This window comes from Lissotriton vulgaris, chromosome 1_1 (genome assembly GCF_964263255.1).
Source record: "Lissotriton vulgaris chromosome 1_1, aLisVul1.2, whole genome shotgun sequence".
Classification (NCBI taxonomy): domain Eukaryota; kingdom Metazoa; phylum Chordata; class Amphibia; order Caudata; family Salamandridae; genus Lissotriton; species Lissotriton vulgaris.
The window spans coordinates 781,418,902-781,490,990 of record NC_141685.1 but is presented as its reverse complement, the minus strand read 5'-3'; the positions used below and the strand labels follow the sequence as shown (position 1 = coordinate 781,490,990).

Genomic DNA, 72,089 nt, shown 5'->3' with positions numbered 1-72,089 from the left:
ATTGAAGCATGCGATTTGTATCAGCTGCTTGGTGCATGGTTGAAAGGGTGGTTGTGTGGTTTGACCTTTATTGGACGTGTTAGGTGAAGAGTGTGAGGTATGATAGTAGAGGATGTGCTGCAGAGGTGAGTCTCAACATTGGTTCAACATTCTGTGATTCCGGGCAAATCACTTAATCTCTCTGTGCCTAAAATAAATAAATAAATGTGAAATTTTTTAATGCAACTGGTGCTCTTGTAAAGCACTCCAATACCTCTGTGTTGAGCTTGCGAGATATAAAACTATAAAAAAGAATATAAAGAAATAAATTACCATTTGATGACATAGTGGGCACATGTCACATGGAGTTTAGCTGCACATAAGTGTTGCAGATGGTGTGAGAAAGACTCAGCCACACCTGCATGCACTCTAGATGGAATCCACTTCATGTGCATCTGAAGGGTCCATTATGGAATCTGGCGCTGATCAACTACCAACCGGAAATCATAGTATTTTGGAGGCTTTGTTAAATCGGGAAACAACCGTTACAAAGCATGCATTACAATGCATGCTTTTACCTCGCATGCCATTACAACAAAAATGGCTTGCTTTAGGGGGTATAAGGTGTTGGATTTAACTCCAACACCTTCCCTATAGTTGAACAGACTGGAGTTGAATTAGTAAATTATACCATTCCAAACTCCAGCGCACCCTCGACAGCAAGTTGTGGTAAAAGTTTGCTTTGTAGCAGCATGCAAGGTAAAAGCATGCGTTGTAACGTAATACAACTTGTTAAATCAACTGGTAGTATTATAAAAAGGACAAAGTTTCCCCTGCCGAACATTATCAGAGTATTGCAAGTCACCAAGGAGTTCCCAGACCATATACAGGAGCAATGTCGTAGGACAAGTATAACATCCCCCTTCCTGCAAACATCTTGAAACCTTGGACCCAGATAACCGAAAATGTTACAAAGTGCAGAACAGCAACCAAATTTGCTGCGCTGTGTCATGTGACAAGGAGAGAGGAGAAAAGCACCATATCTACAGAGATATGGGATTCTCCTGTTCTCTTCCTAGCAGCAATGCACAATCAGGCTGCTGGGTGCCATGCACACACATTGCATCATTGTACAAGGGTATCAAGGTGGAGAGGTGTGGTGCAGCGGCCAGGGCAGGTGACTTCAGAACACAGGGTTCACGTTTTGATCCCCGGTTCTGGCGGCAGCTCAGCTCAGCACCATGTGGGTCTGGGCAATAGCTCACTTAATTTCCATGATGGACCCCAGCGCCTTGAGACTCGTAAGGGTGAGTAGTTCACGCTTTACAAATACTGTTTTTTTTAACATTTATCTGCATGAGTCTTGCATATGTTTTGTACTGGATGGGTACCTTTTCAGTACAAAATACTATGCATAGACTAACTTTAAAACTTCTCCCACTTCGGATGTATGCTGTGCAGTGCAGCACACATAGAATGTGGCAAACGTTATGAGAAACATAAGCATTTCTCCTTTTTAATCCCTGTTTCAAAATGTCATTTTTTTGGGCACAAAACCCTGCCTACTATTGTTAGTAGATAGGATTTTACAGAATTACATTAAAAAAACATAGGTGGTTGCATGTGAACTCATATACAACTCATGCAATGCCCCTTTTGCAGTGCAGCATGCATGCAGAGTGGGAACAGTTAGGAGAAATAAAATAATTTCTCCTTTTTAATGCCTGCAACCCAGGCAACACCCAGCTTTGCAGAGTAATGAAAAGCTAAGGGCTTCATTGTTTTTTTTTGAGGGAACTCAAGTTTTGCGCTGGAAAGCAAATAAAAATAAAAATTGCACAGGTTTGCATCACTTATTTGACACAAAAGCAGCAAAACAAATTTGGGATTCTGCGCCTTGGTGTCTTGCTCTTTCATGTTCATTACAGATAAGAAGTATGAAAGCAGAATCTGTAGTGCGAAATTAAGCACACCAAATGCACATACTACTTTTTTCAAAAATATAATAGAATAAGTTTAATGCAAGTCAGATTATATTGGCTGTGGATCAAATTGTGTAGAAACTTGTAGTGATTCTAACTTTCTTGCACTGACCTACGGTGTGTAAAAAACATAAACACATTTGCATGAATATGTCCTAGTTACTGTTTACCTTTTCCTTTTGGAAAAATATATTAAAAGGAATAGCCAGCTCCCATTTTCATAGGTTAAACTGCCTTTCATACTGGCAGTTGGCAGCAGGCATCTGATGTCTGAACTCAACTGTCGTAACTTATATAGTTGAGCAGCTATGTTGTTTTTATAATATAGATGACTAGATGTGTCCTAACTCAATGATTAAAAAGAAATAAGGCATGGCCATTTATATAGGAATGAAGGTTTCAACGTATTATGTGAAGTCAGGCTAGGAGCATCAGGGAGAAAAAGAAGAGCAACTAACTGGAGGCGCAGTTAAAAGATCAAAAGAGTGATGTATAATGTTCACTCAGTAGAAACAAAGGAGTAATCCATTGAACTGATTTTTTAAACTACAAAGGAGTCCTTCCATGAGTGACATGGAATTAACCACAAAACAGTAGTGTATGGAGTTCACCCAGGGTGGAGTGGGTAGGAGCTTAAAGAATAAGAGAACAGACACTTTTATCCTCCTTTCTTTTAGTTGGATGCCTAGATGGACACGTAGATGGGATAGATAAAATAAGTGTGCTGAGCAATATTTACTAGGGGAGAAAGGAAGGGCTGGTCTGCCGTAGGCTCAACTATTTCACCTGCAGGTCAATAAAGTTATTAAGAGACCAGCCCTTGAGGTGGAGGTAGTCAACATGAGGCATGGAGGAAGAAAGGGGCTACAAGGTATGAACATAGCCCAATAATTTGAACACAATGCTATGCACATGGGTGGAAAAACAACACAAAGCAGAGGAGGAAACATTTTAAACTTAAAGTACTGTAGATGCACAATCACAACAAATAGATGCCTTTAAACTTTCTGACTTTCACGTACATAGGTAGGGTGCCTAAGACCACTCACATATAACACCAAGAGTGTACAAGTCAAAAGTAAAACCTGAGGCCTCAATGTGATTAGTTCATCACATGGATAGAAGTTGTCTAATTGGAATAAGATAGCCTATCTATTTCACACTTACTCACAAATACCTGTCAACTGTCACTGTTGACATGTTCAGCCAGACCACCTTATAGCCAACAACACTTTACAATACGCAACTCATACATTGTTTGGAAAAGTGAACCTGCAGATTCCAGAATACCAAAAAGGTGTTGGCTAAAAAAAACACAACTAAATGAAGTCAGCCCTGCATTTTGGGGCCAGTTGGCAGTCCTGACGACCTCCTCACTTAGCCTCAGACATTAGGACATTGCATCAGGCCTATTTGTTTTCTGCTGCTGGAAATATAAACATTTTGCACCTAAGGACAGAGACCCCCAAGGAGCAACAGGTAGCATTATAAAATACCCTGTCCCTGTTCTTTGTTATGTTGTGTTAAAATCTAAGGGGTGAAGGAGTAGTCTCCCTAACTCTTTGAACTAACTACAAAAAGAAGAGTACTAATAATAGAAATCTGTTATTTGTACAGACCCTCCAGGATTTCGCGATTTCGCGATTTGCAAAAAAAACGCGAAATCAACAGTTTTGTAAAAATGCCGCTTTTTTTACAAAACTGCCCCCGAAATTCAGAAAATGTGCTAAAACACTTAAGGTCCATACGAATTTCATCTTAAAAAAGAAGACTTGTGAATCCCGAGAGACATTGAAAAGCCATTGTGTTGTTTTGAAAAAATATTCTGATTACTGAAAAAGTATGCCTTTGAAGAGCTCATGTGACTAACCTTAAAATTAGTTCCATTCAGAGAAGCGATCCTGAGGCAGACCTGTTCAAGGGCACTAGAGACTTGGTGAACATATTTGTTTTTTTTACACCTTTAAACTCGAGGAAGACTGCAGATGCACAAGAAGCGCGATTCAGAGGGCAGAAGTGGTGTGAATGCGGAAACAGGAGGGTTCATATTTGGGGCACCAGTATGAGATGTGGGTGGACTGAATCTAGGGTGACCAACTGTCCGTAAATTTCACGGACCGTCCGTAATTGGGACCTCACGTCCGTTGTCCGTGAGGATCCCTTTTACGGACGCCTTTTGTCCGTAATTTGGACCTTTGGGGAACAGCCCTGTTCCCCTGTGAGAATCTTCTACTCCCTGATGGGGCCACTTTGCACTCCTCTGAGCGCAAGAGCAGCCCCATACCGCCCATTGTCATTCTGAATGAGGCTGATTGCCACATACAGAATGACAACCGGCCAGTCTGGCTTGAAAAGCATGTGGTGGGCCTCCTCCAGCCTCGGGCATCCTGGAAGCAATGTAGGAAAATGCCCACACTGCTTCGAGAGAATCCAGTTCCTTAAAATAAGGTGGTGAAAGAACTTTAAAAAAGTGTTATAGTTCTTTCACAGTCCCATCATTTTAGAACTGCTGCATTTTAAATATTATATTCATGGAAGGCATTGATTCTGCTTTTTTTAAAAATGAAACTAACAATAATTGACAAAGCCAGTAGACCTGGCTTGTTGTAGGTGTTATTTATTATACATCTGGGTGCAATAACCAGTCCGCCGGCACACTATGCTAAGCACAGATTTTTAGCTTAAGTGTTTTAAGCTACGCCCTTAATTACAGCGAACACCCCCTTTGGAGACACCCCACAGTTTTGTGATCCCACTTAAAGCCCTGACAACAACACTATGCCACAGTCACCTCACCTCCTAGCACTGTGCATCAAGCATGACTTCCAAGGTTTCAGATTGGCTATGTGCAGGGGCATCTTGAACCCCTCCCTTTGCTTTGTGAACCACAGCGAGGGGTGAGTTTCTGTTCTGCAGACAAAGGCTCGGCTCACAATTAATGTGATAAGGTGGGTGAGAGAGTAAGTGAAGGGATGGGCGGATGTCTGGATGGATTAGTGAAAGGGTGAATGGATGAATGAAATAGTGAATGGACGGATGATGAGAAAAAGAATGGGTGGATGGATGAGTGAAATGATGGATGGATGGATGATTGATGAATTACTAAGTGAAAGGGTGAATGGATGGACAGGTGTGTGAAAGGGAGGATGTAGGGATGGATGAGTGAGTGAAGGGGAGAGTGCATGGGCAAAAGGTTTGATAAATGAGTGAAGGAGTGAAAAGGTGGATGGATCAGAGAAAAGATGGATGGATGATTTAAAGGATGGATGAGTGATAGGGTCAATGGATGGATTCCTGATTGTATGAGTAGATGGACGGTTGGGTGGATGAAAGGAAGGATGGATGGCTAAGTGAAACGGTCGATGGAGAGAGAAAGGGAGGATGGATGTGTGGATGACTGAAAGGGTGAATGTGTGGAAGGGTGAGTTACTGTGTGGATGGATGAGTATGTGAAAGGGTGGCTGGATGGGTGAAAGGGTAAGTGACTGGATGGGTGAGTGAATGGATAGATGGGTAGAAGAGTGGATGGATGAGTGTGCGGATAGATAGGGTGAACGGGTGGATGGATGGATAATGGATGGATGAGTAAAAGGGTGGATGGAGAAATGATTGAGTGAAATGATGGATGGAAGAATACATGCTGGATAGGTTTGCAAATGGATGAATGTGTTTGGATCTGGATTAGCTGCATCTTGTGCTTGCCACTTTACAACTCACAATGTCTATCCGAGCAGATCTTCTGGGACCATTTCTCTCACCAAAAATGCCTGCTCAGGACCAAGAATTGTAAACAAAATATCAGACTGAACAACCCAGTGCTGTAACCATATATATATAGATTATTATCATATGAAATACCACAAAAAGGCCTGCATAGTTGATCAAAGCTGCGTGCATACTGAAAAACCGTGAAGTACACGATTGTTTCAACCTAATATAAACCTATTTTAACTAGTGCTTAAATGGTTGTCTATTTACTTACTTACATACTATTGCACAACATCCTCTGATGTATCTGTAAAATCTACCTTTTGTCCAGAAGTTTTGTCCTGAATTTTGACCTCCTGTCCTGCATTTTTGTCCTGAATTTTGACCCTTTGTCCTAAATTTTTACACTCAGCGTCCTGAATTTGCACCCATGCCAGTTGGTCATCCTAACTGAACCTGGCATGCTAGACTGTGGTCTGTAATTGTTGCAGCGCGCGCACCCCTGAAGTGATGCTCCAGACAAGCTTTGGTTTATTAAAGGCCATTATTGAATTTGTTTTAAGACCTCTATCAAAGGGAGGGAGTTTTGAAACATACCAAGACTATTTACAAAATCTGTGTTTTATCATCATTTCGGGAGTGTCTTAACAGCTGAATGAGAAACCAGTTAGATGTACCAGTGCTACTCCAGTTTCGATGTGCGATGTGGACATTAATTTTTCGGCCAAGAAAATATATATAAGATGAATGGCATTCAAATAATCTCACTTTATATGGGAGAGGGGAAATGGTTACTTTTTAAAGTATTTGATCAGACAGAATGCATTCAATCTTGATTCAAAATGCTGAAAAAAGAAAAACAAACAACACCTGAATGTTTGCACAGTGTGGGAATGTAAAAACACAAGACTGGAAAACATAAAAACTTTGCAAAAACAGCCTTTAAATTATAGAGTACTAAATATGACCTTACATAAACATCACCCTACATAACATTCTACAGCATCTTACCCTACTAAGAACCAATTGCCTACATGCTAGAACAGGAATTCGATTGTAACTTAAACCAGACCAAGAATATGTGGGAGGTGAATGGGTCCGGAATGAAGAATTATATAAAAGTCGAAATTTTTGCACCGACAGTGGCACGAACGCGCCGAAGCAGGCATAAAATCCTTATTTTGCACGCACACTCAGACTCCACGTTCAGTGGATTGATAGGTCCGAAATACACGTATTTTTGCTGACTGGCTCAATAAAACCATTGCTGCCCTTTTCGGATTGGAACAACCCACGGTGACAGTGCAGTCTGTGCATCTGTGGCCTGGACTAAGGCCACTCACTGTTAAGCTGGTTGGATGTTTCTGATGCAGCATGCTAGGCAGGACTAGGAATGACCCTACACAGGGGCTTCCCACAGGAATGGCGGGGCTGCTGCAGAATAGATTTGCTTTTAGTCTACCCATGAATGAGTCAAATAGTCTCTTGAGTGATGGGTATGTATGTACAGCGCTTGTGAGGTTGAAACTGACCTAACCTCCAAATTCACTTCAGCAGTAGTGGCATACACTGGACTGCCAACTGGATTGGGCAGCACGTTATCCTTACGGTGCACAGTACGCAAAGAGTCCTTTTTTTACTTTTCCCTGGGTGTGAGCTGAGAAAAAATCAGGCAAAGGATTCACAACATTAACCTGATCTGAATCAATAGTTACAAGTTCATGTGAAGTACAAGGATTAACTCTCCTCCATCAGTAGGACCCAGATGTCTTTAATTAACTCAAGTTACTTGATTTAATACTGGGGCCAGCAGCTTCTGATGCTGGTAGAGCCTGCTTATCTTCCAGTAAAACCTGTTTGGTGACACCTAGGCTTTCCCTAACATTACTGATCTCATGGTTGAGGGCCCCCATAGCGCTAGTTAAAAAAAGTGAAAAAGAGGGTGCCTGAGGAAAAGGTGTCCTGCCTCTCGGATCCGGAGGCAGCGGTGACCCGACAGGTGTGCATACATGGGCACTAGTACATCACAGGGAGAAATACAGCACCCTCCCACAAGGTTAGCAGCTGTGCTTCCATAGAGCTGCAGACACTTTAAACATGCCTATTACAAGTGGAATACTCTGCTAAAACAGTTTCCAATGATTTCAGGCTGATAATGAATGATTACGAGTAAAATAAAGTGCCGCAAAACTGCAGCTAAATTTCCATATTTGTGCCGCTAAATTTCCATATTTGTGCCACTAAATTTGCGAATCTATGCCGCAATATCCTGGGGGGTCTGTTTGTATAGCCCTGTGCAAAAGACATTTACTAAGCAATTATTATTATCAATTATTAACAGAAACTTAGGGCCAGATGTACATAATTTGCAACATATATTTTTGTAGCAGCTAAACTTTTGGGTGAACCGACATATGCGTTAATAGGTTGGTTTGCACAATAAGGATTTGCAGTGAGGCAGAATCCTACCTACCCCATTACTCTTCATGAATTAGGTAGCAAATTGTGACCTACTCCAGAGGATGGCCATTAGAGGAATAGTCGCCTGTTGTCAGCAGATCACCATGTCTGTGATCTTGTTTTCAATATTTTTTTTGTTTTCAATGCAGCCCTTTTGTCTTGAAAGAAACAGTGCTGCATTTTTTAAAGCAAATGTAAAGTTCGACTGGACCACTTCCCACTCCAAACTTTTGTTTTACAGGAAAGTGTTTTAAGATGACCACTTTGCCTTTGTGAATGGGTTGCAACCACCTTTGAAGAGTTGGTAATCTAAGAGTGGTTTGCAACCCAATTATGTATGAAAACAATTGTTACATACCATTTTAAATGCAAATTTCGATTCAGGATGCATTTCTAAACCCATTGTGTGATTTGGCGAAGGAGTACTTGGTAATCTATTGTTCCTGTGATGGTTAACAAAGAAATGGTCCTTGTATTCACTATCCAAACCAAATACCTTCTGTAAGCCCTTCCCACACTATCTCAAAATGTATACACTTACTCTCACTGCATGTCCTGCTTCCAGTAGTCTTCACAATCATACCAACATGTAAACATTTTTTAAACATTCCAACGAGAAAGCTTATTTTCCCATCCACTGAACCACTCTTATGTTGCTGTCATTGCTCTGCGCCATACCACCCTAAACAAATATTCCTGGCGATGGGCCAGTCACCGGAGTTAAGCAGGCCAGCAGAATCTGGCACAAGCTGAGGACTCCCTTCTTCTGCAATGTCTACAAGGATATTTACATCTGCCCAAAAGAAACTACTAGTGCTGGTTATTGAATACAGTATGCTACATCCGGCTAGACTGAGTATGGCATTTCATTGCAAAGCACGTCTTTATTGATCCACAGATAGTGCTGCAGGGTCTCAAACAGCGGCACCCTCCTAGGGATCAAAATGCAAGTCAAAACAATTCTCAAGATGAAACCTCGAGCCTCAATAAAAATGACTGATCTTTAACAGTGATGACAAACCAGTAAAATGTCATGTGCTGCATTGAGTGGAGTAAGGCTCTATAAGGGGCAGCCAGAATGTTGATCATATGGACATCTAGATGACTCTGAAACATCGGAGCCCATGCTGCCGGTAGGGCACAAAGATGATGCTGTTTTGATTGCACGCGCAGCCAGGAGTCTTCAGCGTCTCCTAGATATTTTTATTGATCTACTGGACAGCCTTGATCTTTTGACCAATTTTAGGAAATCTCCTGTAATAATTGTGGGTCCTTAAGAACACCAAAATAAAAAAAATTGTTGTGCGTGTCCAACACATAAGCGGGGTTGAAAGCTTCTCTTATCTTGGCATCTTACTTGACTCACACCGTAGTTAGTTCTCACTGTTAAAGACCAATATGTGAGTTTCAAGGGGCTCATAGTTAGTAATAGAGATTTCTCGCGACAGTCTGGCCTAAGTCAATGAAGGTGATGCCAGATAACTTTAAAGCCAAATTCATCTCTGTAGCAAGTTATGGCAGTGAAATTTGGAGTTATCTACCTATTGCGCCGATCTAGGTGGTGGAATACAGGTTTAAGAGGGTGCACAGACATAATATCGAGTCCAAAATATCGTTTGGACATAATATCGAGTATTTAATATAGACTGGACAAAATATCGACAGGACAGAATATAGACAACAAAAATATTGTTTTTAAGGTAAGTGAAGTAATATCGACTGTATAAAATATAGATAGCTAAAATATCGATTTTTTAATAATATATAATATTTTATAGTGTATTTTTATGTAATAATATTCGTGAAAAGTGTGTATTTATGTTATAAATAATTTTATTAAATGATTTTTGTTTTTATAATTATTGCGTAATGTAATTCTGTAGCGGGTTGTGGGTTTATAGGGGAATAGGGTGGGAAGTAATTTAATTATAATTAATTAAATATGTAAATTTATTAATTGATATTAATTTGTAATTAATTGTTAATAAATTTATATGTGTCAATTAATTTAATAGTAATTAAAAAATTATTATTATTAATTGATTAATTGGTAATTATGTAAATTTTACTAATTTAATGCAGTAGCGGGTTGTGGGATTATAGGGGAATAGGGTGGGAAGTAATTTAATAAAAAATAATTAAATATGTAAATATATTTATTGATAGTAATTAGTAATTAATTGTTAATTAATTTATATGTGTTAATTAATTTAATTATAATTGTTAATTCATTTATATTAATTGATTAATTGGTTATTATGTGAATTTTACTAATTTAATTTCTGTAGCGGGTTGTGGGTTTATAGTGGCATAGGGTGGAAAGTAATATATTAATAATTAATTAAATAATAAAATAAAATACACGCTATTTATTTGGAAATAATAGTGAAATCATTTTTAATTATTAAATAATTAATTGTTTATGTTTAATTAATTTGTATTAATAGGTGAATAATTAAAATAATTATTGTAAATTAGTAAATGTCAAATATTATTTATTCTATTACATAACATTTTTATTTACTTTTTAATAATTATTAATATATATTTCTTGTTAGATTTTTGATTTATATATGAAAGATTTACTTTCCCTAATGTTGTATTCTCTGGAGTGGGAATAGTAATTTTTACCCCTACACTTTCCAACGCTTTCCCTACTGTTGCACCCACTGGAGTGGGAATAGTAATTGTAACCCCTACGCTATCCAACGCTTTCCCTACTGTTGCACTCTTTGGAGTGGGAATAGTCATTTTAACCCCTACGCTATCCAACGCTTTCCCTACTGTTGCACCCACGGGAGTGGGAATAGTAATTTTAACCCGTACGCTATCCAACGCTTTCCCTACTGTTGCACTCTTTGGAGTGGGAATAGTTATTTTAACACCTATGCTATCCAACGCTTTCCCTACTGTTGCACCCACTGGAGTGGGAATAGTAATTTTAACCCCTACGCTGTCCAACGCTTTCCCTACTGTTGCACCCACTGGAGTGGGAACAGTAATTTTAACCCCTACGCTATCCAACGCTTTCCCTACTGTTGCACCCACTGGAGTGGGAATAGTAATTTTAACCCCTACGCTATCCAACGCTTTCCCTACTGTTGCACTCTTTGGAGTGGGAATAGTAATTTTAACCCCTACGCTATCCAACGCTTTCCCTACTGTTGCACCCACTGGAGTGGGAATAGTAATTTTAACCCCTACGCTGTCCAACGCTTTCCCTACTGTTGCACCCACTGGAGTGGGAATAGTAATTTTAACCCCTACGCTATCCAACGCTTTCCCTACTGTAGCACCCACTAGAGTGGGATTAGTAATATTAACCCCTACGCTATCCAACGCTTACCCTATGCTTGCACTCTTTGGATTGGGAATAGTAATTTTTACACTATTATTATTGTACGTTAATAAGATTGGCTAATATTTAATTATATTTTGTTACTATATATATATATGTTTTAAGAAATATGATTACATTTTTGTTTTACTTTCAATAATTATTTTATTATTATAAGTTAATTTAAGTATTTATAAGTATATTTTAGTTATTATTTTTAATATTAATTTAATTTAACATTGTTTTTAATAAAGTCGATATTTTTTACAACTATATTTTTGTAAACGATATTTTAAACTCGATATTTTTGTACTTACCTGTTTGTACATAGAAAGTCGATATTTTGACTGTCTATATTTTGTCAACGATATTTTTGCAGGTCGATATTTTGTCATTCGATATTATTTCAGTGATCCGTTTATGAGATGTCTTTTGAGTGTACCACAAGGCATTCCATCTCAGTTTGTACATGAAAAGTTGGGGGCAGGGTATGTATCAGATTTCATGTGCCTTCATCCCCATTTACTTTGGCTTTCAGTTTGACCGAAGGATGAGGTAAATTTAAATAAGCTAATTGTTCATCACAGTGCGTGCCTGGTCAATATACCTCTTTTGTCAACTACGATTTTTAGACAAGTAAGACCAGCGTTATTATTTTTTATCAACACCTCAAATGTTTTTCTTTTTTACATAGTTTTAATAGGGGTATAGAGATGGAGATAATAAGGCTTGTGGTCGTACAATGTCTCACTTTATGGTGTGCCTTTTTCCACTTGTTTTTATGCTCCATTTTTTGAGGCTGTATGTGGGCGAGCTGTAAATTGTCAACAAAGAACGTAAGGACACAGGAGAGGCGAGACAGGAATAAGCATTATTTTTCTCCAGGCATACCTTCAATGCCAACTGTCATAAAGAAGAAATTTGACTGTGGTTTCTCCTGTTGTGGAAGAAACAGTTCTTTATATGAAAATAGAGCAAACTCTTTTCTTCACTTTTGTGAGCTGGGTTGATTTATTTGGGTTTGGCTTTCTTTGCCTGTGTTTCCCTCATTTAGCTCACCCTTTTCTCTCCCTCTTGCATTTTACATATTTATTTAAATAAATGTATATTTACCTATTCCACCCATTCATCTGCCTGGCCTATCCCTTCATTTACGTATCCTGCTACCTCATAACCTGTTGCACTCCTTCACTGAAATGTCTCACTCTTCCTGAACATGTTCAGCCCACTCATTTAATCATCCCACCCCCTTAATTACTGGATCCAGGGTTTAATTTGCATGCCCCACCCCTTCATTCGCCCATCCTCTCCCTTTATCTACCAGTTTCACACCATCGTTTATCTCTTCTATTACTTCATTTGCTTGTTTCCCTCCTCCAGTTATCCATTCCACACCTTACATTGCCTGGTACACTCATTTACATGTTCCCAACTTTCATTTTCGCATTCCACTCCATCCTTTACCTGTTCCATTCATTCACCTGTATATTTCAAATCACCACCACGGTAACAAAAGCTTTTTGGGGCCTATTGCACAATTTACTTTTACTTATATTACAGTAGATCTGTCTTTCTGTCATTAATATATATTTTGCACATATGTAGATGTTAACTCATTTTTCAAACCCCATTATGAAGCAAAAACCCATTATGTGACTATAGTTCCCCTCATGAGTGTAGAGTGCTGGGCACAGAATCTCGGGTAGTGTAGTCTGAGTCTGCTGTTGCTGCAGGTGTCGAGTCATTTGCAGGGTATTCATACTGAACTGGACCCAAACTGTACCAGCAGACAGTCTGGTCCACCTCTTCAATTACAGGCTCCACCCCCTCATTTACAGGGCCCGGCCCATGCGTGAACCTGTTCCACCCTTTCATTTACCTGTCCCGCTGCTTTATTTACTCACTTAACTCTTTTGGTTACCTATTTCACCCTTCATTGACTTTTCCACCCTTGCATTTACCTGTTATAGCCTATCACTTGCCTGCTTTGCCTATTTGTTGACCTGTTCCACCCATAAACTGTGTCACCTATTGGAAAACATGTTTTTTGAGGGCGCATCTGTTGCACAGTTTCTGTTTCTACTCGGAAAGTATTTGTAAATTCAGAATTTGTGATTCATGCACAAATTTGTGCACTCTTTCTCCTCTATTTTGGAGCAAACACTACTCCTCTGAATTTTAAACCTCCCATGTCAGTGTAGACTTTTGAACTTCGAACTCCTGGCAGCCTCTGGTTTCTGTTTCTTTCATACTTCAGGAGTCGCCGACGGACAGCTTATACAAACTACCTTCGAATCTGAGGGGGCTGGACATCTGCTCAGTGTTAAAGCCAGTGTTGCTGAGACAAACAAAAGAAATGAGTTATAGTACTTCCGGGTCAGACTGATGTAAACTATATAAGTATAGAGCAAAAGAGCTCATGGCTAGCGGGACTACTGTAAACAGAATGTCCTAACCAAAATAAAGATGTGGTAGGTATTAAACGCAATTTTTCTGACACACAGAATCAATTTGACAGTGATTGTTTTGTTTGTTTCTTGATTTGCCTGGGAATGTTTTGATTTTTTCCTGCTTGAGATAGAAGTTATTCATGGGCTTATATTGAAGCAAAACTGTAGTATCTTGTTTACGTCTGAACCTCCTGGCTGAGGGATAGAACGTGTGACGTCAGCGTGTTCCAGATCACTGAGGCTTCAGTCGGGAGTCAGTTGGAGGGTTCTGAAGGAGACAGGCTGTGCATTTTATATCTTAGAAGTTAAGTATTTACATGTGTATGTAGATATTTGTCAGGCTGAGGAAGGGATGGGCTGAAAAACTATCACAGCTCCTTGGGGGTGCGTTTACTGGACGTTCTGGACCAATTAGCTGTTTACATAACAAACCTGTTGAGGTGTGCCTGTCTACATGTGCAGAGTGAACTTTCCAGAGCCCTCTGCTGTACTCTAGTGTATCAGGAGCATGCGTGTGTATGTTCTTTCACTAACTCTATTTTACAAATACAGAGTGGATTATTTGCTTATTCTGTTCCCTTATTTACCTGTTCCACCACTTCATTCACAGGTATTACCCCTTCATTTGCCTATGTTACTACTACATTTCCTGTTGCACCTCTTCATTTATCTTTTTAAGCCCTTAATTTAAATGGCCCACTGCACCAATTACCCGTGTCACCCCTTCCATTACATGATCTGCCTTTTCCACCCCTTCCTTGTCCTGTTTGAACCCATAGATTTCCTGCCCACCTATTCATTTATCGTGTCTCTTCCCTCATTTACCAATAAATAGCACAACATATTTTTGCACATCCAATATTGTATATTTTGCACCTGTATATATAATGTGTGAGAACGCTACTCCACCTGCTTGCGAATCATACACATTTTGGGGCTTATTTACAAGCCTCTCGCACCAGCTGCGCCGTGTGCTGGCACACATTTACAAGGCCACGCAGAGTCACCTTGCGTGGCTTTCCATGGCTTTGTAAATAAGACCCCTTTTCATGCACCACTTTGCGTGAAATGAGCATGCCATTGGTACTGCTGTGGGTGTTCCCAGGCAACATGGTGGAGTCTGACACATTCCCAGATTTCCAATATCTGCAAAAACCCAGGAATGCGTCAGAATCCTATGCCTCCACAGGTGAGGTATAAGGAGGCGCAACAAGGAGAAATACTTTTATTTCTCCTAGTTTTTCCTCTTTCAATGTGTGCTGTATTCTGCAGAAAGAGGAAAAAGCCACTTGTGATTGCTTTTCTGAAGGAAAGTGCCCCTTTCTACACAAAAAGGATCAGCCTCACAACATAGGCACCCTTGCACCACGGGTGCCTGCATTGGCACGTGGCAGCCAATGGTGTGCAAGCACAGGGGAAAGCACAGGGATGCGTCATATTGTTGTAAATATGATGGATCTCTGTGCTTTTAAAAGTATGCAGCTTGGTGCATCAAAATGGCTGGCGACAATGACATGAGTCATTTTGATGTTAATGAGGCACTGCGCGCATGCAGATTTTGAATTGTTTCTACTTCAAAATCGTTTAGTCTTTTAGGAAGTAAACAGTGCGTTCATGAATTTTCAACCCACCATATGAGTTTAGAGTGTTGGGTATGAAAGTTTTGGAAACATCAGTGGTTTTATTGTTCTCTTTCTGCAGACATGCCAATATTACTGGGACATTCCAGCAAACTTTCCAGTTTGGATCTGAGTACTGAGGAGGACAGGTCCAGCGACAATGAGGTACAACACTGTTTGATCAGCCAGAAGTAAAACATGAGTGTACAGTAAACAGTATAGGGGCTTTGAGACTGCAAAAAGCATATACATACCGTCACCAAAAGACAAATGCTTTATGAGACAACATTTTTGGTGATGCTGGGGGTGAGATTCCATTAAGGAGGTATTGTCCTATCCCTACGAATCCTTTTCTCAACTTTTGTTAAAAAAGTACATTTTACACTTGTACCTAGGTCGTTTGCTTGTTCCATTCTTGTTCCACCCTTTCATTTACAGGTTCCACACTCTCCTTTATCCATTCAACTATTTGTCCCACTTTTTCATTTACCGGTTCCATTCTCTCCTTTAGTCGTTCCACAAATATTTTTAGCTGTTCCACCTTTTTATTAACATCTTCCCCCCGCTTCATTTTGTCATTCCACGCTTTTATTTACCAGTCTACCCCTTTATTGACCGGTTTCATCCTTTCATTTACTGGTTGCCTTCTCCACACTCTCCTTTACCCATTCCACCAGTTCATATACCTGTTCCATGTCTACATTTATGCTTCCGACCCCTTCATTTACCCTTTCCTATATATGACCCCCTTGCTAATAGTTATTTCCCTGTTCCAAAAATTCATTTGCATTTTCCACCCTACAGTTACCCATCAACTGCAATATATGCTCTTTGGACATGTGCGTAGGGTGTATGTTGCACATGCACATATGTAGCATGTTTGCATCTAAGAGCTACCTGTTTGTAATTTGTGAACACTTTGGGCCCGATTCACAAAGATAAAGTTAGACCAAAAGTCTAACTTTACTACTTTTCGGTATTCACAAAGGTACAGTTAAACCAACTGTCTAACTTAGATCAAAAGTTTGACTTTAATACCATTCAGTATTCACAAAGGGTAGTTACTACTAGTAAAATTAGCCTCTTTTTCTAAGTTTACCTCTGAGAATTCCCGAAAAGTAGTAAAGTTAGACTTTTGGTCTAAGTTTACCTTGGTGAATACCGAGAAGTAGTAAAGTTAGACTTTTGGTCTAAGTTTACGTTTGTGAATACTGAAAATTGTAAACTTACACAAACAAATAAGTTTACCTTTGTGAATTGTGCCCTTTGTGCCTACACAGACTGATGGTTTCCCATTTCGATTCAATAAGAAGCTAAAAACACTTTTGTGAATGTAACGTACTGTGTGAGTGTAGAATAATAAACATGAGCTCTTTACAGTCTTGATAATTGTCTTCTTCTCTTGCAGCAGTTGCAGGGTGCTGGGCAAAATCTTTCTATTATGCTGGGCACTGAAAACACCATGAATCAGACTAAACTTAAGGTCAGAGTTGATAAAAAAAGAGGTTTAAGAGTACCTGACTTGATAGACTGAAAGCATGTGATTGTGAAATGAGACGGGATAGTAGCGGTTAATCCTGGGCGTAGTTCGCGCAGTAGCGCTACGCGGAGCTACGCGAAGTGCACTTCGCACTACGCAAGCTACGCGTAGCTACGTGAACTGCATAGTGCGGTAGGGAAAATGCTGTTCGCACTGATTGCACAGTGCCGAATGCTTGTCCGCACTGTGCAATCATTGCAAACGGCATCTTGAACAGTGCAGGCGGTCGTTTTCTGATGCTCGAGTAGATTTGTATTCGAGCTGCAGCTTTCTCAACGAGGACTGGTAGTTTCTCATCGCCGCCGGTTGTGAGCTTACGCGACCACTCGCAATGAGAAACCTGACCTCCCCGCATTGAGAATCTCACCAGGAGGTTTATTTTCCACACTCCCAGTCAGGAACTTGATGTTGCTGATCACGAATGAGAAAAAGGCTCACGGGATGGTGATTTTGCTTGCTCGCAGTTGCCAACTTGACGTTGAGGACCGCGAGTGAGTAAAAAATGCCTGCTACGCTACGCGTTTTTGCACTGTGGTACGTGCAATTCACGTAGCGCGTAGTTGCCCAAACTACACAAACTCCACAAGTGTAACGTAATGTTCCGCCCAGGGTTAGTAGCGGTGGGAATGCACTAACTACAGACAGCTTTAGTACTTTGTTTTGCGCATATCTCTTTCATTGAATGTTTAAATTGCACTATATGCTGTGTTTTTTTTGCTCCAAGTCTAACACAGGTTTGCCTGTTCTCCATCAGTGTGGCTTGCTTAACTACATTGACCTCACGCAAAGAATGAGCAATGTGAACAATTTTTAATTTTGGACATGGTAATTAGCTTCTTGTCCAAAATTTTCTTCTGCAGGTGTTGGATATTAGAGCTCAAAATCAAATAATTGGTCAGGAAACTAAGGATCTCTTGGAGTTTGATAAAAGATGTGGTGGAGATGTGAAAATTGAAGTGGAGCGAAGTACGATGGTGCCTGACGTGGTGAAAAAACCTGTTGTAAGTATATAAGATGCTGGAGTCATTTGGGTGCATGGTTCCAGTAACATAAGGTCCCTATCCCAGACAAGACAATGTGGGCATTAAGTGCATTGGGACGTTATTCATATTGGGAGGTTCATCAAAGTGAAAGTGTGCATTAGGTGTATGAGAGAACCAAGAGAGGAAGGATCTCTTTAAATACTGTGGAAGATTCATAAAAAGAGCCACATGAGACCCGAGTGTTGGACATAGGAGCTACACAAGGGAGGAGGCTTTACTTATGCATCATCTGTGGTCTTTGATCCTGAACAGTGCTACTATGCTGTATTCAACAGTACAGTGAGGGGTCTGATGAACAGTCTTAGGAAGAAGCAAAAAAAAGATGATGCTTACAATTTTATTTAATCACAAGCAATCGCTAGGGAGCCAAGTAATACTTTTGGGATACAGGAATACCATGGGATTCCAAGTTTAAACCTATGGTCTCCAGAGAAGTTGGGAAATTACTTTGGGAACCAGGCATTCACATCAGAATTCCCCATTGTCCTGTCCTTTTTCACCTGGACACATTATCGGCTTTCCAGATCTTAAACCCTATCCTTTTTTTAAATTCTAGACCCTCACATCAAGATCGGGGAAAAATCTATATGGCTTCAACAAATGAGCCATTCTGTGTTTCTGTGGGGGATAGAAGGTCTTGATGAAACAATCTAAGAACTAGGATTAAAACTGGAAATCCTTTGGAACTCGAAACAGCAAATCATTGGGAATGTCTTACTGGAATTGACATTACATGTCACAACTTGACTGCTGGAAATAAGAGGGGGCTGCTGCCTGCTGGGCATTGCGTGGGGAAGTCTGGAGATGAAGGACCAACATTGCTAACAAGCACCCACTGATTACACCACGAGGAAGTCCCGGGGGAAGGAGGCAAGAGGGAGTAATTACCTCTGGGGCTGATGCAGTGAAAAGCTACCATATATATTAATGCTACCAATGGCCTGACAGCACGTTATAGTCAATGGGGCGCACAAAAACAAAACTGAGGCCTCATCAGCGAGTGCGAGATTGCGCTCCCGTCCTCCAGGACCTCTCCTGCAAGGTCTGTGCAGGATGATGGCGACATGCCTCGACCAGACAAACTAGACACGCTTCTGCTAGAAATTCGACAGTCCAGCGCAGCTATTGCCCAACAACTGGGAAAGATTTCTACTGACCATAGCTTATTGAAAGAGAACCATAAGTAATTGGCAGATCGGGTGAAAACCGCTGAAGTAACTTTGGAACTAACAGCGTCCAAGGTCAGAGAAAAAAAGCACAGATCTCCCAGATGTATCACCAAATTGACACCCGAGGGAAGGTCTTGGCAAAACAATCTATGAATAGTGGGCCTCCCAGAGGGCACAGAGGGACCGAAGCCCACACTGTTCAGCGAAGAATGGCTTAGGAAGACAGTGGCTCCCACTGGCCTGTCTGACTTGTTCACTGAGGAACAGGCACACCGTGTATCTGCCAAGAAGCCTATCCCTGGTGCAAACCCCAGGCCAATAATAGCCAAAATTCTGAACTTTAGGGGGGCGTGGCTAGCAGCCAAATGAAATGGCCACTGCCTAATGGAGCTCCGAGACCTCTTCCGAAGTCTCTGACAATCCAGGCAATAATCCACATCTCCTGCTGATCGATGAGCGGAGGCACAAGCATTAGACTGCACCCGGCAGACAGCGACCGTCCCAAATTGGGACAAAAGCAATAAGTGCTGATGCAGCACCGGGTGGAAGAACAGCAGCCTGCGCGAGGGGGAGAAGCCGGGGCCTCAAGTTCATGGAGCGCCAGTGTCAAGTGAGTCAGACTCGGTGGGGTCCCGGGAGCTGCCTTCAACAATTGACTTCAGGCATCTGGAGACTATCGGGAGCACTGGCCGGGGCAGCGGTGCCCTGGGCTTACATTTCTGACCCAGCCGGGCCTCTGCGGGCTTCTTCTTCCAGAACTCCCCTCCAACGGCTGAAACACTGCCATGGCCCACGGAGGGGTGAAGACCGAGACACTAGCCCCAGTACAGCAGACACCGGCACACGATCAGCGTGGGTGCTGCACCAGAAAGTAGAAAGGTCAAAACAACTACTGCCCTCCCCCCACCCTTGTTCAATATCAGTCACTGACTCACTGCAGCAGAGGGCCGCTTGCACGGCGAGCGCCCGGTGGGGGTGGTGGTACCGATTAGCATACCTGACGGTGTAATAGCACCCAATACATGGTGAAGAGCCTCAACTGCAGGAGGGTGTATGCCGGCTGGCCCCAGGACGCACGCAGTGGGACCCACTGGCATAAAAATACCCTGCACAAGCGACAGTGTGGGGCAGAGCCTAGCATTGCGACGAAAGGGGCGGCCGCAGATTCTCCGCTTGGGGGCAGAAAACCCGAAAGGCCGCAGGGGACACAGAGTTTCCTTGGCAGGCAGCAGTAAGTACTACTGCCAGATTGTACCCCAACAGCGCAGCACAACGCCAGGAGTGAGGATGGGGTGCCGCGGACAACGCAATATCCAGCAATCCAAATTAGAGAAGTTTGCCTACAGTAAAGATCAGCAAGATTTATTAGGACACCCAACCCGACATGCAGTGGAAGCACCCGCGGGAGACGGGCCAGAGGTCACGCTACAGGACATACGTACCACTCTGAACAAAGTGCATACAGCATTGGATGGGAAAATTGGCACAGTATCATCCGAACTCTCCCTGCTCAGAGCTGATTTCAAGAACATGAGTGCCAGAGTCAAGGAGATAGAGGCAACCACTGAGAACTTGTGTACAGAGACCAAAGAACTCCAACGACAAGTGCGTCAATTGGAGACAGAAACCAAGGTACTTTACGACAAACTCAATAATTATGAAGGCCGGTTTCGGCGCAACAATGTTCGCATAATTGGTTGCCGAAGGGTGCAGAGGGACGGGCAGCTGACCTATTTGTAAAGGAACTCATTCAGCAACGCCTACAACCCAAAGGACTTCCAAATTATTTCTCTGTGGAAAGGGCACACCAGGTCCCTGGAGGCAGACTGAGACCAGGGGCACCCTCTAGCCCGATCCTGGCCCACATTTGTGATTTCAGGGACTGAGATACAATTTTACAAACTGCACGGATTGCTCCGCCAGTCCGCTTCGAGGACAAAACTATCACCTTCTTTCCCGACTACACGGCAGCAGTCACCAAACAACGCCGTACGTTCCTGGAGGTTAAGAAAGAACTTAGGAAGAGGGAGCTGAGATACTCCATGCTGTACCCGGTGCATCTGAGAGTGGAAGCGGAGGGTAAGGTGTGGTTCTTTAATACACCGGAGAAGGCCCGGGACGTGCTGGAGGGGTGGTTCCCGGCAGCAACATCAGGGAAACATCACAGCAGACTGCGCCAAACGTTGGAAACAAGTGCACAGCCTGAATCTAAGTCTACTTTAATAATGCAAGGCGATTTACCTGAGTAGCACTGACCGGACAGGTACCAAACCTAAGATTGTACTGTGGCTTGAACAAAGTAGCGGTTTCTTCACCCAATGGCTTACGACATTCACTTGCGATGAACACACCTACCACTCTAGAAGTGCCCAGGAGAGGTGGATGCAGCCATACATGGACATCTCACTGAATACTACTACTACCACACGCTCACTTGTTTTAAGGTGTTGAATTGAGGATTAAATCAATCACTGCTTCATGATGAGATGAGGGTGGGTTGGAAGGAGGGCCCGAACCCCACTAAGGTAACTGGGAATGGGACGTAAGCGCTCTGCAATGTTAGGGAGGCGGGTAGTTTCAAGTCCGTCAAGCAGGGAGGCAGGGAAGGACATTTTCTAAGGGGAACTAAACGTTTCAGGAATGCAGTTTCTTTTGTTGGTATTGTTGTAATGGTTGAAGACCTGCAAACAATGAGACATAGTCTCTGTGAGAACTTATGTACCTGTAACCTCAAATATCCGGTCCATGACAGGGACCCAGATCATGTAAGACCTCACCTAACCCAATGACGCAACGCACCATAACACCAGCGCTATCATTTATCTCTTGGAATGTTAATGGTCTAAGAGTCAAGGTAAAGAAGGGGCTGGTGTTGCAATATCTAAAACGCAGGGACGCAGGGACCCAGCAGTCACACTGCTACAGGAAACACATTTAGTGGGGTCCACGTGTAAAGCACTGGACCGATGGGGGACTAAGCTCACATTGCATTCAGAATTTACCTCACCATCCCCAGGGGTGGGAATCCTGGTTAGAAAGCAATTCCCTCCTATTGTTCACCACACCTTCAAAGATGATCAAGGTCGGTTTGCTGCGACCTCGGTCCAATGGGAAGGCCGTCGAATTAACCTAGTGACAGTGTATATCCTACCAGCCTTGCACTCGATGGCCATCCAGGCCTTGGGCACATTCTTGCTTTTACTGCCAGAGGGTGATTTGATACAGGGGGCGACTTTAACATGACGTTAGATGATGCAGTGGGCCGTACACCCGCCCGACCTCAACACCATCTTAGATCATGCTTGGCTGATTTCCTAGAGGCACATGGCTTGCTGGACACTTGGCGGTTTCAACATCCACACATGAGACAATATACTTTCCACTCAGGGGCGCAAAATAGCCTCTCCCGCATAAATTACATAATTACAGAAACGGACGAAATGGAAAGGTTTGGGGTGGTCTTGTATCTACCCAGAGGAATCTCTGATCACTCCCCAGTGATGGCGGAGTTTAGATTACACGCCCCCACACAGCGTTGTGTGTACCCCATATATCCGGGATTCCTACACAATCCTAAGATTAGGAAAGCTCTGATAACTACAACAATGCATTACTTCAAAGAAAATGAGGCTGCCGTCTCCTCTCCGCTAATTTTATGGGAGGCATACAAACCAGTCCTACCGGGGCAGGCCATCTCGCTTATTGAAGGTCATAAAAAAAGACAAGAAAAAAGAGATGTAAGCCTTAGAACAGGAGGTGCACCATTTGGAGTTCTAACATGCCGGGAACCCCTCAGATGCCAACATACATAGATTGCATGTGAAACAACAGGAATATAAAGAATACTATGGGCAGATGCCAAAATCTGCATAACGGCAGTTCAACATAGGGTCTACGAATCAGGGGACAAAGTCTGCAAACTTCTTGCTTGGTTAGATAAGAGGGATCGGGCGACCAAATGGGTGGCGGAGCTCAGATCGGAGAACGGGGAATCAACATCAGACCCGCAAGAAATAGTGACTGCGCTGGCCGCACATTTTGAACGGGTGTACACGTCCACAAACACAACCGCAGTTCAGTAAGCGCTCCACTTTCTTCGGGACATACGCATGCCGATGCTCACGTCAGAGGAGGTCTAAGGGCTCGATGTAGACATCACAGTAGATGAGCTCAAGGTGGCCATCCACAAGCTACAGTCGGGCAAGGCCAGCGGCCGCCACAGCATCCCAATAGAACTATATAAACGCATAGCTGATAAGGTGGCCCCCTACCTGTTGAAAATGTATGAAGCAAGCCAGGCCCAAGGCGAGCTTCCTAGAGATCAGCGTATGGCTACCATAGTTGCCATCCATAAACCTGGCAAACCAGTTGCGGAGTGCGCATCATATCGGCCGATATCGCTGATTAACACAGAGGCCAAGATTTTGGCCAAAATGTTTGCGCTCAGATTGACCCCCTACCTCACTAAATTGGTCCACCCGGACCAATCGGGATTCATTCCTGGAAGGAATACAGCTATGAGCCTTCGGTGCATGCATTGTGGGACAAAAGCATACTTTACGGGAGGAAGCAGCAGTCCTGTCTCTTGACGCAAAAATTGACTTTGACTCCATGGAAGGGGCGTTTCTTTTCGCTGTCCTCCAACATTTGGCGTTTGGGTCTAAATTCTGTTCCTGGGTACGCCTACTGTTTGCTAACCCTATCGCACATGTGGTGGCTGATGGACACATCTCACAGGGATTTGCTCTGGGATGCGGGACGGGCAAGGTTGACCGCTGTTGCGACTTCTGTTCGTACTGATCCTGGAGCCATTGGTTGCCTGGATTAGGAGGGACCCAGTAATCCGGGATCTAAAGTGGAAGGAGGGATGGGAGGATCGTATCTCTCTCTCTGCAGATGACGTTCTGTTGTGTATAGCTTCCCCTACACAGACCCTTTATGCACTGCTAAACATCTGTGAGGTGTTTGGGACGGTATCAGGGTATACAGTTAATTGGGGGAAGTCTGTACTGTATATTCTGCATGGACCACCTCCCAAGCTACCTAGGCACTGTATGGTCAAGGTAGTAATAGATAGCTTTAAGTACCTTGGGATACATGTAACATCCGACCCAGACGAATTCGAGGTGCTCAATCTTCAAGCACCGTTACAGAGGCTGAAGCGAGATATCAAACATTGGAAAGCGTTGCCGCTCACCCTATTGGGCAGAGCGGCACTTTTTAAAATGATGGCATTACCCAGATTTCTCTATGCCCTACACAACATGCCCTGCTGAGTCCCTGACTCGTATTTTAGAGCAATGAACTCGGAAGTCACTAATCTCGTTTGGGATAGCAAGCCGGCAAGAGTGGCCGCAAGTAAACGAATTAGAAGTTGGTACAACGGGGTATCGCTGTTTCCAACGTCCGGGCATATTACTGGGCCTCACAACTGACAGTACTCAATCAGTGGATTCATGCACCTGACACCGCGTACCGCTTAGACAGAGTAGCTCTGGGAACGGGAGGAGTCAATAGGGTACTCTACAACAAACAGAAAACAACGGTGATAATGCATAAGATTGTTAGAGGCACCGACCCGCGCTGTATGCGCCAATGTGACGAATTAGACACATTTTATCACAATCTGTGGGAGTGTCAGCTGAATACACTATACTGGACAGCAGTGATGGATACTATCACAGAGGTCAGCGAGAACCCAGTCCCGCTTAACCCCAAACGTTGCCTATTGAACATATGGGAGCCAACGGACTTCAACCACACGGATTGCAATTGGTGATAGCTAAGCGGAATATAGCTCAGAAATGAGGGGCGGCACAAGCCCCAACCCTGGCAGAGTAGTGCAGGGATATGGACATGATCATGGTGGCTGAGAAGGCTATGTATATTCACAGAGGGTGCCCAAAGAAATTTGGGAAAATATGGGGCAAATGGAATGCCTATAGATGCCACATATGTAGCCTTCCTGTTGTAGATCGAGACTCGGATGATGAGGTATAAAAATCAAAACTGAGAGAAAATGTATATTACTGTCTACGATGATGACTAGTGTGACATTGTCAAAGCATTATCTCCTTCATAAGAAATTTAATTGCAGCTCTTGTGATATGTACGATAAAATTTAAAAAGAAAAAAAAAGAGTCTGAACTTTAGAGACCGAGATCTCCTTTTACAAAATGCTCGCACTAATGGCCCAATTTCGATCGATAATGCCAAAGTCTCGATATTTCCAGACTACACGATTGAAGTTCAAAAGAAACGCTTTTTCTTTCTTAGGAGTCAAATCAAAGGCACGTATTGTGGGCCTGTCTTTTGCACTCTTGTTTCCCGCAAAGTTAGAAATCCTTCACGAGCGGCACTCCTATTTCTTTGACACCCCGGAGAGCGTCTGGGAATGGTTGGACAGAAAATTCCCGACTCGGAAGTGGGTACCGAGATGGAACATGTCAGAAGTCACAGAGATCACAGGGTCAACACAGGGGAGGACTCACCATCCAGGAGGACTCCTCCGGGGGCCCCATTCCTGCAGGCTGTACTGGAGGGTCGACTCGAGGCACTCCGCACGGCCATTACCTTATGGGTCACCTGCCCTCCAATTATCACCAGCCCCTTGGTAGAGGTGACGTCGGACTTTGACTCTTGGGGGGCGTTGCTTTATTCCCATCTGAATCTACGCAACTGAGCAGAGACCTGTTGGGCTGATACTGAAGCATACTATTGGTTGTTGATGATGGGGATATGCTTATATTACAGTTACCAGTCATGCTAATGTTGATGTTATTGCTGTAATTGGGCATATGGGTGTGCTGCTCTGTCTTCTAAAAAGCATTGATTGTCATAGGGAAATTGTCTGTTGATAGAATATGTTATTTGCAACAACTGATGACAGGGATAGTGTAATTTGCTATACTGTTTTTATCTAGGGTCTGGGCGGCACAGTACCGGATACTGTGTTTGTTGCACTACCACATAACTGTCACATTGATAGCTCACCCTATCAGCAAAAGCACTGTTTTTATCATAACATTAAGTTCATAGTTTAATGTTACTGTTTTGGTCGGATGATGTTGTCTCATTGGACCGTGTATTGGGAAGTTGATCATCTAAACTGCTTGGTACTGGTGTGTAGGTCTGTGGGTTTCCGGGAACCGGGGGGAAAACTTCTTATATTGCTGATTGATTTTAAATGTCTACAGTAGTTGACCGTTATACTCTCATAACCTGGAACGGGCTTAGTCCACAAACGCCATAGAGTGTTGGCACAGTTACATAGAAGGTGGGTGCAAATAGTATGCCTGCAGGAGACTCACCTGGTATCCTCTGAACTTCCCAATTTACAGAGGAAGTGGCGAGGGCATGTCTATGCAGCTACTTACTCCTCATTGTCACGGGCTGCTGCTATGTGGATACGGACGGGGGTTCCCTTTTCTTTGCAAGATAGCAAGATTGATGACCAAGGCAGATATGTATTGCTACAGGGTACATTGGACGGGAAGCAAATAGTCCTTGGGTCGGTGTATGAGCCTAAAATTGATCAGGAGGCATTTCTCACTCGTCTAACAATAGCCATAGCCGACTGGATGCAATACCCAATGGATGTGGGGTTGGATCGCTCACATCCTCCGCTGCCACGAACAGTGATATGCCAGCAAGCGCTACAAAGCTGGATGTCGGGGTGGGAATTGGCAGACATTTGGCGTTTACACAACGAGGATGTGCATGAATATTCCTTTTTCTCTCACCCCCATGGTTTGCACTCCCGATTAGATAGGTGCCTATGTACACCAGCCCTTATCTCACATGCTGCACATACTACCTATCTAGGCAAGACTATATTGGATCATAATCCCCTTGAGCTGTCCCTCTCTTGGGGCCGAACCCTGTCCCCCATCCCAACATGTGCCTACAGCCCCAACTGTTGGAAGACCAGGTGTTCAGAGACACTATAGCCACAGCAATCACATCTTATTTCGAAATTAATGAAGGAACAGCAACCACAAGGTCGATCGAGTGGGAAGCCTTTAAAGTGCAGATCTGGGGGGTATCTATGAGCATAGTGGTTTGGGCCAGGCGTGGGATTTCTCATGATATTACAGAATTAGAGGCGTCACTGGAGGCATTGGAAACTGAAGCTCGAGTGGATGCATGGGGAAGTGTACGCTTCAGGAAGCCAGGATAAAATACGCTGAACTCCTGGAACGTTTACGTCTAATTGATCCCCACTCTTACACAGCTCGGACGCACACAGAAGCGAACCGACCTGGCACATTTTTGGCCCACATGACAAGACCCCAACCATTCCCTACGCCCGTACTGGCAGTATATAACATCAATCAAGATTTAATGACTATGCAGATAGGGGTTAATGAGGCAGTTCATGACTATTATGCCCGCCTTTATGCGGCTCCCCCTCAGGTCCCTCCAGAAAACCTGAATGTCTTTTTAGCGAATATCCCTTTACCGGTTATTCCACATCATACTAGGAAGACACTAGCTGCTGACATTACAATGCCAGAAATCCGTGTGGCAATAAAGGATCTTGCTTGTAATAAGACCCCAGGCTCTGATTGGCTCCGGATATAATTTTATTCTACATTCTCCGAGCAATTAGTCCCTAAATTATTGCAACTATACACCACATCCCTAGAGGTAGGTACCCTGCCCCCCACAACCAAGGAAGCGATAGTGACGTCCCTAATGAAACCGGGTAAATAACAAGTGGATCTTTCTTTGTTCAGACCCCTATCTATTCTGAACACCAAAAATAAAATATTGAGTAAACTGTTAGCAATACCATTTCTCCCGTGTCTTATACATACGGATCAAAACAGGTTTGTTCCCCATCGCAACATTTCACTGAACATACAACGCCTCTTCAATCTGTTCCATACAGCCCAAGTTCCCTACCCAAGGGCCGCATGCTTGTCAGTAGACATCCGACAGGCCTTCGACTCATTGAGTTGGCAATATATGATAGCAGTGCTGAGGAAATATGGCATTCCCCAACAGTATTGTCACTGGGTTGAATTATTATACACCGCACTGACAGCTCATGCAAAATCAGGGTACAATATGATCCCCGCGTATAATATATATCGTGGGACACGTCAAGGATATCCCCTCTCCCCACTCCTGTTCATACTAGCTATAGAACATACAATTCAATATGCGCACACATGGTTTTCCAATAGGGCCAGCTACCCACTCAGTGGCATTATATGCTGATGACATGTTGCTGTATTTCAGGATCTGGGGGCAGACCTGACTGCAGTGGCGACGCTGGTGCATTAATATGGTTTATTGTCAGGACTTCAATTGAACGCATCACAGTCCATAGCGTATGTCTACTATGATACATGCCTTTTAACTGTCTAATGCTTTGGATCTGAGCAACTCAAAGTTGAACCTGTCCCTTTTAAGTATCTGGGTATCCAGTTTTACAGGAGCACGAGGGACATATTAGATGGGAACCTAATACGTGCCATTAATGCATAAAAATCGCAGGTTGCCTTCTGGAATAAATTGCCATTGTCCACAGCAGGGCGAATAGCAATAGGGAAAATGGTGATGCTCCCTAGGCTCCTATACTGCTTTGTTAATCTCCCTATAATAGTCTCGCCATGGGTTTTTAAAATGTTAAACTCCTTATTAATAACAATGATATGGGGTACTGGGCGCCATAGAATTAGCCTCGCCAAATTGCAGTTGCCCACAGCAAAAGGGGGTATGGGAGCACCAGATTTCAAGGCATACAACATAGTTAGCCAACTGCAGTGGCTAGCATATTGGCTGGCGGGGCATAATTTATCTGAAATTGGGTATACGCTCGCACAATTGCGGAGTGGAACACTGCAGATACTGCTTTCTCCAGAGCCGAGAAGACCGAAAGATATCCCTCTGTTGCTCCAAGTAGAGCTTGATTACTGGAAACACGTGTTGAAGTACACAAAAGTACCCATTCCATATGCTCCGAACATACCCTTATGCGGCCTTCCAATACCACATGGCCCATTAATTACGCATAGGTTGGCACCTTGGGTAGAAGGGGGAATCACGACTGTGGGCTACTTATTCACTGGTGGGCAACTAAGGCCCCACGATGAAGTGGTGCGGCCATATAGAGTTCCAAATACGTTATTTTTGGCTCATGCTAGCATTTCACATTTAGTTTGTAAGTACTGGATAGTTGATCAGTGCGAGTCCCCAAAATTTCACTTATTGCAAGCTTTGCACATAATGGGACATGGCAGACATTTGGTCAGATGGCTCTATAGAGGACTGAGAGAACACTTGGAGATTTCACTTTCACCCCTTTGTCAAAAATGGGAGGTGGATATTAATCTTGCGCTCACAGCAAGGAATGGGCAATAGTCCTTGAATATCCAAAACGGGTATCCCAAAATGTGCGGTTCAAGTTCATACAACTGGCCCTGTTGCATAGGGCATCTTTGCCGCCAGATAAGGTCCAAGCAATGTACCAACAAGCTCCCTCTCAATGCCCTCGTTGCCGCCTGCCCGAAGCTCATTTAACACATATGTTGTGGTCCTGCTCAGCACTGTAAGAGTGCTGGCGTGAGATTACTGACAGGTCAAATGAAGAGAAGATTGATTTGGCGGTCGCACTCACACTACATGAGACTAAATTCTAATCCCACCAAATACTTCATCCGAGTATTGACAACGGTTATTAACAAAGCTCTAGAAATGGGTACTATTAATGAACGAGATAAGAGATTCCTCATCAAAGAAAACCCCAGTACACCTTACCTGTACATGATCCCGAAAATTCACAAGAGCATGGATAAATCTCCATTCAGACCACTTGTGAGTGCCAGTGATTGTCATCTCCAACCATGTGTACAAAAAATGTCTACATACTTGCAAGACACCACCGATTTCTTAGTAAAACTCCAACAAATAGAGCTCAACGCAAACATTGATAATTTAATATTATGCACCATTGATGTGAAATCTTTGTACACCTCTATCCCGCATGATCCGGGCTTACAGGCGATGGAATCTTTCCTTTTGGAAAGTGAAAAAAATGAAGACTTGAAGATCTTCCTACTAGAATTGATGCACTTCACTTTGTACCATTGTTACTTCACTTGGCAAGATCAATTTTACACTCAATTATCTAGTACATCTATGGGGAATTGTGCAGCACCTGCGTGTGCTAATCTCTTCATGCATCGGTTTGAACTTGACCACATCTTGTCTAATACCATCTCGTCAGAGAATCTCATAACTTACTATCGGTACTTTGACAACATATTCCTAATCTGGGAAGGACTGGAAAGCAAGCTACCCCAGGCCATCAGTGAGATCAACGACATTGATGAATGCATTCAGTTCACATATACCCTTGACAAGCACAGAATTGCATTTCTTGATGTAGACATTTCAATACAAGACCACAATATAGTAACATCAGTATTTACCAAACCAACAGACCGCAATAATTTCTTAAATTTCTACATTTTTCATCAAATGAGCCTGAAGAAACACCTTCCATACTCACAATTACTTAGGGCAAGACCGATATCAGCTACAGATGAGTTGTATCAAGACAGCAAACAAAAGATATTGGTGAAATTCAGGCAAAGAAGTTATCCTAAATCTACTTTGCGACAAGCAGAGGAAAGAGCTAACCAAAAAGACATAACGGAATTACTCCAACCCAAAATTCAAACTGAGCAGAAAGCAGGTAACACAGTGTTCGTGTCAAAATACTCAACCAAAAGCACCAAAATCAAACAAACCATCTGTAAGTACTGGCCACTACTACAGTCAGAAACAGATTTCAAAGAAATATTCCAAGACTTTCCTATTTTTGCCTACTAGCGCCCAAAAAATCGGCAACAGTTATTGAAACAAAGGACAACATGCTTTGACTCCAATTACACTGGCACTATTCCCTGCCACAACTGTGGAAATTGTAATAACATCATTAAGGGCATTACTCTAATGCATCCGACTCAGGAGACTCCCATTAAATTACATGTTAAAGCCACATGTGATTCAAGCAACGTTGTATACTTGTTGAAATGCCCTTGCGGATTACCCTATGTAGGGAAGACAGAACGGAAAAGCCAAATACGCTTGACTGAACACAAAAGTAACATACGCTTGAAAAACCTCAAATCAACAGTTGCTGTACATTTTCTAGAGCAAAATCACCATATCAGCCAATTGGGCTATCTCATTTGTGAACAGGTTGAAATAAAAGAAGGCAGAGACAACAGGAATTTTTTATTACAATGAGAACTATACTGGATTCACAAATTGAACTCATTAAGTCCTAAGGGATTGAATGAATGTTTGGAGTACAGTTGCCATTTGTAATGCTACATTAATGATTATGCACATTGCTACGACTTCACTAAGTTTGTCTTTTTATTCATAAACCATGACTCCATGTCAATGTACTGTAACATCTTAATATTTGTTTCTATACATTCAAGTTTCAGTTAAATCAAGCTGGTTTTATTTTTATATACTGTCTCTTGTTCTTAGGTACACCACTTTGTTTTTAGGAATATCCTGTGTGACCACTTTGCATATTCTGGCACGTTTATTGACAAGCTGTGCACTTTTCACTCATTATATTAATCATGACGCCTTTTTTTAGACATATACGCGCACCTTTTTTCTTTTACTTTTTTATTGTCTTGCGCCATTCCACTTCACTTGGCAGTGTTAAACCGTACATTTTCGCTTATTGGACGTAGTCTGTTTTTAGTTACCATTGTCATTTCCGGTTCGCACTAACATTGAATTCCGGTTCATTATGCTGGTTTGTAACGCCACTGCGAAAGCAGACATACGCGTCACGCTCGTGTATGAGCATTTCACAGGTACAAACGATTTTATTTGTTTTGATTTTTTACCTGTTTTACTAGCTACGGCAACCGATTACTAGAGTCTATTGTTCACATACGCATTTAAAACTTTATCTTGCCGATGTAACACGCTCGTATGACGCTGTAACACACTCATTGAAAGTAGTAATTCACAGTGCATGATTGTTTGTTGGTGCACTACGTTCGGATGACCTCACATCTGTTCACTTGGGTTTTGAGCAATTCCTTTTTCCTCAGTCACCTTGCAGATGATAATGTACGTAGGGAATGTGGCACACTAGACATTATTGTACGTATGTCATGATGTTTCTAACAATCACATGAGCACTTCTATTTCCTTTAAGTTGACCTCACTTATACGGCGGAACACCTACCTCACCACTTTTGGGCTGCCCTTACTATCCGTCTTTACTTTATAAACGGTTCCTGGACCCAGGGTCATTTGGAATATTACTTTATTTTGTTTGCAGGGAGAACCCCCTGAGGAAGGGCTGGACCCAAAATGCATCGGGGGATATCATTGTGTCACCCTTGTGAAATAACATCATGACTGTGTTTGACAATCTAATTATTTGAAATATATGTATGAAAGCATCATTTGGAAATTTCACTGTTGGATTAGGAAGGCTAATAGACCGAAGTGAAACTCATTAAATGGATTTCTGATTGCTATTAAATGAATTTTTTTGCAAAGGAGTGCTTTAAGGAGCGTACCCGTCCAGAGGTGAAGGACACCATTTGATAATTACTGACAGTTTAACACAGTTGTCCGAACGACCCAATTCGAAAATGCTAGAAGCATGCTTGCTAGGTTCATCCCCCTTGCAACGGAAAGCAAAAGTGTTGCACCGATTCACAGACCTCTCTTTGATTCTGGCTAAGAGACTGCTTACACAGCAATGGAAATCTCATACGGCTCCGAGGGAAGGATGTTGGGAGAGGAAGTGATACGATGGGCCCAGCTGGAAGATGAAGCTCTCAAGAGGGAAGAATTTAGAGGGCTAAATCTCTGGACTGGTTTCAACTGCTGGAACAATTCAAAAGTAATGTCTCTTTTCATTGAGGCTGTGGGGGGTCTGTACTACCGTTATGTAAAGGGTTAATACACTTGAATGGGTATTGAAATGAATGGGACTGATGTCACTGTGGCTATCTTCTGTTTCCTTGTCTATCCGCCTTTGACCCTTCCACCCTCCCAATCCATTGCTCCCCCCTCTCAACCACCTCCTGAGCTACCTCGGGCCCCCCTCCTCCCTACTGTTTTTTCAAGGCCCAAGCGGCCTATATTCAAATGTAATGTAACTACCATGCGGACCAGCATCTTCCAGCAGGAGTTCATGGGAAAGTTCTTTTCATGGGTAAGAGGGGGGTCAAGTTGAGTGCACTGCGCCAAATAGGGTTTTTTTGTTTAAAAACAAATAAGATAAGACACAGATTTTTTGCATTCCCAAACATGGGAATTGTAGAATTGAAGGTTTTTTATAGTGAAATCTATGAGAGGAATTGTAATGTTATGCTTTCAATAACATATGCAGTAATACTACTAAATGTACAATGTAAAGTAGTCCCTGATACTATGTGATGCAATGTCATTAAGGAAAAGTAATAAAATGATGTGTTACATGTCAAAACTTGATACATTCTTGTTACAGATTTTACACATTTTGTCAAAATCAATTCATTATTGTTTGACTTGGCTTTTTCAGTGGGTTTACCCCCAGACTTTTGCTTCTTGGCCTCCTATTTCTGTTGATTTTAGGACTCTCTGCACTTTACCACTGCTATTCTGTGCTAAAGTGCATATGCAGCACTGATTGTGGCACCCGTACAAGCAGCTTTTCAAAGGAATCTCAGACCTCCCACTGCCATATCTGCACGCAGTTGTGACTGTCATGTCGACTTGGCAAGTGCACCCACTTCTCAAGCCCTAACCTTGCCTTTTCTTACATATAAGGCGCCAATCAGTTAGGCCCAAGGTACGCCTGTGGACAGGGTCAATGTATGTGAAAGGTAGGACATGTAGTGGTGTGTGAGACATATCCTGATAGTGAAATACAGTGTATTTTGTTTTTCACCATGGAAAGGCTAACTGTCCCATAGGATAGAATGGGAGGTAGTTTGTAACATCTTAAAAGTATAACTTCCCATTGGAACAAGTTAGAGGAATAGAGTTTAGTATGCCTGAACTCAGAATGTAAAAATGCATCTTGTAGTAAAGATGATTTTTATGTTTTTTGTTTGAAAATACCACTTTTAGAAAGTTGGTATTTTTGTGCTTAGCCATCTTGTGTGCCTCTGCTGGGTTGTGGATTGTCTGTCTGGCTTTGGAGTGACAAGGGCTAGGGATGTGCATTCTCTTCAGGCAGCCACTGAGGGGTCGAGGTGTATCCTGCCTTTCCTGGATGAGTCAGATCTGGGTTGAATAGACCTGGGCTGCATTTAGAGTAGTGGGAGGAGATTTATTTGTCCCTGAATGGGTCTGGAATGCCTTGGACAATGCTGTCTCCACCTCCTGTTGAGAAACTGGGCTAGAGTGGACCAAACTGGTTTGGACCGAGCACAGACAATCTCTGCCCAAGAGAACAAAGAGAAATCCAGTATAAATATTGGGGCCCAGACCCCAGGAACTTTGGAACTTCCTTGTATCAAGGAACCTGCCAAGAAGAAGGGCAGGAAGATCTTCCAGGAGGAGTACTGCCCCTTTGCTGTGTTTTTGCTTTGCTGGGTTGGCATGCAGTTGCTGCTTCTGCCTTGGGCAGTGAAAGGACTTGACTGAACTTTCTTCACTTGTCACTGAGTATCGACAAGGGCTTGAAATAGAGCTTACCTCCTGTTCACGAAGTCTCAGGGACAGCAAAGACTTCACTTACCTCTGAGTACCACCTCTGGAACCATGGGTATTAGTTGCCACAGGGGGAAAGCAACTGATACCGTCACTGACCCCGCTGTGGGCTCTGTGTCCTGAAGGCATTGCAGAGGGCACTATTGCACTCAATCAATCGAGGCTTTGTGAAGTATGATACTCACCCGGGAGGGTCTCAAGGTGCCGGGGGGGTTTCGGGCAGCTCCGTCTCATCCAAGTCTGGAGGCTCTTCCTGAAAGCTTGCAGTGTGGGTGTTTGTGTGATGCTGGTGGGGAGTTTGTTCCAGGTCTTGGCTGGGATGTAGGAGATGGATCGTCCTCCTACTCTGGTTCTGCAGATGCAAGTGATTTTGGCCAGGGCAAGCTCGGCGGAGCGGAAGCTTCTCTTGGGTGTGTAAAGGAGATTCTTTTGTTGAGATAATGGGGTCCGATGTTGTGGAGCGATTTGTAGGCATGCGTAAGAAGTTTGAAGGTCACTCTTTTTACGAAGGGGAGCCAGTGGAGCTATCGTAGGTGCTGGGTGATGTGGTGTTGTCGAGGATGTAGAGGACAAGTCTAGCTGCAGCGTTCTGAATGGTCTGGAGCTTGAGGAGTGTTCTGGCATAGAGGGTGTTCCCGTTGTCCAGTCTACTGATAATGAGTGCATGGGTGATGATCATTCTGGATTCAGGGGTGATCCATTTGAAGGTCTTGCAGGGGACGCGCAGGGTGTTGAAGCACGAGGAAGACACGGCATTGATCTGACGGGTCATGGTGAGGGAGGAGTCAAGTATGATGCTGAGGTTCCGAGCGTGATCCGTGGGTGTGGCTAGGGTAGTAGGCCACCAGGTGTTGTCCCATGCGGAGGAGGTGGATCCAAGGACGAGGACTTCTGTTTTCTCTGAGTTGAGCTTTAAGCAGCTGTTGCTCATCCAGTTGGCTAAGTCCTACATTGCTTCCTGGAAGCTGTGTCTGATGATGTCAGGTTCGTTGGTGAGGGAGAGGATGAGCTGGGTGTCGTCAACATAGGATACAGTGCTGAGCCCTTGTTTTTTGACGATGGTATCAAGAGGGGCCATGTAGATGTTTAAGAGCTTGGGGCTGAGTGAGGATCCATGGGGTACTGTGCAGCAGATCTCTGTGGGTTTGGAGAGGAAGGGCAGGAGTCTGATTCTTTGGGTTCAACCGGTGAGGAAGGAGCGGATCCAGTCAAGGATAGTTCCTCGGATGCCGGCGTCATGGAGTCTGGGGGTTAGGGTGCGGTGGGAGACGGTGTTGAAGGCTGCTGAGGTTTCACGTAGGATGAAGGTGGCCGTGTGGCCCTGGTCAAGGATGGTGCAGATGTCATCCATGGCGGCTAGGAGGGCGGTCTCTGAGCTGTGGTTGAATAAAATCTGGTTTGGGAGGAGTCGAGGATCGAGTTGACTTCTATGAAGTTGGTGAGTTGGTAGCTGACGATCTTCTTGGTGACTTTGGCTGGGAAGGGGAGGGAGGAGAGAGATGGGTCAGTAGTTCTTGAGGTCCATGGGGTCTCAAGGGGACTTCTTGAGGTGGGGCTTGATTTCAGTGCATTTTCAGTCGTCGGGGAAAGTGCCTGCCTTGAGGGAGCAGTTCTAACCGCAACCCTGGTCTCACTGACAACGAAGACGACCGCTGCCGCCACCGAGCTGCTGCTTGCACGGCGACCTGTGGGCACCGCACTCCGCACCGCTTCGCCTCACTCCACCGCACTGGTCTCATTGATGAAGTCACTGCTCACTGACCTTGACACCTGTGACTGCACCGTGGTTTAGGGGCACCGATCGTAAGTCACACGATGCAACATCCAGTCCCACACTGCAGTCTGGGCCCCTGACACCAGCTCCTATCATTTGCACTGTGACCTGTCAGCACCGCAACGAGTACGCCTCACTCTGCACCGCAGCCCTGGTCTCACTGACTCCAGTGGACGACTGTCACCGAACGGTTGCATGCACCGCGATATGAGGGCACCGCTACACTTCACATCACAACCGTGAAGGTTGCCATGTCCTGCCTTCATCGACACAGTCAGCCGGAACCATAGATACTGTTCACGAGCCTGCTGACACTTACTCCGGCCTGCACCAATGCGATCAGGTGAAACTGTTGAATTTTGTTGGAACTGCCTATTTTTGATTACTGTTTGTTGGCCTTTTATTGGTTTGGTCTTGTTTGCACAGATAAATATTGGTCATTTTTCTAAAACTGGTGAGGTATGCTTTTGTTGTGTGTTCACTGTATTACTGTTGGTTATGTGAAAATGCTTTGCACACTGCTTCTGAGATAAGCCTGATTGCTAGTGCCAAGCTACCAAGGGGGTGAGCAGGGGTGAGCAGGGGTTAATTTAGGAGTGTATCGCCTCTATCCTGACTAGAAAGAAAGGGCCCTATTTGGACAAAGCTGAAAATCATTGCCTACTAGAGACCCTCATTTCTAACAGTTATTTACAGTGATTAGTTTGTCTTACTGAGTTTTTCTAGAATGAAATCTTGTGGATGTAGCAACTTTCATTATATTTTCTCAAGTAGAATTTTCACACATTAAGAAAATCCCAAATCCCAAAGCTGGTAGTTTAAAAAGAGAAATGAGTAAAGAAATGTGCAAAAACTAGATCTTGTGCACGAGGGAGCCAGCACACATCAATTTTTCAGACAATGTTGTGTGAAGCACACCAACTCTATAATGTCAAAAAGCGTACCTGGTGTGCATCTTGCTGACACAAGCTTATTTTGTGAAATTCCTAATAACCAAAAATTATGATATGCAGGATTGGAGAGGTGAAGCTGTGCACTGTGCACCTAAGGAGTTTAGCCTAAAGGATAGTATGTGGGTTCAGAATGTAAGCTAAAAGAAGAGCAAGAAAACCATGAGCACACATTTAGTATGATCCAAGGTGAAATGTTATCCAAGTAAAGAAAGTCAGATGATGTGCATATGGAATATTTAACCAGGGTATACAAAACTCACTGCTTTGCTTTATTTCTTTCTGCAGGAAGATGAGGAGGAGCCAACCGACAACATGTGCAAATACATCAGTAGTAGTGATTCTGACAGTGGTTTCACATGGCCCAGGGTATGATTCTTTCTAACTCCATCGACAAAAGCTGTATCAGTTTGGAACACTATGGGACAGGCAGTGGCGTAACGAAACTTGAGGGGGCCCCCCTGCAAAGCACATGGAGGGGGCCCCACCCTGGCGGACGGGTCCACCACCTACCACTTTGCCCCACCACCCAAAAATCTGGTATATTTTGATTTGAAACCGCCAACATTTAATGAAATGCTTCTATATTGTCTTGACAAAGTTCTAATGAGAAAAGTGGGAAATCCTCTTAACATATAAGATAAGCCATTTGTAACAACACTGTCAAGAGCAGATTATTTAACTGAGGCAGCAATCAGAAGAATGCCAAGAAACGGTCCTATTGTCTCAGGAACTGCAACAATCAGAACAATGCCAAGGAGTGATCCTATTGTCTCAGGAACTGCCTGAAGAACAAAGGACAACTATGAAGGATCTGAATTTGAATTGACATTGATGGACAATAACTTGAAACTTTGAAAGACAAACCCAAACATGCTAGTCAACAAATGCCCTTTTGGTTTGTGCACGAAGGTGCAAATATTTCAAAGTGACTGGTAAATCCAAAACAAGTACAGCAAGCAGCAGCATGCAAACCTTTTTAGTAAAACTAACTAGCAGCCCGTCCCAACCTTGTCCGGGAGCATTCAGGCTTCCCCTACCCCCGCCTGCCCCGACATTGCCCAGCAGCCCGTGCCCCCGCCCGCCCCGTCCCCCGCCTACCCCGACCCCCGGCTGCCCCAGTGTAAGGTGCGTTCACCTCTCTTCGTGGTGGGGTCTACTACCAAGTAGATTCTGACAGTGAATGGGAAGACAGATGAGGTGGTGATTGTTATGCCCCCGAGACTCTGACTTTCGCCTCTGTGCACCATAAAGACACACATGCATCTATTCATTATTAAAGCGTGTTGCAGTAACCCCAAATGGTAGCAGGCGTATCTGTGCATCCCAACATCTCTTCCCCCGCCTGGCCCGACATACTACAGCGTGTTGCAGTAACCCCAAATGGTAGCAGGAGTATCTGTGCATCTTGTGAACTTTCCTCAGCCGATCCCCGTCCCCCGCCTGGCCCGACAGCCGCCTGCCCCGACATTGTCCCCGGAGGCTTACCTCATCCGCCGCTCCTCAGTTTACCACTCCTCGCCTCTCTGCTCCTCACCGCGGCCCGACACCCGCCTGCCCCGACATTGTCCCCGGAGGCTTACCTGATCCACCGCTCCTCAGTTTACCGCTCCTCGCCTCTCTGCTCCTCACAGCCTGTCCGCCACCGCTCCTCCCCCGCGCCATGTCCGCCTCTCCGCTGCTCGCAACGCCGCTGGCCTGTCTGCTGCTCCTCAGGTCACCGCTCCTCCCCTGCACCATGTCCGCCGCTCCTCGGACGCTGCTCCTCCCAGTGCTCCTGACGTGAGCACGCTCGTCGCGGCCGGCGCTACTTTGGAGGGACTACATTTTTTTAATATAAATTTTCTAAATAGCGTTTATTTTTAAAATGTATATAGCCTATGTCCTCCTGCTTGCCCTAACGTTTTCAAACATGTATTGGGTGTTTGGATTGGTGGTGTACTTTTTGAGTTTACCTGGCTCAAAGGACACAGTTCTCTATTTATAATAGTAGTATAGATAGATACACCATTTGTTTGTTCATGAAGGCACACATATTTCAAAGTGCCTTGCGCATAAAGGTGCTGGAGCCCATTTTGTCCATGCCGTAAAACATATCTGGATGGCATCTGCCTTTAATAGTTGCAACAATCTCCCATCCAGCAATGGCAGCCTATGAGGCAGCAATTTTGACCTGGGGAAAGTACAGGAGGCCCTGGCAAGAGGAGATCCCAAGGATAAGGCTCGACAAACATGATACGTGGCAGAGCACTTAGAATCAGAACTGGGCCCTGGCATGGAACAGGAGCTGAGAATTTACTGCTTGTGAAAGGAAGTGTGAGGGAAGATAGCAGCCCATCACGAAACGGTGGGCAAGTAACAGGGTGGCCAGAGACAGTCTCGCAGGCAAAGGGGCACCAAAACCCATGCACCTAAATAATTTGAAAAGATGTCTTTCAGCCCCTCGCGTTGGTTCGCAACTTGGAAAAGCAAAGGCATGTACATTTTAGTTAGAAGCATCCAAATCTGCTGAAGCGGGAAATGATTTCAAACGATTTCAAACAAATAGTAGTTAGTTGTAAGCTTACTTTTAAAATATGTGTACACATCCTTTTTTCCAATATACTCCATTCCCATATAACAGCTCTCTGTCTGAGCAAGTCTATATTGAAGTGTTTTAGGATGTTCAGAGTAAAGCTGGAAATGATAACATGATTAGTTGTTAAAGGGAAAAGTAAGATTCCGATCACTTTCCTTTCTCTTTTGCCGATGAATACAATAGAATTTTAGAAGAGAGTAAAGCATACTATATTAAGGGGTTGGTTATGCATAGTGATGGACACATCCTTTTTTCCACAGAGGTTATTGTAAAGACGTATCCCTGATCTCCAAAAATGGAGATGTATATTGCACATTCGGTGACAATTAACATCAATACTGGGAGGAGTAAGAGACTTATGTGCCCTCACATTATAAACACTGTTGTCTACAAAAAATATACATTTTCGAACAACTTGTTATTTTCAACATTGTTGCTGTGATCTGCATGGTACACGTTCTTTGTAGCAGGCACATTAACCCTCTGCGCTTTGTGGGTGGCAGGCATGCCCATGTGAGTGCACGATGAGCGATGCAACAGTGTGAGAGTAGGGTAAGAGGCGTGACAGCAGGGTGAGTGAGGTGACCATATGAATTAGGGTGAGGATGTAAGTGTAGAGTGGGACAAAAGAATGCATGGTTAGTCAGTGATGGGATTGTTTGAGTTGAGTGAGATTGCAAATTGAGCAGTGAGGGGGGTAGGTGAGTGAAGGGTGAGTAGTGCGCTTGTGTGACTGCAGGGCGAGTTACAGGGTGAACAGCGCAAGTGCATTGTGAGTGCAGCGTTATAACTGAGTGCAGGGTCAGCGAGTGAATGGTGCGAGTACATGGTGATCAGTGTGAGTGCATTTTGATCGATGTGAGTGCAGGGTGAGCTTGAAAGTGAAGGGCGAGAATGAGCAGTGAGTTATCTAAATGTAGAGTGCATTCCCAGACAATTGAAGTAACGCAGCATGTTATTGACGGCGAGGTAGGGTTTCAGATGTAAGTTAAACTATTGCTACCAAGGCATTAATAGGGATCAAGGGTGTAGGAAATAAATAATGTGCTGATTCTGCAAAAAAAACTTCCAGTTTTATGATTTGGGTTGCCAGCTCATTATTTTGATGTCCCAGACTGACTTATCTGTGCATACTTCGTACAGCAAATATAAATAGAAAGCACTTTTAATTGTTTTCTAAGGCTGCCTGAATGATCCAGGACTGATAATTAAAGGGAACAAAGACAGAAAAGTCACACTAAAAATGAATACATACTTTATTTATAACCAAAGCACAACTCCTAAAAAAAGAAGTGGGGGGGACTCACCCAGTTAATCGCTATGCAAGTGACATCATGGCGTGTGACATCACGGACCGTGACAACACAGGAAGTAGCATCATAATAAGTGACATCAGTTTTTAAGCCCCCACATATATGTTTAACATGTCTATCATGAGTGCATTAAAGCACATTTCCAGTATTATTATTATTATTATAAACTAACATTTGTAGAGCACCTGGCTACCCTTAGGCATCCCGCGCTATTTGAAACAAGTAGGTACCCACATAAGAACGACCTTATTGAGGCAGGCTCTGGAAGAGCCACGTTTTCAACTGTTTTTGGAAGGATAGGTGGTTAACAGTTGCACGCAGTTACTCCGGAAGGGAGTTCCATAGCTTAGCTGCATTGAAAGAGAACATACCCCTGATCGTGCTCTCTTTATTTTAGGGATTGATGCCCGCAACTGGTTAGCTGACCGGAGACATCTTGATGGCTGGTAGAATTTTATAAGAGGCTGATTTATCTTGGGGCCTGTTTCCCAGCGGGTTTTGTGAGCTATGTATAAAGCTTTAAATTTAATCCGTTCTGCAATTGGCAGCATTGAAGTTTCCTCAGCGTAGGTTTCACAGGGTGGCGGTAGGGGGTGTGGTGGAGCAGCCTAGCGGCACAATTCTGCACCACCTGCAAATTCCTTATAGTTGCCTCTGTGGTTCCGAAGTATAGGGCGTTTCCATAATCTAATCTTGAAAGCACCAGTGCCTGTACAATAACCCTTGGATTCCTTCACGACTGTCAACAGTGCTGTCTCTGGCCCATGGTTAGGTCTGAATCCTGTCTGACTGGTGTGCAACAAGGTGTGATTCTCTAGGAATTCTGGGAGAAGTTTGTTTACATATTTCTCAAGAATGTTGCTGTTCCCTAGAAGCAAAGAGACAGGCCGGTAGTTACTCCAAATCTCCGGATCCAGATTGGGCTTTTTTAGAAGGGCCCTTACCATGGCATGTTTCCAAGGCTGGGGTAACAACCCGCTAGATAACGAGGAATTTAATACCGCTAGCAGAGCTGGAAGGACAATTTCTTCTACTTTGCGGAGTTTTGACAATGGTGCTGGGTCTAGCGGAGAGCCCGACTTGACCTGCGCAAAGATTTGTGATAGTGTGGCCAAGTCCAGGGTAGGGAAGTTTTCTAGACGTGGAGTCATGTTATGTGTGGAGTCAACTTCCTGCTCTCCATTATTTACGCTTGTGTTATGGGGGAACAAGTGATAGATATCTAGAATTTTTTTGTTAAAAAATTCTGCAAATTCATTGCACCTAGTCTGGGCCGATGCTAGCGGCAAATCCGGCTCCATACACTTAGAGAGTGATTTTGTAATTTGGAAAATTTCCCTAGGTGTGTTTGCCGCTGCTGTTATTTTTTCCTCATAAAAATGGGCTTGATTTTTTTTTCATTTCTAATTGATATGTTTTAATAGCTTCTCTATATTTTTGCTTTTACCCATCATCATAGCCTTTTCTCCATGCTCTCTCTAATTTCTTGCAGGGGAATCCGTCCTGATTTAGGCAGTAGATTTGCACTTTTGTAAGCTACACATAAAACAGTGTTGCCTTTAGTCAGTGTAAACGTATTCTACCCATAGTGCTTTACAAGAATAAATAGTGACATTTAAATTATTACAACGCCTCCTCAGGAATAGTAAGCACTATATAAATGCTATTTATTTTATGTAAATACTGGGAAAGACCAACACATCTGACATTCTTACAGTGCATGAGTATCTCATAAACAGAGCCTGAAAAGAGTGAAAAGCTGCCTCTTTTAAGTATGTTTGAAGAGCTAACAAGGTGTGAGCCTTTGTTTCCCCTCTGCTGAATTTGTCTCTAGGTGTGAGGCTCCTGACTGCTGCCAGCCAGGAGACTCCAACAAAAGGAGGTCTGATGACCCCTCAGATTGGACCAATGTTATGGGCCCAGTAGCAGTCTGAAATATAGAAAGCCCCGTCCCCGTCTGCACATTATTGCGATCAAAAGCAGACAACAAACCATTACCATACATTGTGGGCACTTCCTTCGTCTTCTGTGGTGCGTTGTTTACATATATTGAACATTAAGGACAAATAGAAAATGCCCTACTGTTAAGAGCATAAGAAGCAAGCAACACACATATAATAGTTAAACTGAGTATGGAAACCTTCAAAACATTTGTATATGTTCAGAAAGCCCACTGAATAATACATTTACTGTACCCTGCCAATTAAAAAACTTTCCACTGCATAACCCACTTCTACACATAGGCAATGTGGCTTTCCAATCAATGTAATGGGGTCTTTTGTGTTTGAGAGGCATAGATACACAATTTAAAATGTTATGAGTGCATTTGTTTAAACTGCGGGATTCTTTTCCTCCTACAGCAACACTTTCCAAGCTATTCATTCTCGCCGCACGGCCACTTAAAGAACAGGTAACAATTACAGCATTGTTTAGTAATGAGAATTAAAATAATGCTGTTTCATTTAAACACATGCTCAGTACAAAGGAAAAACGTAGGCAAAACAAGAGGAAAATAACCAAGATTTACAGTAATAAACGTTTGGTAGTGGAAGCCGTGATAGGCCTTTACCGAGAGCTTTCAACCCAGAACAGACACATGCAAGGGCAAAGGGTACTGGACACTTTCCAAGGGGAAAAAAACAGCACAAACAAGGCAAACGTAAAACATGAAACCAAAATAACCCGAGCACTCATGCCACTCTGAGTCATCGCGCAAATAAGGACCCTCCACACAACTCTGCTATATAGCATAAAAGGTCACTTTTATTATTAGGACAGCCAAAGACAGACTCCGAAACATTACCTTTATTAAACAAACACCTTGTATAATTTTCCCAAACCTTTTTCCGGAATTGGTTTTACATCACCATTGCCCAAATGATGTTATTCTTTGCCAACAATCCAAAACTGTTTTAATACCAATCCAATGTTTTTCCTTCCAGCTTTTCCTTTCCCTTCCCACCTACCCTCCCAACCCCCCAGAGAGAAAGGATAAATCCGCTCTAGACTATCCTATCCCCTAAGAACACACCTACACAAACAAATAACACAAAAGGAGAACTGTCAAGACTGCCCTAGAGTGACATCACCTTCTTTTTTTTTTTTTTTTTTTTGGCAAAGACAAAAATAACATCTATAACAGAAAACACCCTTCCTAACCTCTTAGAAGTTAAGGGCGGGTGGGTGGGTCAAAACAACGACGCCACCGCTCCCTCACTCCAGCCGAGTGACGTCGCCCTCCCGCTCCCGCCCCGCGCCTGAACAACCCCTCCCCTAAACTCCCCAACAGCCAATCGCAGCGCGTGGGATATCCCATCGCACAAATCATCCCAGGGGGACACCGGCTCATGCCAAGTCCCCCCGGGACCCATCGCGCAAATAAGGACACTCCACACAACTCTGCTATATAGCGTAAAAGGTCACTTTTATTATTAGGACAGCCAAAGACAGACTCCGAAACATTACCTTTATTAAACGAACACCTTGTATGATTTTTCAAAACCTTTTCCCCCAATTGGTTTTACATCACTGTTCCCCAAATGATGTTATTCTTTGCCAACAGTCCAAAACTGTTTTAATACCAATCCAATGTTTTTCCTTCCAACTTTTCCTTTCCCTTCCGACCTACCCTCCCAACCTCCCAGAGAGAAAGGATAAATCCGCTCTAGACTATCCTATCCCCTAAGAATACGCCACCCAGGAAAACCCCAGTGTTTTCCTGCCCCACCCAACTTCTGTCATAGAAAAATGTTGTACTTTTCTTTTTTTTTAAACGTCCTTATGTGAACACCATAGATCCACACACCACAATTTGGCCAATGCATCCCGCAGTTCCATAAGATAGAACGCTTGCCCCATCTGCGACAAATGCACACCATCTCCTCTGAATTAGTGAAACATTTCGCTTGAAAAATGCTCATGCGCCAGAACAGTTATGCCCATTGCTGTGCAGAAAATTTTTAACGCTCTGTTCAACTTGCGGCGGGCTTTTTCCACCGCCGAATGCACTCGGGCCCCTCTCCATTGATGTCTATAAACAAATTCAGTCCAAACAACCCTTGTTCCCACCCAATTATTTTTAATCACCGCCAGATCCAGATTCATTTGCTTTATAAGAGTTAGGCCTGATAATTCCACCAAATCGTTTTCTCCAAGGTGTATTACTAGTAGATCTGGAATTCTCCAAGCAGCGGCCAATTTAGACAGCAAGGGAAATAGGTTATTCCATTTCATCCCCCCCACCCCTTTCCACAACACCTCATGTTCCTTTCCATACAAACCCAAGCCCCGTCCACAGATTTGCTGTTCGGCAAAAACTGATGACCATTTAACTATTGAATGTCCCACAATCCAAGTCCTCTTTTTCCGAGGGAAATCCAACACTCGACCTGTGATACAAAAAAACAACATTAACTAAAATACCACATGGAAGGGCGAATGTATTTCACAACCGCACATATCTGTAACAACAGTTAGATTTCCATTGTCCAATGCGTTGTATCTCCTCCTTCCCCCAAATCAATCTGGCAGCCTTCGTAGCAGCACCTATTCTAAAGGAATGGGTTCCGAAGCATTTTGGATTTTCTCCCACCATTGAAAGAGTTTTCCTCAGTACTGACAAACTGAAAACAAGTCAACTGGTCCCCCTGATTGTGGCAAAAAATTGTTCCAGAACGAAAAACATTTGACTTTAAAAATGACCCCCACTCCTCAAATGGACAACAATCCACCACCCCACTCCCTCCCAATTTTATCCAAGTCCCAACCCCTGTTTGGTCTATCTTTGACTGTCTCAGCCTGATCTGTAACACGTTCCCATCCAGGATGTTTATATCTGATGTCTGGATCCCAGATTGGTGCCGTAACCCAATTAGTTCCGAAATGCGGAAAGCACCAAAGAAAAGCTAGATCATGCATAACCTGAACCTTACTAATTCCCATTCGTTATAACAACAACTAGGCAGGACTCCTAAAATCCGTCTTAACAGGTCAAATGTAATAAGTTCCCTCAAAGATTTAACCTGAACTTTGCTTCTCCCAAACCCCTTCAGCATCCTCCAAAAAACAAACCCAATCTGTACTGCCTTGCCCAACAATAACTGACTATAAAATGAAATGCCTGCAAGTTTGCCTGAAATCGTTGTAAGCGACAAACCCTTGTCCATCAAATGTAATACAAATCTAACATAAACTGTTCACTTCCAACTGCTGTGCCATCCTGATCAAGATCCGAAGCATAAAGTAAAAATTCAGACCACGCTTGCTGGTAGCTCCTTCTCGTGGACTTAGCTATGGAATGTTCCACCAGCTCCGCAATCCTCACTCCCCCAGGTCCCAAATGGTCGAAGGGCTCTTGCCGCCAACTCCCGGAACTTCTGCCAATTGCAACGAGACAGAGCATCGCCAATTGAGTTGTTCACCCCAGGAATATGCTTGGCCTTAAAGACAATGTTCAGCTTAAGGATTTGCAACATAAATGCCCGTAACAAATGCAGAACCCTCACATCTCTCGCTCGCTGCCTATTAACCAGACTTACCACTGCCATATTGTCGATATGGAACAGTACACAGCGATCCCTGAACTCCTCTCCCCACACCTGCAATGCTACCAAAAGCAGGAAAAATTCCAGGAAGGCGATACTACGGCCCTGTTCTAACCATCGGGCCGGCCAAAGCTCAGCGCACCAGCGCCCTTCCCAAAATAACCCAAAGCCTTGGGCTCCCGAAGCATCCGAGAAAATATGGACCTGCCACACCGTGTCTTCATCCACAAAGTTGATAGACACACAATTGAACTCATCGAAAAACCTCAACCAAATGACCAAATCCTCTTTAACTTTGTTTGTCAGTTGTATGCGATGATGCGGCAAGGAAGCCCCCGACATAGCAAAACCGACACGTCTGCAGAAAGTTATGCCCGCTCTCACCACTCTGCAGGCAAAATTAAGGTACCCCAGCAGCCGCTGGACATGACGGAGTTGCAACCTCTTCTCACCAATAATTTCCTGCAATAAGACCCTAATCTCTTGCACCTTAGCCAAGGGCAAACGAGCTACCATTGCTGCAGTATCGATCTCTATACCTAGGAAGACTAACTTCGTCGTTGGACCTTCCTTTTTTTCTGCAGCCAATGGTACTCCAAATTCACCTGCCATCTCCTGAAAACAAGCCAAAACATTTTTGTATTGTTCACTGCCTGCCTGTCCAATAAACAAAAAGCCATCCAAGTAGTGACAAACTGCTGCATGCCCAGATTTCTGTATTACACACCATTCCAAAAACTTGCTAAAAGTCTCAAAAAGGGGAAACGAAATAGAACATCCCATTGGCAACACACGATCTACATGAAATGCTTCTTCAAAATACATGCCCAATAATTCAAAATCCATGGGGTGGATGGGTAACAACCGAAAAGCCGCCTGAAAATCACATTTTGCAAGTTGCGCTCCCATACCAGCCAGGCATACCATCCGCAAAGCATCATCGACTGAGGCGTATGACACCGCTGTGTCATCCGCCGAGATGAAGTCGTTTACTGACTGACCTTCCGGCCAAGACAGATGGTGAATAAGCCGGAACTCACCTTGGGCTTTCTTTGGAATAACTCCCAAAGGCGAGACCATCAAATTAGGCAGGGGACACTGCGAAAAAGGACCAACTATTCTACCCAGATCCAATTCTTTATTCAGTTTAGCTCAGACCACATGAGGTAACTCCTTTGCTGATTTTAAGTTTTCAGCCCAACATTGTACACCAGGACCTTGGTACCCAATGCGAAAACCTAACCGAAAACCCCAGAGTAATTTAACTGCTGCTGTATTATCCGGGTAGGCCTCTAAACAGTGCAGCATAGCTCGAAGCCTAATTGGGGTAGGAGCCTTTTGGTATAAGAGGTGGAAGGGTGCCTCGTCCTCTCTGCCCCCTCCCATGGTCCCCTTGGTGTTGATTGGGAAAGCACTGGAAAATAGCGTGTCTACCCCCACAATGAGAACATTCATGTTTGAATTTGCAATATTGTCACACGCAGGAGCCCCGATTGAATCCCCAACACGCTCCAGTGGTAGGCAACTGTCCTCTTCCCAAACCACCCGCCCCCAGTGGAGCGGGACGCTGAAGAAAGAGCCGATATGTTATGGGGAGGCCACTGGCCGTATGGATCGTGTTTGATATCGGGTGCCCTGACATCCATTGGAGGCACAACTCCTGGTCCACCTCTCCCCATGGTTTGTCATTAAACAGACTCGCTCTGGCCCTAAACTCAGGGGTGGCCTTAGGCATGTGCAAGCTGTGCACCTGCACAGGGCCACCAAACCCCAGGGCCCACCACGTCAATATATATCCTTAATATAATAATCCTCTGAGGATGAATACATATTTGCGTGGCGGCCCCTGGCAGGGATTTGGCGTCCTCCGGCTCTGCTCCACTTCCAAACACCCTGACCCCCCTCTTCACTGGCCTCCACTCTCCGCCCCGCCCGGACCCCCTCCTCCGGGGCCCCCTACCTACGCTCCCGGCCCAGGGCCGCCATGAGCCTAGAGCCGTCCCTGCTTAACTCTTCGTCGTAATTCAACCAGGCATAGCCTCCCGCCTGCAAATGTGCCCTCCTGATGATGTCTATGTACTTGAACAATGCCACCGCCCTCTCTGGATAGCGCTCACAATAAACACTTGCATATATTATGAAAGCAGCCGTCCAGTTTTCTATCGTTTTAGGCACCTTTGGGCGGCGGGACAACTCCAGCTCTTCCTCCTTCGATCCCTCTCTAGCCTGCAGATCTCTATGTAAAAGTCGGAAAATATCCACATAGTCATGACTCCAAATTCTTTGTCTCGTCCTTTGTGATAAGTGCGTGCCTAAGGGCATGGCCACACCCATATAAGGTAATTTAGTACGACCACACCCCTGACTCTCACTCTGCAAAGAACTACTTAAAGACGAAACAGGGCTTACCCCCCCATCCCTTTCTTTCTGACCCCCAGACCCCAACATTGGCTGCGGTGTACCTTGTGGCACCGTGCACAACTCTCCTTGAGCCTTTGCAATCCTTTCAGTACCACCCTCCCCAGGCCCCACACGTGGGGCGCTCACCAAAGGCCGTGTAGCCCTTTGTTGGAATTCCTTCAGACCATCACGCTGATGATGTCCGCCATGACGTCCCCGATCTGAAGAGAAAACCGCTCCAGTTCTCTGAAACACACTCGAAGAAGTGAGATGACCTCCCCCCCCTCACCCCAACATCTTGCCCGCCCATTCCAGGAGCTGCCTCCCTCAAACCCCATCCCCTTGAAGTATCCACATTTTCCTTATCAATACCTTCATCATCCCCATGACATCGTCATGTACCATATTAACACCCAAACTTATGCTTGGCATTGAGCCAACCCCAATGCCCCCATCATATCTTACCCAATTGGACACAGGCCTCTGCTGCGACCTCCTGGCCGATAAACCAAAATCCGCACCAGATTTGCTTCGGGTATGCTGTGAAGTACCCAAAGCCACACTTTGCTTCGCCATAACAGGAACAGAACCCTGAGCCCCAGACCTGTAGCCAGAGTCTGCTACCAAGTGCCCGCCGCTCGAGCTAGGAACCGCCTTCAACTTACCCTTAAACCGATCCTTATGTACTCCAGAGAAAGGCTTCTGAGGCAATTCAGCGTGTTTCACCCATACCCACTGCCCCTGCCGTGGACCCATATTTGATTCAAACTCCACCTGTGGAAGACGCGGCGGTGGCCTGGGTTCCGGAAAGACCGCCACCACATCGCTGTCCCACTCTCGCCACTACTCCCCACCCACACAGAACTTGTTTCACCAACACTGTCCCAAAAAGCTCCTTCAGCTGCCTGAAAGTCATATACCGACATGTCCGCATTGTCCTGCTCTTGCCTGTAGTCTGCGCCTCGGGGGCCCTCTAGATTGAGGCAGCAGAACCTCCTAAAAATCTGCACGCTCCTGAACTTGCATGCGATGTGCCGTCAAGGCTGCCTCACCCTGACCAGAGATTTCAGCCCCAGAAATAGTCTCCTGACCTTCCTCTTCTTCATCCCTGTCTGTTGGATAATCTACTAGCGCAGTCACAGGGACCCCAGACCAAGTCTCAGGCGCTATGTCAATTCTGGCGGTATCCTGGCCTGTGGCATATCTCACTGGGGGCAAGCCTCCTGAAAATGCTGCCTCCTGCTGTATAAGTAATACTCCTGGCAACTGTACAGGCGCTCTGACTCCTGTGGCATAACTGTCAAACATCGCCCCTTCACACAGTGCAAAATGCTCCTGACTGAATTTGCTACTATTACAGGTTCTTTCGCTTCTTTTTCCCAATCTCTTCTTTGCCTGTGGCACAAGGAGCACCTAACCTCCCCTCAGCACACCTGACGCAGATGCAGAGCGCTGCGTAGCCTTCCTGCCACGAGCTCCTGGACAGGGGCATACATGCTGCCACAGCGCGACTCACCCCTACCGCCGCCAAGCGCCTCGGTCGCTTCGCCTCCTCAGCACCTTCAATGGTGGCTCCAGGACGCAGTAAGTCTGTGCGCCCTACCGCCACCAGCGCCCTCACCGCTTCTCTGGCAATGTCCTCAGCTGACATGGCCGCTCCGCTCCTCCGCTGATAAAGCAAAATACCAGTACAGCGCTATAAATTGCAAAAACGCGGACAGGAATTTTCTCTCAGCTGTCAAAACAATGACGCCACCGCTCCCTCACTCCAGCCGAGTGACGTCGCCCTCCCGCTCCCACCCCGCGCCTGAACAACCCCTCCCCTAAACTCCCCAACTGCCAATCATAGCGCGTGGGATATCCCAATCGCGCGAATCATCCCAGGGGGACACCGGCTCATGCCAAGTCCCCCCGGGACCCATGAACCGAATTTCACCAATCACTGAGACCAGTTGAGGAAGTTAAAAGGTTGCTGTCTCGCAGATCATAATTTAAATATTGCTAGCCTTGCCCTGTCGCGCCTGCAAAAGAAGCTGGAGGCCAGCCATGACTTCAGGTAAGTGTCGGAGGAGCGAGCGAGGAGTCCTAAGTCTTGGAGCGTTACTCATAGGGTACAGTTTAAAATCTTTAGTCACTTGAAGTGTTTGCTCGGATAAATCTGCGAGACTGCGACCTTTTAACTTCCACAACTGGTCTCAGTGATTGGTGAAATACGGTTAATGACTCAGAGTGGCATGAGTGCTCGGGTTATTTTGGTTTCATGTTTTACGTTTGCCTTGTTTGTGCTGTTTTTTTCACCTTGGAAAGTGTCCAGTACCCTTTGCCCTTGCATGTGTCTGTTCTGGGTTGAAAGCTCTCAGTAAAAGCCTATCACGGCTTCCACTACCAAACGTTTATTACTGTAAATCTTGGTTCTTTTCCTCTTGTTTTGCTTACGTTTTTCCTTTGTACTGAGCATGTGTTTAAATGAAACTGCATTATTTTAATTCTCATTACTAAAAGATGCTGTAATTGTTACCTGTTCTTTAAGTGGCCGTGCGGCGAGAATGAATAGCTTGGAAAGTATTGCTGTAGGAGGAAAAGAATCCCGCAGTTTAAACAAATGCACTCATAACATTTTAAATTGTGTATCTATGCCCCTCAAACACAAAAGACCCCATTACATTGATTGGAAAGCCACGTTGCCTATGTGTAGAAGTGGGTTATGCAGTGGAAAGTTTTTTAATTGGCAGGGTACAGTAAATGTATTATTCAGTGAGCTTTCTGTACATATACAAATGTTTTGAAGGTTTCCATACTCATTTTAACTATTATATGTGTGTTGCTTCCTTCTTATGCTCTTAACAGTAGGGCATTTTCTATTTATCCTTAATGTTCAATATATGTAAACAACGCACCACAGTAGACGAAGTAAGTGCCCATAATGTATGGTAATGGTTTGTTGTCTGCTTTTGATCGCAATAATGTGCAGACGGGGACGGGGCTTTCTTTATTTCAGACTGCTACTGGGCCCATAACATTGGTCCAATCTGAGGGGTCATCAGACCTCCTTTTGTTGGAGGCTCCTGGCTGGCAGCAGTCAGGAGCCTCACACCTAGAGACAAATTCAGCAGAGGGGAACAAAGGCTCACACCTTGTTAGCTCTTCAAACATACTTAAAAGAGGCGGCTTTTCACTCTGTTCAGGCTCTGTTTAGGAGATACTCATGCACTGTAAGAATGTCAGACGTATTGGCTTTCCCAGTATTTACATAAAATAAATAGCATTTATATAGTGCTTACTATTCCTGCGGAGGCGTTGTAATAATTTAAATGTCACTATTTATTCTTGCAAAGCACTATGGGTAGAATACGTTTACGCTGACTAAAGGCAACACTGTTTTATGTGTAGCTTACAAAAGTGCAAATCTACTGCCTAAATCAGGACGGATTCCCCTGCAAGAAATTAGAGAGAGCATGGAGAAAAGGCTATGATGATGGGTAAAAGCAAAAATATAGAGAAGCTATTAAAACATATCAATTAGAAAAAAAAAAATCAAGCCCGTTTTTATGAGAAAATAATAACAGCAGCGGCAAACACACCTAGAGAAATTTTCCACATTACAAAATCACTCTCTAAGTGTATGGAGCCGGATTTGCCGCTAGCATCGGCCCAGACTAGGTGCAATGAATTTGCTGCATTTTTTAACAAAAAAATTCTAGATATCTATCACTTGTTCCCCCATAACACAAGCGTAAATAATGGAGAGCAGGAAGTTGACTCCACACATAACATGACTCCACGTCTAGAAAACTTCCCTACCCTGGACTTGGCCACACTATCACAAATCTTTGCGCAGGTCAAGTCGGGCTCTCCGCTAGACCCGGCACCATTGTCAAAACTCCGCAAAGTAGAAGAAATTGTCCTTCCAGCTCTGCTAGAGGTATTAAATTCCTCGTTATCTAGCGGGTTGTTACCCCGGCCTTGGAAACATGCCATGGTAAGGGCCCTTCTAAAAAAGCCAATCTGGATCCGGAGATTTGGAGTAACTACCGGCCTGTCTCTTTGCTTCTAGGGAACAGCAACATTCTTGAGAAACATGTAAACAAACTTCTCCCAGAATTCCTAGAGAATCACACCTTGTTGCACACCAGTCAGACAGGATTCAGACCTAACCATGGGCCAGAGACAGCACTGTTGACAGTCGTGATGGAATCCAAGGGTTATTGTACAGGCACTGGTGCTTTCAAGATTAGATTATGGAAACGCCCTATACTTCAGAACCACAGAGGCAACTATAAGGAAGTTGCAGGTGGTGCAGAATTGTGCCGCTAGGCTGCTCCACCACACCCCCTACCGCCACCCTGTGAAACCTACGCTGAGGAACCTTCACTGGCTGCGAATTATAGAACGGATTAAATTTAAAGCTTTATACATAGCTCACAAAACCCTCTGGGAGACAGGTCCCAGTATAAATCAGCCTCTTATAAAATTCTACCAGCCATCAAGATGTCTCTGGTCAGCTAACCAGTTGCGGGCTTCAATCCCTAAAATAAAGAGAGCACGATCAGGGGTATGTTCTCTTTCAATGCAGCTAAGCTATGGAACTCCCTTCTGGAGTAACTGCGTGCAACTGTTAACCACCTATCCATCCAAAAACAGTTGAAACGTGGCTCTTCCAGAGCCTGCCTCAATAAGGTCGTTCTTATGTGGGTACCTACTTGTGTCAAATAGCGCGGGATGCCTAAGGGTAGCCAGGTGCTCTACAAATGTTAGTTTATAATAATAATAATAATACTTGAAATGTGCTTTATTGCACTCATGATAAACATGTTAAACATATTTGTGGGGGCTTAAAAACTGATGTCACTTATTATGATGCCACTTCCTGTGTTGTCACGGTCCGTGATGTCACACGCCATGATGTCACTTGCATAGTGATTAACTGGGGGAGTTCCCCTCCCCCCCCCGCTTCTTTTTTCAGGAGTTGTGCTTTGGTTATAAATAAAGTATGTATTCATTTTTAGTGTGACTTTTCTGTCTTTGTTCCCTTTAATTATCAGTCCTGGATCATTCAGGCAGCCTTAGAAAACAATTAAAAGTGCTTTCTATTTATATTTGCTGTACGAAGTATGCACAGATAAGTCAGTCTGGGTCATAAAAATAATGAGCTGGCAACCCTAATCATAAAACTGGAAGTCGTTTTTGCAGAATCAGCACATTATTTATTTCCAACGCCCTCGATCCCTATTAATGCCTTGGTAGCAATAGTTTAACTTACATTTGAAACCCTACCCCGCCGTCAATAACATGCTGCGTTACTTCAATTGTCTGGGAATGTACTCTGCATTTAGATAACTCACTCCTCATTCTCGCCCTTCACTTTCACGCTCACCCTGCACTCACAGCGATCATAATGCACTCACACTGATCACCATGTACTCGCACCATTCACTCGCTCACCCTGCACTCAGTTATCACGCTGCACTCACAATGCACTTGCGCTGTTCACCCTGTAACTCGCTCTGCAGTCACACAAGCGCACTACTCACCCTTCATTCACCTACCCCCCTCACTGCTCAATTTGCAATCTCACTCAACTCAAACAATCCCATCACTGACTAACCATGCATTCTTTTGTCCCACTCTGCACTTCTATCCGCACCCTAATTCATATGGTCACCTCACTCACCCTGCTGTCACGCCTCTTACCCTACTCTCACACTGTTGCATCGCTCATCGTGCACTCACAATGGCACGCCTGCCACCCACAAAGCGCAGAGGGTTAATGTGCCTGCTACAAAGAACGTGTACCATGCAGATCACAGCAACAATGTTGAAAATAACAAGTTGTTCGAAAACAGTGTTTATAATGTGAGGGCACATAAGTCTCTTACTCCTCCCAGTATTGATGTTAATTGTCACCGAATGTGCAATATACATCTCCATTTTTGAAGATCAGGGATACGTCTTCACAATAACCTCTGTGGAAAAAAGGATGTGTCCATCACTATGCATAACCAACCCCTTAATATAGTATGCTTTACTCTCTTCTAAAATTCTATTGTATTCATCGGCAAAAGAGAAAGGAAAGTGATCGGAATCTTACTTTTCCCTTTAACAACTAACCATGTTATCATTTCCAGCTTTACTCTGAACATCCTAAAACACTTCAATATAGACTTGCTCAGACAGAGAGCTGTTATATGGGAATGGAGAGTATTGGAAAAAAGATGTGTACACATATTTTAAAATTAAGCTTACAACTAACTACTATTTGTTTGAAATCGTTTGAAATCATTTCCCGCTTCAGCAGATTTGGATGCTTCTAACTAAAATGTACATGCCTTTGCTTTTCCAAGTTGCGAACCAAAGCGAGGGGCAGAAAGACATCTTTTCAAATTATTTAGGTGCATGGGTTTTGGTGCCCCTTTGCCTGCGAGACTGTCTCTGGCCACCCTGTTACTTGCCCACCGTTTCGTGATGGGCTGCTATCTTCCCTCACACTTCCTTTCACAAGCAGTAAATTCTCAGCTCCTGTTCCATGCCAGGGCCCAGGCCTGATTCTAAATTCTCTGCCACATATCATGTTTGTCGAGCCTTATCCTTGGGATCACCTCTTGCCAGGGCCTCCTTTACTTTCCCCAGGTCAAAATTGCTGCCTCATAGGCTGCCATTGCTGGATGGGAGATTGTTGCAACTATTAAAGGCAGATGCCATCCAGATATGTTTTACGGCATGGACAAAATGGGCTCCGGCACCTTTATGCACAAAGGCACTTTGAAATATGTATGCCTTCATGCACAAACAAATGGTGTATTAGTTTTACTAAAAAGGTTTGCATGCTGCTGCTTGCTGTACTTGTTATTGATTTACCAGTCACTTTGAAATATTTGCACCTTCGTGCACAAACCAAAAGGGCATTTGTTGACTAGCATGTTTGGGTTTGTCTTTGAAAGTTTCAAGTTATTGTCCATCAATGTCAGTTCAAATTCAGATCCTTCATAGTTGTCCTTTGTTCTTCAGGCAGTTCCTGAGACAATAGGATCACTCCTTGGCATTGTTCTGATTGTTGCAGTTCCTGAGACAATAGGACCGCTTCTTGGCATTGTTCTGATTGCTGCCTCAGTTAAATAATCTGCTCTTGACAGTGTTGTTACAAATGGCTTACCTTATATGTTAAGAGGGTTTCCCACTTTCTCATTAGAACTTTGTCAAGACAATATAGAAGCATTTCATTAAATGTTGGAGGTTTCAAATCAACATATACCAGATTTTTGGGTGGTGGGGCAAAGTGGTAGGTGGTGGACCCATCCACCAGGGTGGGGCCCCCTCCATGTGCTTTGCAGGGGGGCCCCCTCAAGTTTCGGTACGCCACTGGGGACAGAGAGAGTTTAGTCACAGGAATTAGACTGTGCTAGCCCACAGTGTGAGGGGGTGGGGCTGATTTAGGCTGTCTGTGGGGGTTACTCACAGCAATGATAGTTGTTAATCTAGATGTGGGGGAGGAAGAGCTGCACTATGCACTCCACAATCTCACGTCTAGTGTTCCATGTTTTTCTACAATGTAAGAGAGGCTGAACTGTGTTGGGCATTCCGAGGATTAATCATGGAAAGAATGCTCTACTAGTCCACAATGAGATAGATGAGGAGGGGGCAACTCAAAACAGAAGCAGCTTAATCGCAGAAAGAATACTGAGTTTGTCTACAACAGAGTCAGATCTTGATGCCTTCTGGGAGTTGCAGTTGTCCATGGTCAGGCAGCTGGGCAGAGGAAGAGAATTCTACAACTGAGAATTCACATCTTCCTATGGGGTATTTCTTCTAAAATATTAGATTATCAAAAATGTGTTTGCCGAAGAGAAGGTTTGGAAGGAAGTTGGCAAAATTGCATGAAAGAAAGATGAAACCAGGCAGTGATGGGCTTTGTGAACAAAGTGCATGATCTTGATCTAGATTCCCTAACTACCCACCCATGCAAAGCACCTGTGCTGTTCTCCCAGGCAAGAGGGCCTACTGAGTAAAGCTATGACCATTAACATATGGTGTGATCTGAAGACCATGAATCTGAATCTTTGCATTGCCAACTGAGCCTTTGATCCTACCAAGATTAATAAGTTGAGTAATTGAAAGTGGATAATAGTACCAACAACTATTCACAGTGCTCATAAACAGCAAAAGCGTGGTGTTAAATTCTGTATGAAAGCAAGTTAATAATCACCCATTTATATCCACAAATCCATCGATCGGTCTTTACAGTCTTGTGATATCGTGATTAGCCTTTACTTTCTGGCTCATTGGTTAAATCCATGGCCACTTTATCTTTATGGTTTCAGACCAAAATACTTGTTGAAACTTTTAAACACGCCCTTGCCAGACCTGGCAAAGGCGGAACCCCTCAGACAAGCACTACTGGGCACATGAAATGTGGTGAATGCTGGCGCATGCGAAGAAGACGAAATATGCCAGGCTGGAATTATGGAAACACATTTGTCTGTAGTTTTTCTTTCTTGAGAAAATAACTAACACTTCTGAATGAAAAGCGATTAGAGAATGGGCTAGAAACAAACTACGAGATTCATCGAACCACAGCCTTATTTCAGATTGTAAACCTCTTATTCTGCCAGATGTATGCCTATGCTCAATTCCATTCAAAACTTTGGCATAGGGTAGCCTCAAAATGTATTCCACGCATCATTTAAATATAGAGTCCTTGGAGCCTCAAAGGCTCCAGGTTCAGTTTTAAATTGCAATTTTAATGTGTTTTATCCTCAGAATCCCTTTAAAGTGATTCAAGTTGATCCTCGTAAGATGGCTCAAGAAAATCCAAAGAATTATGTTTTTAATTGTATTTCATAGAAATGTGTTTAACAGCTAACTTGGCACTTAAAACAAAAATATACATAAAAGATCCCTTTATTCTGATCTGTTCTATACTGTAGTCCAGTGGTTCTTAACCTATGGTCCTACGCTGGGGGTACGTGACTATTCGAAAATAAAATAACATTAACAGATTAGTAAAGTGTATATAAAATAAAGACAAACTCTAAAACTGAAAATTTCTAAATGTTCTGTAAATGTAAAGGAATTTAAAATTAGAGGATAAATATTAAGTTAGTATCCTTAACTGATTAGTTGGAGTAGAGCAAGTACTGCAAACACAATATAGTATGGACAATGGGTGGCTCAATTGAAGCGCCAACAAAAAGAGAAATTGCATTAGGGACAAAAAAACAGACAAAGTGATATGCTAGCGTTAAGCATATGGCTTCGTCTTTTAGAATTAAAACACAAATTTAGAAAAGCTTCATCCTTCCCATAAACTTTTTTATTTCTTTTTTGGTTTGTGAATTAAATAAATGTCACCATTTGTGTTTGTTTGATGTATACTTGTTTCTGTATTTTTGTGTATTGTTTTGACGTTCAAATCATAGAAATTGCTTAGGCTAGGGTTCCCATCTTCCATTAATGGCTCAGTGGGGTCCCCAGATTTCAGCAACCATTCAGTATGGGGTACTCAGATTCAAATAATATTTTATTGAGGGTCCACAGAAGACAAAAGATCACGAAAAAAGCTAGTGCAACACCCTGGTGTAGCCCACATCCTGCCTTCACTAACCACTCTCTCTGTTACCCTCACCCTTTTTATCAGTCCTGCTTGCCTACACCCCTCAAACCCTCAACTCCCTTTCACAACTGCCCAGTTTCTCTTTTTCAGACAAAACCTGCATATTGTACCTGGCAGTATATCGCGCCATTCTTACCCCCCACCATCCACCCCTTTGTCGTCCTGCCCCTACTATCTGTCTAAAATGGTATAGCATTGTACATGTTTGCCAATTTCACATCTGCACCCTTATTCACCCTCCATACCACACCCTCTCTTTATCTTAGGAACAAGCTGCAGTGTTGTCACACTGAAGTATACATAAAAGTAATAGATGAAATGTTTAAGTTAACCTCAGCCATTGGTCATTACATCCAAGGCCCTAGTTATTTTGCCACCTCAGTTTGGACCAAGTCATATGCAAATCAGTCTTGAGCCGGCTACAACAGGAAGAGTCCAACCCGAACTGCCAGGCCTGGTCCTCCCAGAAGCAGAACACAAGCTACCCAAGACCAGTTTCAACCTTTATAGCATTCATTAGCCTGGTATAGCTGGTTCCGGTGGCACCACGGGCATGGGACTCATGTCTGGGCAACTCGTCCCAAGCTGCAATGTTGTACTGTGCGATTCCATTCTCTTTACAAATCATTTATTTATTTATGCATTTTGTAGAGTGCACAACTACCCAAGGGTATCTCGGCGCTAGGGTCTGATGGCAAGATAGGTAGTTACACTGGATTATTGATTAAAGAGCCACGTCTTTATCTGTTTCCTAAAGGTGAGCAATGTAGGGCTAGTCTCGATGTGGAGGGGGAGCATCCATTGCCTCTCCCAGCAGCCTCCTCCCTTTGTCTCAGACACAAGCTGCAGTGTACTTTCAGACGACCTCTCCACTCCCTCCGACAAACCCTCCACTCCGTCTCCTTGATCCCTACACTCTGCATCAAGTGTACTATGTATCATAAATCTTCTCTCCCTGCTAGCCCCCGCTCTATCATCTCAAGCACAAACTCTGACCTTTGCCTCTTGATCACTCACTATTCCTACTAGTTGCTGCCTACTCTTCCTCAGTCTCAGACTAAGGAAATAGAGATTGAATGTCCACAAGGGCACATGTTCTTCCAGTGAGCTATAAATTAGCCTGTTGTGGCGGAACCTGCTGGAACACACCTACCATCAAACCCTAAGTTTCTGTTATTTACCATAACATTCTGGTTTACCTTTTTGAGTGTTCGACGTCTTGATGGAAGTCGAGAATTATCATCAACATTTTGGATGGATAAGAAACTCCCGGCAGGAATCTAGAAAATCTACTCTAACCACAAGCCGTAAGCTAAATCCACCCTCTCATCCTTCTTGGTTCCTCTCCCCTTCTTTTCCTAAACTTTCCCTAATATGTGTTGGATTGGAGTTAGAATAGTAAATGTATTTCCCCGTAATATATGCTGTTTCCCTAGTGGGTAACTGTTTGCAGAATTTAATCAGTATATAATGTGGAGAAGCGTGGCTCAGTGGTTAGAGGCGGCAGACCCGGAAGCTGAGATTGACCGTGGACCAGGGTTCGATTCCCCGCCTCGGCGGGTCTCGGGCTAAAAATTCCACGGACTCGACAATTCTCGCTCTGGTGCCTACTCAACTCACGGGGCCACACTCTGCGACTCTGGGCAATAGCTTGCTTAATCTCCACTATGGCCCCTCGCGGCGGGATGCCTGGCTTTCACCTTGTGGACACCCTGCCGTGGTTTCTCACAGGGGAATACCAGGACGGGTTCCCTAAGCAAGCGCCGGGACACTTACGGGCAGCTGTGCGCTTTACAAGTCCAGCACATTTACATTTACATTTACATAAAAATAACTTTTAATGTTATATTTTTTCTACATTCTTTGTTTTATTTTAAAAACAAGTCTATTATTTTATAACCATTTACCACTTGTAAAACACTTTGAAAATGTTGGCGTTATAAAACAAAAGACGCTTTTTTGACATTTTTTGTGTTTTACTGAATAGCATGAATTTTTAAATGTATACATTTTTATTTCAAATTCTTTGTTTTATTAGAAAATATATTACACTTTGTCAATTTATTTTAAATTAAAAAAGAATATTTTTTATGTATACTATTTTATTCAGCATCATTAAATAAATATATATAGATTTGAAACTTAAATATAAATAATATTGTATAAAAAAAGTTTCTATCCAAAATTGTTAGGCTTTTAAACATATTTTTTAAACAATGAATTTAAAACAGAATATACATTTCAGTTTGTTCACATTCATAGAATGTTTTGGGCTTGCATTGAAAAGTGGTAGAAAATGTGAAATGTTTTAATGAATGGACAATCAAATGAAATACACATTACTTAATATTATTATCTACACAGTGAGAGGTCTCTAGAGAAATAATGTAGACAATGATATGATGCACATGGTAATAATGTCAATTGTATATTTAAAGCCCTATAAAATAGAAATTAAAAATGAGGGTTTCTAAAAGCTTGGTAAACAGGAGCCCCTGTCCCGGGTTTCTCCTGCTTGTTAGTACTGGGCCTAGCGAGGGATCAGTGTCCTGAGAACATTTTGGGAAATTTGTGACAAAAGAAGGAGTAGTGCCTCTAACGGATTTTGTTCAAGGTTCTCCATCCAGATTTGGAACACATAAGGCTGTGCACCTCAATAACACAGGAAGAAGGGACTGTTGAGCTGTTGGGGCTACAGAGGACGCTGAGCAGCAGATGAGATGAAGGGAGACAAGACAATGTTGCATATTTAAACTATCAGAGTAAAACATATACTAATAAGCTATTTTTATTATTTAGAGAAAGGAAGGGATACTTATGAGGCAAAGGTGAACAGAGAGAGGCTTGTTTCTCCTTCCATGTTTAGTTTTTAGGAATGATCTGTGTTTGAAGCACTAGATCTTTTCTATAAAGTAGGGTTCCTTCCTTCCCTCTGCAATGGGTTCGACCTTTAGAAGAATGTTTTGCATATCCTAAACCTGCTTTATTTATTTATTTATTTATTTATTTATTTATTTTTACCTCGTCTTCTTTTTTTTTTATTAATTTGTTTTTTTATTGATTACCTGGTACCGATCATCAAAAACAATGTACAACAATCATAGTACCAGTATACATGTAACACAAAGTTAAAAAGACAGATATAAATTAATTTACCAAGGATATACAAATACATAAGAAATACAAAAATTCATCTAAGTCAGAGATCCAATCAATAAAATCAGATACCACATCATAAAATCCCGGTTTTATATTATGGGCAAGATTCTCTTCAGTTTTTTAACGGGGCCCATATGTTTTACCCTAGTTCTCTCATTCTCCCACCTCTTCCACTATATAGGGCTGCCTCAATATTATGAATCCCTAGCAGGCGAGAGAGCCACATCTGGAAGGAGGGGACCGCAGTATCCTTCCAGCCTGCCGCCAGAATAATCCAGAGGATCGCCACAGACATAAAAACAAACGCTTCTTTTTCCTTATTCAGATTTAAGTTACTATCATGCCCTAAGATCATTAGGAAAGGGGATAGGATGATCTTAATACCTAGCAGCCCCTCCCAAAATTTCTGGATATTGATAAAAAATCTCTGATAACTTTTGGCAATGATGAAACATGTGGGCAAGATCAGCTGACCTCTCAGAGCATCTAGGGCATTTGTCATCTTCCCTCTTGCCCCACCCAAATAACTTAGCCGGGGCAAAATATAAATTAAATACCGTCTTATAATGTTGGGCTCTCAAATTCGTAGAGCGGAACCATTTCCCGGCTAGTTGCAGAGCCTTATCTCGGTCAACGTCTGGGTCCCCTAATTTCACCATCCAAGCTGCTTCAATTTTATCCACATCATCTTGGAGAGTTGAAATTAGAGCTTTATAGATTGGCTTAATTTTAACACCCCCACCCAAAACATACTCCATCACATTGATTTTACCCCCTGGAGTAATGGGTGGTCTGATCCTTAATAATGTTTGGTGTATCTGTAGGAATTTAAAGCCTTGCAAAGCTGAAATTCCACATTTTCTCTGAATCTCATTAAAACTCAGCATCGTACTTCCACTAAACAGATCTCCCAATCTTTTGAATCCTTGACCCTCCCACAATCTCCAAAGTCTATCTATACTAAAATAAGGAAACAGGCTAGAGTTCCAGAGTGGGGTATAATAGTTGATTCCCAGACCTTCCAGGCACTTTCCAATACCTTATATCATTTTTTATTAAAATAGCGTTTGTCCGTTTTGCGTAACAAGACTCCGGGAGCTTCCTTACCTAGCAGCAGTTCGGAAATAGAAGGGGGGTATCTTAGCCCTAAGGAAGAGTCAGACAAGCTTGATACGCCGCCTAATAAAATAGCAATCTGACTGAAAAGACAGGCCAACAGATAAAATCTAATGTTAGGAGCCGCTAACCCCCCTTATTCAATAGGCGTGAGAGATAGCTCGTAGACCGTCTAATTTTCCCATACTGCTAGATGAAATTCGCAAAGGCTGCCTCTATAGATTTAAGCACTTCCTTCCCCACCACCAATGGGATAGTACGAAAAAGGTACAGTATTTTGGGGAACATGGTCATCTTAATGACATTAACTCTGCTTATGGTGGACAGGTGTATACGATCGATTCTTTTTAGCTCTGCCGTAATTGATTTAAGTCCTGGCAATAAATTTTCCTTGTAAACAAATTGAGGGACCAGGGGGCTAGTTTACCGAGGTCCAACATACATGCCCCACCAGAACTAGTGTGCAACCGAGGTACGAAGTTCCTCTGGAGAAGTGGAGTGAGAAGGAGGGATGTCCCCGCCAAAGAGCCCCGTTTGGGTGCCCTTCAGGTATTGCAGCGCCGACCTGACGAGGGGCAGGCTCAAATGATGAAGCATGACACCTAGCTTGCTAGGTGTGTGAGAGCCCTAGTTCCAATAAGAGGAATTCCCCTTGCACCACTTACACATTGCACTCTAGTTCCCTCCTTCTCACTCCATTTCTCCAGAGGAACTTCGTACCTCGGTTGCACACTAGAAATTTTCCTTGACAATTGTATCTACTGTAGAGCTAATACTAACCCCCAAATACACTGCTGACTCCAGATATCTACCATCCCGCTAAGGAATATTATTTGAGCAAATTACCTGGCTTTTTGATTCGTTGAGGTGGTATCTCGAATACTGACCAAATTCCGTAGTAATCCCTATGAGGGCCGCCATAGTCAGCTCTGGCTCTGGCGTTGTTATGGCCAGATCATCTGCATAAGCCAACAATTTAGTTTCAAACCCATTGCACACCACTGGTTTAATGCTCTCACAGTCTAAGATCTTTCTAACCAGGGGGGTCAATGTACCGGGCAAATAAAATTGGCGAGCAGGGGCACCTCTACCGGGTCCCTCGATATATGTTAATTTCCTCAGAACTGCCACCCATTAGTTGGATTTTTGCTACTGGCTCGACATACATGGCTTTAATAGCCCTCACAATATTAGGGCCAAAGCCCCCCTGCTCCAATATCCCCCATAAATAGCTCCAAGTGACACGATTGAAGGCTTTTTCCGCGTCCAGGAGGATTCTGGTGATCCGACCCCCCACGGCAGCCTGGGCATCAAATAGAGTGGTTGCCCGCCTGATGTGATCTGTGGTGTCACGACCTGGTACAAACCCGTGCTGCCATCGGGAGACTAGACCGCCAATGATCCCTCCCAGCCTCTTGGTCAAGACCTTCGCATAAATTTTGGTGTCCGCATTTATGAGGGATATTGGGCGATCATGGGCGATAAGATCCTTATTCTTGCCCTTCTTATGAAAGACAACAATCTCGGTACTTTTTCAGGATTCAGGGACATTTCCAGAGCACATTACACCATTAAATAAATCCAACATAAACAGAGCTAACACATCCTGCAGTCATTTGTATACCTCAATAGGAATGCTATCAGGTCCTGTAGCCTTCCCAGCCGCCAGATCCTGCGGAGCTTCTTCCAATTCACTTATAGTCAGGTCGCCCTCGAGTGTTAGTTTATCCTGATCTGAGTTTATGGCCAATATCACTCAGCTCCACACCTACCAATGCTATCCTATCCTCCTCACTGTACAGTTGTTGGTAGAAGTTCTTAAACACCCTACGAATATCAGCTGACTCTACAAACTCCTGATCCCCTGCATGGATTTTAGAAATAATATTCCTACTGAATCCCTGCCTGATTTTCAATGCCAAAAGCTTCCAAGCCTGCTCCCCCGTTTCATACATTTCACCCCTGTGCACCTGATATTCATCTGCATTTTTCTGTGCAATCCACTTATTTAGGTCGGCCTTAATAGACAACATTTTTTGAAGGCGTTGATCGGTCTCATTTCCCCCTATAATATCTCTCAAGTGTAGCTCCTCCGCCTCCATTAGCTGCCCTACCAATTTCTCATGTTCTTTCCGGACTTCTTTCCTCTGCCTGGCAGAGAAGCTAAACGTCTCCCCCCTTAATGCCGACTTAAAGGCATCTCAGACACAATTACGGAAGGCACAGAACCTATTTGCATCAAAAAAATCTCCAGCCCATTTTTTTAAATGCTCTATAAATTTAGGGTCCACCAACAGTCTCCTCTCAAATGTCCATCTGGAGCTAACCTTCGGGATTTTATCTGCTTCATATAATAAGACCAAAGGATTATGATCCGAGATGAGTTTCGGAAGTTTTTTAATCCCCCCCTCGACAACTCTGAAGATGAAATATGAAAATAATCTAATTTAGTATATTTCTTATGCGGGTATGAAAACATGTGAACCCTGGATCATGCTGGTCTTTATGCCCCCAAACATCTATTAGACTGTACGACATAATCAGAAAACACAAAGCTCTATAAACCCTGGGCTTATTTCCCATATAAATACTAGTCCCATCACTATCCATAAGATCTGCAAAGATATTAAAATCCCCACAGCAAATGAGGGGGGATGCCCAATTCACTAATTCTATTTCTAGATTGTCAAACAGCTCTGGGTCATCCTGATTAGATACATAGATTGTGCACAGCGTGACCCTAATCTTAAGTTCTACAATTACCCACCGCCCCCAGGAATCTGCTAAACAACAGTTAATACCACCTAGACATGGTTTCCCCAGGATTGCCACCCCTCTTATAGTAGATGTCTGGGTAGAACATGCCAGCAAGTCAAAACCTTTGATATTTAGTAGAAGTTTTTTTGCCCACGGTAGGTGGGTCTACTGCAGACATAGTACATCTGACTGATTTGCTCTTGCAAAATACCCCAATCTTTGCCTCTTAGACCAATCATTCAGACCTCCTACATTGATGGAACATATCTTAAGCATCTCCATTACTTCTTGGTACAAAACTACCTAGCCGCTGTCTCCTTCCAACACAATATGATACTGACACATATAACATAATGATCAAAAAATAAAAACCATAGTACCGGGTAACCTTCTTTTTCCTCCCCATAAGAGTGCACCCCAACCACCCTCCAACCCTCCCACCGCCCCTCACCCCCCTCTTTCCCACCCTCCTCACTTGACACCCCACCCTCTCTAGTTTATTTCGCCCCTCCACCCCACAGGGACGCTCAGACAAAAGTCTGTGCATGTGATGTATGCTGTGTAAGTGGGCAGTGGCTACCTCACCGTGAATATCTATTCCTATCAGACCCTTGAATCTTCAAAAAGAAAAACATTATCATACCTAACCCAAAAGAGAAAACCCTCACCTCTAGCTCCTATTTGCAAAACCTGTCCCCCACCCGACACCTTAACCTTTATATGTATTCCAACATGATACCATTTTCCCCTCCCCCTCACTCCGCCCTCACCATGGTAAAAAAAAGTCCATAGAACAACTCTATTTGTCTAAGGAATCCAAATACTCTCTGGCTATAACCTCTGATGAAAAGTACAGCATGATGCCTTGATTTATTACTTTCAATTGCGCTGGGTTGACGAAGTAGACCTGAATTTTCCTATCTTGAAATGGTTTAATGAGCTGGCTCAGCCTCCACCGTCTCTCAACTGTTACATGGCAGAAGTCGGGCCAAACGAAGAACGATACCCCACCAGTTGTTCTTTTGGCATCTGGCCTTGCTTTCTCATAGATCGCTTATCGCAAGAGGAAGTTTCCAAAAAAAACTAGTAATGCCCTGGGTCTGTCTCCTTCTTTAGCCGGTGCACAAGGCTTAAGTGGAATCCGGTGTGCCCTTTGGATCTCTGCCGCCCAGTTCCATTCCGATAGTTCTAGGAAGGCCACTTTAAAAAGATCGATTACATACGGCCTGGTATCGGACCCTTCGAGACCTTCCTGTATCCCCAACACTCGAAGATTGTTTCGTCTCTGCCTGTTCTTGGAACCTTCGAGTTTCTACTGAATATCCTTAATTTGGGCACCCTGAGCCTCCCCCTGAGACACGGCATTAGATGCATCTGCTTCTGTTGCAACAATCCTATCCTACAGGTTGGATACTCTATCTCCCAGATTTGAAAATGCCTTGGACAGCTTCCTCACAACCCCCTGCATTTTCCTCATCCCCGTCTGGGCTTTCTGGCTACCTTGTCTGGTTTCCTCTCTATGAGCTAAGATAGCTTGATGTATTATGTCCCGAGTGGGGGGGCACCTTCCTCTACCATAGGTGTCCTCCTTGCAGAGCCTGTGTGAGGGGTAACTGATGAATGATCCCAGGTCAGCTCGCTTCTGCCCTTGCTCTGGGCCCCCTTGTTGTGGGTGTCGTTCTACTGCATGGATTTTACGGCTGTTAGGGGGAGTTCCGCCTCGCTGCCTTCCACATCTGACTCTAGGCTGCTCCCCCCTTGTGAGGTACTCAGTATATCATCCGACCACTCAGCCCCTTCGGATAGAGAAAAAAAGCAATCACTTGGCTCCTTTTCTGCCTCATCTCTATCCTTTTCCTCTACCAACTCAGCTGTGGGGTTACCAAAGGTCCCAGGTAGGAGCTGGTTTCAAAGCTCCTGGGGGGGGCTCGATACTCTGAGTCTCTAGACCGTTGCTTGCAATACTTTCAATGCTCCAGTCCTTATTGCAATTCTCGAGGGCTTTAGCTGTCCCCTCTAATTGTGCTCCAGAATACTGGTTGTTTGCTCATTGGGGGGAAGACCACTGGTTCCTACCATTATTTCAGAAAAGGGGGGGGGGGGTAATCCACTACCCGCTTCTCTTTCCTTACCCCAGCTGCCAAACTCAATAGTGTTCTGAGGAGGCCCCCCTGCCTAGATGCTTGGCTCACCTTATCACGTTGAGCACTGCTCCCATCGACCACAAATCCACTAGCCGGCTCAGGAACCACTGTGTCCTTTGCCCTTTGGAGTAACTCCATGACTGAGGGACCCGGCGGTCGGCTTTTCGATGAGACTCCACCTCTTCCCCTCCTCAGTGCTGGAGGATCCGGGGAGAGAGACTGGCTCGCTTGCGGCGGGGAGCTCTCACTCACGGCTGCGAGATCTGCTGCGCCCCCTTCACGATCCTTGCAAGCAGCCGCCGCCGTGCCTGCCTTAGATGCCGCCGCCGTGCCTGCCTTAGATGCCGCCGCTGCTGAGATCGTCTTTGGCGCCATCACGGATACTCCTCTGCTGCTACTTCCTCCGACCACTTGGGCGAGCAGTCTCCACAGGTACTCCTTAATGCAGCGTTTCAAAAAGCGGGGAGTTGGATTCAAGCGTAGGGCCCCCAGGGCATCACAGCGATAAAATATCAGGAGCATCTAGACTAGGGGAGGTTCAAGGGTCAAAGTCGTGGGCGGGGTACTATCTACTGCTGTGATTTCTCCTTCGAGTACTGCATCATAGTTATGAACGTTGATCTTCTGCCACTGCTCACCAGCTCAGAAGTCGACCTACTACGCTGTCGCCATCTTGCCCCCGCTTTACCTCGACTTCAACAACCTAAAAAAGAAAACCTGTTTTATTTATAGTGATTTTTGAAAGCTGAAGGTCCACTTTGTCCATCAACAGAAATAAGATCTAGGGGACTGGTAGAGCCCAAAGGTTAAACTTTAGAAAATAATACTCTCATAGGCACACATGGAAAGAAAGATTTCTTCCAAGACATATTTGCCTAGGAATGGGAGCAGGAAATCATCATCAGGACTATATTCTATAACAAGAAGACCTATGCAAAACATGCCTGATGCCACGCACTCCCTATATCACTAGTCACTATGTCAAACGCACAAAGAAAACATACAGGTAAAAGGCACAAGTGTTTGTACTTGGCCACTTGTGGCTTTATTGATGACACCCCGTTACTGCTGAGTGATGAGATCAGATACAGCAACAAACCCACACACTAGGTGCCAGTAGAACTCCATCAAATTCTGAAATCTGTAGGACACTACAATGATCACAAATTGCCAAAAATGTTCACCTATATGTTATTGCTTAAGAGTTAGATGCTTTGTGGGAGAGTAAGTTGGAGGAATAAACAAAAAGGATTCACTAGCTGTAAATATTTCTTATATAAATAGCATGCCAAACTTATTGTAGAGCTTCAAATACAAAAACAACAAAAAAACTAACATTTGCATGTAATGTTCTTGTAGGGTAAATGTGATGTTACTATACAAATCCCAAATAAAGCAGAGATGTGGCTGGAATACCCAGAGGCAGCATATGTCCGCAGCATGGAAGAAATGTACCCAACTCAAGAAGATGAAGATGATTTGGAGGAGTACACTTTGACTTGCTTCTCACTGAGCAATATTTTTAACCGCATCAGAAAACTATTTCAACGAAAAAATAGAAGAAACAAAAATAACGCGGATAGCAATGTGCAGCCAAATAGGGAAGGTGTGTGGCAGTTTGGTGTGAGTAATCGTGTGGCTCCCGAGTAACTTTTGCTGCACCAACTAGACTGTAAATGGTTTGTGTAACATTCCACCACACCCCATCAAAAAACAACTATTTCCCCCAGCATTCCCTGCATACAGAAAAAATAAAAATCAATCAATGATGTTACGCACCTCTTGAATACCTTGAGACATTATCTTTTCAAAATCAAAAAAAAGAAAGCTGTGTCTATTTGGAAGAATTGCCCAGGTCTTTATAAATGTGGAGACTCTTGGGTCTCCTACACGTTTCTGTAAGAATTCTGGCAAATGTTGTTTCCATGGATGTATTAGGCGATGCTACTTAATTATTAATTTGACGCATCAGACTATACTTATTAAGCTTGTACTGTCAACCAAGCACACTGACTATTTTGAGGTGTTTTATGTTGTTCCATAGTGTAACAGCACGTTATGCTTTTCACTTTCATATTGTTTAGTTAATGTGATTAACAATATGGATACATTTGTACACCGCATTTCCTTTTTATGTTTACCACTTAAATTTTCCTAGACGTATTTAAATATGATACTTATGTAACACAAATGTATTAAAAACTCCATTTCATTTTCTTTTGGCAAAAAGACCTTCCCCCACCATGCTTGTAAATAATGTGAGCAGGGGGGCGTGGACACTTACCAAAGATGGCGGACATACTTTAGAGACACTCTGGGTCCCTTCCCCGGTTATCCTGTGAATTGTGACGTGAAACAGCTGGGAACTCACCCTACTAGTGTGGAGAACGTGGGGGGTCCTCACTGGCTCTGAAGAGGGGTTCCTCATCATTGTAGGCACCATAGTGACTGATTGAGCTCTGGACCGCGGCCTGCCACGCACGGGCCCAAACGACGGAGACCCTCAATGGATGGTAGGAGGCGCGACACCTGGTGGGAGGCAGCGGTGTGCTCTGGGGCTGCGCTGCTGGTTGAACCACCTTTGCAGCAAGAGGAGCCAAGAAACGGCCGTGACTGTGTCTGCAGAGACATCGGGGGCCCTCGCTGGGCCAGGAGGAGGGCCCCCCATCTGTGGCGGTGTAGGCAGCGACGGAGCTCTAAGCTAACTGTTGGCCGGGATATCGTCCTGCCAGCCTGAGGGGCAAAGAGGAATCCTCGCCAGCATTGGAAAGGAGTCCCTCTACAAAGTGTGACCAGCGGTGATTGCAATGCGCCTGGGGAGACCGGAGGCGGACCGGAACAGACAAGGCGCCTTGCACTGGGCTACGGAGTGTGCCGGGACTGCCCCACTTATCCGCCCACAGCCATGACGAGGGGAGGAGAGCGGTGGCCAGAATGGCCCAATTGAAAAGGAGGGGAGCCCCCATTGAGTTGTAGGGGGGCCCTCTCCCCCCTGCAGACGTGTGGGCAGAAGAACTGAGATGCAGACTGCCCTGGAAAAGAGCAGCTGAGCCCAGTGTCGGGTCGCAACACCCACGAGCGCATGTAGATCATCCCCTGGGGCCGTTAAATGCTGCGGCAGCCCTGCACGTCAGAGAGGGCCCTCGGCAGCGAAGAAGGAAATTGGAAGCCCCGCCTGGGACAGTGGATGCCATCTTAAGAAGCTGGAGTCTCCGGGGTCTGAGGAGGAACAGGTGAGCCTTACTGCAGCGCTGCTGGGCCGAGATGGAAAGCAGGGGTTTATCTGGGGGTCGATTGGGCCTAGCCCTCCCCTCCTGGTGTGAGGTGACACAGTGGAAAGGGGGTGCAGGAGTGCATGGGCGACTGAGGGTAGCCAGCAGGCATTTGAGGACAGTGCGGGCCTGTTTGGGCTTGAACTGCCCCGAATCCTTCTTTGAAGCATATAAGTCCTTGACTGCTGTGGGTGCAGCAGTTTGGGGTGGGGATGGGTCCAGGGGCTGGTCAGGTCTAGTCTCTGACCACACGATCTTCTCTGTGCTGGTCCCAAGATACATTGGCGGTACTGGGTACTGAGGAGGGTTGGTCCTGCTGGACACTCCTCACTGCGGTAGCAGGTGGTGAACTGAAACGGACACCCCTCTCTGCACACTGACGAAGAGTGGGTTGCGGCCTGGTCCTGCCCCAGAGGATCATTGAGGGGACATGGTCCTCCATGTGCAGCTGGACACTGTGACAGTGCGCAGGTCATAACCGACT

General features: G+C 44.1%; 1 protein-coding gene across 1 annotated transcript; it reads left to right on the top strand.

The window, feature by feature from the left end:
* The first annotated feature begins 15,619 nt into the window (after nucleotides 1-15,619).
* LOC147747816 (uncharacterized) lies at nucleotides 15,620-69,983 on the top strand. Its single transcript, XM_086936365.1, has 5 exons — nucleotides 15,620-15,700; nucleotides 16,944-17,018; nucleotides 17,936-18,073; nucleotides 38,005-38,085; nucleotides 69,693-69,983. Exons 1-5 carry the CDS (start codon nucleotides 15,620-15,622, stop codon nucleotides 69,981-69,983), a joined length of 666 nt encoding a protein of 221 aa, XP_086792491.1.
* The last annotated feature ends 2,106 nt before the right edge of the window (nucleotides 69,984-72,089 follow it).

What these genes read in the sequence shown, in the direction of transcription:
- LOC147747816 (XM_086936365.1), top strand. Translation starts at nt 15,620, where the DNA reads ATGCCAATATTACTGGGACATTCCAGCAAACTTTCCAGTTTGGATCTG. An exon ending in TGAATCAGACTAAACTTAAG is followed by an intron (nt 17,019 to 17,935) that starts GTCAGAGTTGAT and finishes TTTCTTCTGCAG; the next exon opens with GTGTTGGATATTAGAGCTCA. An exon ending in CTGACGTGGTGAAAAAACCT is followed by an intron (nt 18,074 to 38,004) that starts GTTGTAAGTATA and finishes TTCTTTCTGCAG; the next exon opens with GAAGATGAGGAGGAGCCAAC.